Source organism: Zea mays, chromosome 8 (assembly GCF_902167145.1).
Source record: "Zea mays cultivar B73 chromosome 8, Zm-B73-REFERENCE-NAM-5.0, whole genome shotgun sequence".
Classification (NCBI taxonomy): domain Eukaryota; kingdom Viridiplantae; phylum Streptophyta; class Magnoliopsida; order Poales; family Poaceae; genus Zea; species Zea mays.
The window spans coordinates 167,167,562-167,239,114 of record NC_050103.1 but is presented as its reverse complement, the minus strand read 5'-3'; the positions used below and the strand labels follow the sequence as shown (position 1 = coordinate 167,239,114).

The 71,553-nt window shown below is 44.3% G+C and overlaps 2 protein-coding genes across 9 annotated transcripts; one reads left to right on the top strand and one right to left on the bottom strand.

Annotated features, from left to right (window-relative positions):
• The first annotated feature begins 29,629 nt into the window (after nucleotides 1-29,629).
• Nucleotides 29,630-35,271, top strand: LOC103636340 (beclin-1-like protein). 5 transcript variants are annotated; one of them, XM_008658698.4, is made up of 11 exons: nucleotides 29,758-30,145; nucleotides 30,829-31,187; nucleotides 31,376-31,564; nucleotides 31,669-31,793; nucleotides 32,029-32,077; nucleotides 32,495-32,653; nucleotides 32,726-32,811; nucleotides 32,982-33,053; nucleotides 33,601-33,750; nucleotides 34,376-34,484; nucleotides 34,573-35,256. In XM_008658698.4, the coding sequence occupies exons 1-10, from the start codon at nucleotides 29,764-29,766 to the stop codon at nucleotides 34,443-34,445; spliced, it is 1,641 nt and encodes a 546-aa protein (XP_008656920.1). In that variant the 5' UTR covers nucleotides 29,758-29,763; the 3' UTR covers nucleotides 34,446-34,484; nucleotides 34,573-35,256. The 5 variants fall into 5 exon arrangements, with proteins under 5 accessions (XP_008656919.1, XP_008656918.1, XP_008656920.1 ...); XM_035961893.1 differs by having other exon boundaries at nucleotides 29,760-30,145; nucleotides 31,376-31,546; nucleotides 34,573-34,732; XM_008658697.3 differs by lacking the exon at nucleotides 34,376-34,484 and having other exon boundaries at nucleotides 29,630-30,145; nucleotides 31,376-31,546; nucleotides 34,573-35,271.
• A 1,142-nt stretch (nucleotides 35,272-36,413) lies between these two features.
• LOC100280040 (GYF domain-containing protein) lies at nucleotides 36,414-43,313 on the bottom strand. 4 transcript variants are annotated; one of them, XR_556754.4, is made up of 9 exons: nucleotides 42,871-43,313; nucleotides 42,674-42,742; nucleotides 42,299-42,369; nucleotides 41,335-42,195; nucleotides 41,157-41,247; nucleotides 40,185-41,036; nucleotides 37,915-40,078; nucleotides 37,358-37,511; nucleotides 36,414-37,036 (listed from the first exon to the last, which is right to left on the bottom strand). XR_556754.4 is itself a non-coding variant. In XM_008656620.3 (9 exons), the coding sequence occupies exons 1-9, from the start codon at nucleotides 42,911-42,913 to the stop codon at nucleotides 36,717-36,719; spliced, it is 4,608 nt and encodes a 1,535-aa protein (XP_008654842.1). In that variant the 5' UTR covers nucleotides 42,914-43,308; the 3' UTR covers nucleotides 36,416-36,716. The 4 variants fall into 4 exon arrangements, 2 of the variants coding, with proteins under 2 accessions (XP_008654842.1, NP_001318104.1); XM_008656620.3 differs by having other exon boundaries at nucleotides 36,416-37,036; nucleotides 37,358-37,497; nucleotides 37,915-40,075; nucleotides 42,871-43,308; XR_004851785.1 differs by having other exon boundaries at nucleotides 36,432-37,036; nucleotides 37,915-40,075; nucleotides 42,871-43,308.
• Between the last annotated feature and the right edge of the window lie 28,240 nt (nucleotides 43,314-71,553).

Sequence of the window (71,553 nt, the reverse complement as noted above, 5' to 3'; positions counted from 1 at the left end):
ACACACAAATCCACAGCGAAACGCGCACACACACGGCCAAGATTCGAGCTCAAAGACTATCTCACAGTTTCTCGCAAGAACAGAGCTCGAATCACTTAGAATCACAAATGGATGCGCAAAGACTGAGTGTGGATGATCAAGAATGCTCAAGAGTTGCTTGGTTGTGTCCTCCATGCGCCTAGGGGTCCCTTTTATAGCCCCAAGGCAGCTAGGAGCCGTTGAGAACAAATCTGGAAGGCCATCTTTGCCTTCTGTCGTCGGGCGCACCGGACAGTCCGGTGCACACCGGACAGTGTCCGGTGCCCGATTCCTTTCCTTAAATGGCGAAGCCGACCGTTGCCGTCCGTTGCAGATCTGGCGCACCGGACAGTCCGGTGCACACCGGACAGTCCGGTGCCCCATTCCGACCGTTGGCTCGGCCACGTGTCGTGCGCCGATCGCGCGGCCGACCGTTGGCCCGGCCGACCGTTGGCTCACCGGACAGTCCGGTGCACACCGGACAGTCCGGTGAATTTTAGCCGAAGTCGCCGGAGAAAAACCCGAGAGCGGCTGGTTTGCTCCGCGCTGGTCTAGCGCACCGGACACTGTCCGGTGCACACCGGACAGTCCGGTGCCCCAGCCCGAAGCAGCCCTCCACTCCTCTTCTTCTTCCTGTTTCTAACACTTAGACAAGAATATTAGTACACAAACCAATGTACTAAGGCTTAGAAACATACCTTAACTTGTGATTTGCACTTTGTTCATCCTTGGGCATATTTTCACATTTAAGCACTTGTGTTTGCACTCAATCACCAAAATACTTAGAAATGGCCCAAAGGCACATTTCCCTTTCAATCTCCCCCTTTTTGGTGATTTATGCCAACACAACATAAAGCAAGTGGAACAAGTGCAAAACTACTTCAAATAAAAACTTAACTTTGAGTTTTATTCAATTTTGGCATATATGGATCATTCTTTGCCACCACTTGGTTTGTTTTTGCAAATCAAACTCAAATCTCTATTTCTATGTCAAACACACATGTTGAGGCACAAAGAGAGTCATTCCAAAAGAGATTGATCAAAGATTTCAAAAACTCCCCCTACTTCCCATAATCAACACTTCTCCCCACAAGAAGCCAACTTTTGACAATAGAGACAATACGAGATAATAAAAGCCTTTTGACACAACACAAAAAAAACTAAACTCTATTCTACTATTTTCAAGAGTCTCTCAAGTGGTAGCTGATCCATTTATCACTTTGGCCTTTATTTTCTCCCCCTTTGGCATGAAGCACCAAAACGGGATCAATCTTGGCCTTTTAACCCCATTGCCTCACCAAAATCTTCAATAAGAATACAAAGGCAATAAGAGTCGAAAGATGAACTTGGAATTAGTTACCCTCTCATCGGAGTGCAGTGGAAGTCTTTCATGGTCCAAATCCACCTTTTCCCTTTTCAATCCACCTTCGAGACTAAATCAAGCAAACTCATGCAAATGGTTAGTCTCAAAGGGTCAAGTTGTAACACATCTCCCCCTAAACATGTGCATCACTTTGCAACGGACTTGTGAGGTCCAGGGAGTGTTTGTACAACTTGAGCACCATAATAAGCAACATAATGCAAAAAGGAACATGATCAAAAGCATAACTACATGTATGCTACAATTCAATCCAGGTTCCGCGAATCTAAGACATTTAGCTCACTACGCAACCTGCAAAAGGTCTTCTCATCTAGAGGCTTAGTGAAGATATCGGCTAGCTGGTTCTCAGTGCTAACATGAAACACTTCGATATCTCCCTTTTGCTGGTGGTCTCTCAAAAAGTGATGCCGGATGTCTATGTGCTTTGTGCGGCTGTGCTCAACAGGATTCTCCGCCATGCGGATAGCACTCTCATTGTCACATAGGAGTGGGACTTTGCTCAGATTGTAGCCAAAGTCCCGGAGGGTTTGCCTCATCCAAAGTAGTTGCGCGCAACACTGTCCTGCGGCAACATACTCGGCCTCAGCGGTGGATAGGGCAACGGATGTTTGTTTCTTAGAGTTCCATGACACCAGGGACCTTCCTAAGAATTGGCACGTCCCCGATGTACTCTTCCTATCGACCTTACATCCAGCATAGTCGGAGTCTGAGTATCCAACTAAGTCAAAGGTAGACCCCTTTGGATACCAGAGCCCGAAGCAAGGCGTAGCAACCAAATATCTAAGAATTCGCTTCACCGCCACTAAGTGACACTCCTTAGGATCGGATTGAAATCTAGCACACATGCATACGCTAAGCATAATATGAGAGCACCTAGAGGGGGGGTGAATAGGTGATCCTGTAAAAGTTCAAAACTTAAGCCACAAAAACTTGTTAAGGGTTAGCACAAGTATGGCCAAGTGGCTAGAGAGAGCTCAAAACACGATAACCACAAGAAAGCAATCACAGAGTTGACACGGTGGTTATCCCGTGGTTCGGCCAAGTACAAAACTTGCCTACTCCACGTTGTGGCGTCCCAACGGACGAGAGTTGCACTCAACTCCTCTCAAGTGATCCAATGATCAACTTGAATACCACGGTGTTTTTCTTTCCTTTGATCTTTTCCCGTTTGCGAGGAATCTCCACAACTTGGAGTCTCTCGCCCTTACAATTGAGTTCACAAAGAAATACAGAGTAAGGTGGGAATGAGCAACACACACAAGACTCGAAAATCAGAGCAACAACACGCACACAAGTCGCAACAAGAGCTCGCAACGCAACACAAAGAGTTCACAACTCCACAAGAGCTCTATATGCTATCACAATGAAACGAATGCGTGAGATTGATGTCTTGGTGCTTAGAAGAGTTGTAGGAATGCTTGGTGTTCTCCTCCATGCGCCTAGGGGTCCCTTTTATAGCCCCAAGGCAGCTAGGAGCCGTTGGGAACAAATCTGGAAGGCCATCTTTGCCTTCTGTCTCGTGGCGCACCGGACAGTCCGGTGCACACCGGACACTGTCCGGTGCCCGATTTGTTTCCTTAAATGGCGAAGCCGACCGTTGCCGACCGTTGCAGATCTGGCGCACCGGACAGTCCGGTGCACACCGGACAGTCCGGTGCTTCCTTCCGACCGTTGGCTCGGCCACGTGTCGCGCGCCGATCGCGCGGCCGACCGTTGGCCCGGCCGACCGTTGGCTCACCGGACAGTCCGGTGCACACCGGACAGTCCGGTGAATTTTAGCCGAAGTCGCCGGAGAAAAACCCGAGAGCGGCCTCTTCGGCCGAGGCAGCCTGGCGCACCGGACACTGTCCGGTGCACCACCGGACACTGTCCGGTGCACCAGACCGAAGCAGCCCCTTGGCTGTACACAGCCAAGTCTTCTCTTCTCTTCTTCTATCTGTTTCTAACACTTAGACAAATATATTAGTACACAAAACCAATGTACTAAGGCTTAGAAACATACCTTAACTTGTGATTTGCAACTTGTCCATCCATGGGCATATTTTCACATTTAAGCACTTGTGTTTGCACTCAATCACCAAAATACTTAGAAATGGCCCAAGGGCACATTTCCCTTTCAATCTCCCCCTTTTTGGTGATTTATGCCAACACAACATAAAGCAACTAGAACAAGTGCAAAATCACTTCAAATAAAAACTCAAATTGGTTTTATTCAATTTTGGCATATATGGATCATCCTTTGCCACCACTTGGTTTGTTTTTGCAAATCAAACTCAAATCTCTATTTCTAAGTCAAACACACATGTTGAAGCATAAAGAGAGTCATTCCAAAAGAGATTGATCAAAGATTTCAAAAAAACTCCCCTTATGGGATCAAAAACTCCCCCTATTTCCCATAATCAATACTTCTCCCCACAAGAAGCCAACTTTTGACAAGAGAGACAATAAAAGAGACACTAAAAGCTTTTGACAAAACAAAAACTCTATTCTACTATTTTCAAAATCTCTCAAGTGGTAGCTGATCCATTTATCACTTTGGCCTTTATTTTCTCCCCCTTTGGCATCAAGCACCAAAACGGGATTAATCTTGGCCTTTTAACCCCATTGCCTCACCAAAGTCTTCAATTAAGAGCAAATGGCAATAAGATTTCATGAGATGAACTTGGAATTAGTTACCCTCTCATCGGAGTGCAGTGGAAGTCTTTCATGGTCCAAGTCCACCTTTTCCCTTTCAATCCTCCTTCGAGACTAAATTACAAAACTCAAGCACATGGTTAGTCTCAAAGGGTCAAGTTGTAATACATCTCCCCCTAAACATGTGCATCACTTTGCAACGGACTTGTGAGGTCCAGGGAGTGTTTGTACAACTTGAGCACCATAATAAGCAACAAAATGCAGAATGAACCTGATCAAATGCATAAACACATGTATGCTACAATTCAATCCAAGTTCCGCGAATCTAAGACATTTAGCTCACTACGCAACCTGCAAAAGGTCTTCTCATCTAGAGGCTTAGTGAAGATATCGGCTAGCTGGTTCTCGGTGCTAACATGAAACACTTCGATATCTCCCTTTTGCTGGTGGTCTCTCAAAAAGTGATGCCGGATGTCTATGTGCTTTGTGCGGCTGTGTTCAACAGGATTTTCCGCCATGCGGATAGCACTCTCATTGTCACATAGGAGTGGGACTTTGCTCAGATTGTAGCCAAAGTCCCGGAGGGTTTGCCTCATCCAAAGTAGTTGCGCGCAACACTGTCCTGCGGCAACATACTCGGCCTCAGCGGTGGATAGGGCAACGGATGTTTGTTTCTTAGAGTTCCATGACACCAGGGACCTTCCTAAGAATTGGCACGTCCCCGATGTACTCTTCCTATCGACCTTACATCCAGCATAGTCGGAGTCTGAGTATCCAACTAAGTCAAAGGTAGACCCCTTTGGATACCAGAGCCCGAAGCAAGGTGTAGCAACCAAATATCTAAGAATTCGCTTCACCGCCACTAAGTGACACTCCTTAGGATCGGATTGAAATCTAGCACACATGCATACGCTAAGCATAATATCCGGTCTACTAGCACATAAGTAAAGCAAAGAACCTATCATTGACCGGTATGCTTTTTGATCAACGGACTTACCTCCTTTGTTGAGGTCGGTGTGTCCGTCGGTCCCCATCGGAGTCTTTGCGGGCTTGGCGTCCTTCATCCCAAACCGCTTTAGCAGATCTTGCGTGTACTTTGTTTGGGAGATGAAGGTGCCGTCCTTGAGTTGCTTCACTTGGAACCCAAGGAAGTAGTTCAACTCGCCCATCATCGACATCTCGAATTTCTGCGTCATCACCCTGCTAAACTCTTCACAAGACTTTTGGTTAGTAGAACCAAATATTATGTCATCGACATAAATTTGGCACACAAACAAATCACCATCGCATGTCTTTGTAAAAAGAGTTGGATCGGCTTTCCCAACCTTGAAAGCATTAGCAATTAAGAAATCTCTAAGGCATTCATACCATGCTCTTGGGGCTTGCTTAAGTCCATAGAGCGCCTTAGAGAGCTTACACACGTGGTCGGGGTACCGTTCATCCTCAAAGCCAGGGGGTTGCTCCACGTACACCTCCTCCTTGATTGGCCCGTTGAGGAAAGCGCTCTTCACATCCATTTGGTACAACCTGAAAGAATGGTGAGCGGCATATGCTAGCAAGATTCGAATTGACTCTAGCCTAGCCACAGGAGCAAAGGTCTCCTCGAAATCCAAACCTGCGACTTGGGCATAACCTTTTGCCACAAGTCGAGCCTTGTTCCTCGTCACCACCCCGTGCTCGTCCTGTTTGTTGCGGAACACCCACTTGGTTCCCACAACATTTTGCTTCGGACGAGGCACCAGTGTCCAAACTTCATTGCGCTTGAAGTTGTTTAACTCCTCTTGCATGGCCAACACCCAGTCCGGATCTAGCAAGGCCTCTTCTACCCTGAAAGGCTCAATAGAAGAGACAAAGGAGTAATGCTCACAAAAATTAACTAATCGAGATCGAGTAGTTACTCCCTTGCTAATGTCACCCAGAATTTGGTCGACGGGATGATCCCTTTGGATCGTCGCTCGAACTTGGGTTGGAGGTGCCGGTAGCGCTTCTTCCTCCATCACTTGATCACCTTGTGCTCCCCCTTGATCACACGCCTCCTTTTGATGAACCTGTTCATCGTCTTGAGTCGGGGGATGCACCATAATTGAGGAAGTAGGTTGATCTTGCTCATCTTGTTCCTGTGGCCGCACTTCTCCAATCGCCATGGTTCGTATAGCGGCTGTCGGAACATCTTCTTCATCTACATCATCACAATCAACAACTTGCTCTCTTGGAGAGCCATTAGTCTCATCAAATACAACGTCGCTAGAGACTTCAACCAAACCCGATGATTTGTTGAAGACTCTATACGCCTTTGTATTTGAGTCATAACCTAACAAAAACCCTTCTACAGCTTTGGGAGCAAACTTAGAATTTCTACCCTTCTTCACTAGAATGTAGCATTTACTCCCAAATACACGAAAGTACGATACATTGGGTTTGTTACCGGTTAGTAGCTCATACGACGTCTTCTTGAGGAGGCGATGAAGGTAGACCCTGTTGATGGCGTGGCAAGCAGTGTTAACGGCTTCCGTCCAAAAGCACTCGGGGGTCTTGAACTCCCCTAGCATCGTCCTCGCCATGTCGATGAGCGTCCTGTTCTTCCTCTCTACCACACCATTTTGCTGTGGTGTGTAGGGAGCGGAGAACTCGTGCTTGATCCCTTCCTCTTCAAGGAACTCCTCCACTTGAAGGTTCTTGAACTCGGACCCGTTGTCGCTCCTTATCTTCTTCACCTTGAGCTCAAACTCATTTTGAGCTCTCCTGAGAAAGCGCTTGAGGGTCCCTTGGGTTTCAGACTTATCCTGCAAAAAGAACACCCAAGTGAAGCGGGAAAAATCATCTACAATAACTAGACCATACTTACTCCCTCCTATGCTCAGATAGGCGACGGGTCCGAAGAGGTCCATATGCAGCAGCTCCAGGGGTCTTGAAGTGGTCATCACATTCTTGCTGTGATGTGCTCCTCCCACTTGTTTACCTGCTTGACAAGCTGCACAAGGTCTATCTTTTTCGAAATTCACGTTAGTCAAACCTATCACGTGTTCTCCCTTTAGAAGCTTGTGAAGGTTCTTCATCCCCACATGTGCTAAGCGGCGATGCCACAGCCAGCCCATGCAAGTCTTAGCCATTAAGCATGCATCTAGACCGGCCTCTTCTTTTGCAAAATCAACTAAATAAAGTTTGCCGTCTAATACACCCTTAAAAGCTAGTGAACCATCACTTCTTCTAAAAACAGACACATCTACATTTGTAAACAGACAGTTATATCCCATATTGCACAATTGACTAACAGATAGTAAATTATATCCAAGAGACTCTACTAAAAACACATTAGATATGGAGTGCTCATTAGAAATTGCAATTTTACCTAAACCTTTTACCTTGCCTTGATTCCCATCACCGAATATAATTGAATCTTGGGAATCTTTATTCTTGACGTAGGAGGTGAACATCTTCTTCTCCCCCGTCATATGGTTTGTGCATCCGCTGTCGATAATCCAGCTTGAACCCCCGGATGCATAAACCTGCAAGGCAAATTTAGGCTTGGGACTTAGGTACCCAACTCTTGTTGGGTCCTACAAGGTTAGTACAAATTTCCTTAGGGACCCAAATGCAAGTTTTGTCTCCCTTGCATTTTGCCCCTAGCTTCCTAGCAACAATTTTCTTATCCTTTCTACAAATTGCAAATGAAGCATTCAAAGCACAATAAATTGTAGAAGGTTCATTTGCTATTTTCCTAGGAGCATGAATAACATTCCTTCTAGGCACATGATGAATAGCATTTCTTTTAGGAACAACATTTCTCCTAGTAACATTTCTATCATACACATAAGAGGAACTAGGAGCAAACATGGCATGAGAATCATAAACATATGAATCAAAAGCATCATGACTTACATTTCTAGTTTGTCTTCTATCATGATACAAAAATGCATGGTTCCTTTTAGCACTAGTAGCCATAGGGGCCTTCCCTTTCTCCTTGGCGGGAATGGGAGCCTTATGGCTTGTTAAGTTCTTGGCTTCCCTCTTGAAGCCAAGTCCATCCTTAATTGAGGGGTGTCTACCAACCGTGTAGGCATCCCTAGCAAATTTTAGTTTTTCAAAATCACTTTTGCTAGTCTTAAGTTGAGCATTAAGACTAGCCACTTCATCACTCAATTTTGAAATGGAAACTAAGTGTTCACTACAGGCATTAATATCAACATCCTTACACCTAGTGCAAATTTCAACATGTTCAACACAAGAGTTGGATTTATTTGCTTCTACAAGTTTAGCATTTAAATCATCGTTTATGCTCTTTAAGTTAGAAATGGTTTCATGACAAGTAGATAGTTCAAAAGAGAGCATTTCATTTCTTTTAACTTCTAAAGCATAGGATTTTTGTGCCTCAACAAATTTATCATGCTCTTCATACAACAAATCCTCTTGCTTTTCTAAAAGTATATTCTTTTCATTCAAGGCATCGATTAATTCATTAATTTTGTCTATCTTAGATCTATCTAAGCCTTTGAACAAACATGAATAATCTACTTCATCCTCATCACTAGATTCTTCATCACTAGAAGAATCATAAGTATTAGCATTACGAGTGATTACCTTCTTTTCCCTTGCCATAAGGCATGTGTGACGCTCGTTGGGGAAGAGGGTTGATTTGTTGAAGGCAGTGGCGGCGAGTCCTTCATTGTCGGAGTCGGACGAGGAGCAATCCGAGTCCCACTCCTTGCCTAGATGCGCCTCACCCTTTGCCTTCTTATAATGCTTCTTCTTTTCCCTCTTGTTTCCCTTTTCCTGGTCACTTTCATTATCAGGACAGTTAGCAATAAAATGACCAAGCTTACCGCATTTGAAGCATGATCGCTTCCCCTTGGTCTTAGTCTTGCTCGGCTGTCCATTGCGACCCTTTAGCACCGTCTTGAATCTCTTGATAATGAGGGCCATTTCTTCTTCATTAAGACCGGCTGCCTCAATTTGCGCCACCTTGCTAGGTAGCGACTCCTTGCTCCTTGTTGCCTTTAGAGCAATGGGTTGAGACTCGTGGAGTGGACCGTTCAACGCGTCGTCGACGTATCTTGCCTCCTTGATCATCATCCGCCCGCTCACGAATTTTCCAAGTACCTCTTCGGGCGTCATCATCGTGTACCTGGGATTCTCACGAATATTGTTCACGAGATGAGGATCAAGAACGGTAAATGACCTGAGCATTAGGCGGACGACGTCGTGATTCGTCCAACGCGTGCTTCCGTAGCTCCTTATCTTGTTGACAAGGGTCTTGAGCCGGTTGTATGTTTGAGTTGGCTCCTCGCCCCTTATCATCGCGAACCGTCCAAGCTCGCCCTCTACCAACTCCATTTTGGTGAGCAAGGTAGCGTCATTTCCCTCATGAGAGATCTTGAGGGTATCCCAGATTTGCTTGGCGTTATCCAAGCCACTCACTTTATTATATTCATCCCTGCACAATGAGGCTAGAAGAACAGTAGTAGCTTGTGCATTCTTATGGATTTGCTCATTAATGAATATAGGACTATCCGAACTATTAAAGTGCATTCCACTATCTACAATCTCCCATATGCTAGGATGGAGAGAGAATAGGTGACTACGCATTTTGTGGCTCCAAAATCCGTAGTCCTCCCCATCAAAGTGTGGGGGCTTGCCGAGTGGAATAGAAAGCAAATGTGAATTTGAACTTTGCGGAATACGAGAGTAGTCAAAAGAAAAGTTAGAATTAACCGGTTTCCTTTGTTTGTCGTGGTCGTCGTCCTTTTGGGAAGAAGAGGACTCATCACTGTCGTAGTAGACGATCTCCTTGATGCGTCTTGTCTTCTTCTTCTTCCCATCTCTTCGATTGTGGCCCGAGCCCGAGTCATTGGACTTGTCATCCCTTGGCTCGTTGACGAAGGACTCCTTCTCCTTGTCGTTGATCACAATTCCCTTCCCCTTAGGATCCATCTCTTCGGGCGGTTAGTCCCTTTCTTGAAGAGAACGGCTCCGATACCAATTGAGAGCACCTAGAGGGGGGGTGAATAGGTGATCCTGTAAAAGTTCAAAACTTAAGCCACAAAAACTTGTTAAGGGTTAGCACAAGTATGGCCAAGTGGCTAGAGAGAGCTCAAAACACGATAACCACAAGAAAGCAATCACAGAGTTGACACGGTGGTTATCCCGTGGTTCGGCCAAGTACAAAACTTGCCTACTCCACGTTGTGGCGTCCCAACGGACGAGAGTTGCACTCAACTCCTCTCAAGTGATCCAATGATCAACTTGAATACCACGGTGTTTTTCTTTCCTTTGATCTTTTCCCGTTTGCGAGGAATCTCCACAACTTGGAGTCTCTCGCCCTTACAATTGAGTTCACAAAGAAATACGGAGTAAGGTGGGAATGAGCAACACACACAAGACTCGAAAATCAGAGCAACAACACGCACACAAGTCGCAACAAGAGCTCGCAACGCAACACAAAGAGTTCACAACTCCACAAGAGCTCTATATGCTATCACAATGAAACGAATGCGTGAGATTGATGTCTTGGTGCTTAGAAGAGTTGTAGGAATGCTTGGTGTTCTCCTCCATGCGCCTAGGGGTCCCTTTTATAGCCCCAAGGCAGCTAGGAGCCGTTGGGAACAAATCTGGAAGGCCATCTTTGCCTTCTGTCTCGTGGCGCACCGGACAGTCCGGTGCACACCGGACACTGTCCGGTGCCCGATTTGTTTCCTTAAATGGCGAAGCCGACCGTTGCCGACCGTTGCAGATCTGGCGCACCGGACAGTCCGGTGCACACCGGATAGTCCGGTGCTTCCTTCCGACCGTTGGCTCGGCCACGTGTCGCGCGCCGATCGCGCGGCCGACCGTTGGCCCGGCCGACCGTTGGCTCACCGGACAGTCCGGTGCACACCGGACAGTCCGGTGAATTTTAGCCGAAGTCGCCGGAGAAAAACCCGAGAGCGGCCTCTTCGGCCGAGGCAGCCTGGCGCACCGGACACTGTCCGGTGCACCACCGGACACTGTCCGGTGCACCACCGGACAGTCCGGTGCCCCAGACCGAAGCAGCCCCTTGGCTGTACACAGCCAAGTCTTCTCTTCTCTTCTTCTATCTGTTTCTAACACTTAGACAAATATATTAGTACACAAAACCAATGTACTAAGGCTTAGAAACATACCTTAACTTGTGATTTGCAACTTGTCCATCCATGGGCATATTTTCACATTTAAGCACTTGTGTTTGCACTCAATCACCAAAATACTTAGAAATGGCCCAAGGGCACATTTCCCTTTCATAATATCCGGTCTACTAGCACATAAATAAAGCAAAGAACCTATCATTGACCGGTATGCTTTTTGATCAACGGACTTACCTCCTTTGTTGAGGTCGGTGTGTCCGTCGGTCCCCATCGGAGTCTTTGCGGGCTTGGCGTCCTTCATCCCAAACCGCTTTAGCAGATCTTGCGTGTACTTCGTTTGGGAGATGAAGGTGCCATCCTTGAGTTGCTTCACTTGGAACCCAAGGAAGTAGTTCAACTCGCCCATCATTGACATCTCGAATTTCTGCGTCATCACCCTGCTAAACTCTTCACAAGACTTTTGGTTAGTAGAACCAAATATTATGTCATCGACATAAATTTGGCACACAAACAAATCACCATCACATGTCTTTGTAAAAAGAGTTGGATCGGCCTTCCCAACCTTGAAAGCATTAGCAAGTAAAAAGTCTCTAAGGCATTCATACCATGCTCTTGGGGCTTGCTTAAGTCCATAGAGCGCCTTAGAGAGCTTACACACATGGTCGGGGTACCGTTCATCCTCGAAGCCAGGGGGTTGCTCCACGTACACTTCCTCCTTGATTGGCCCGTTGAGGAAAGCGCTCTTCACATCCATTTGATACAACCTGAAAGAATGGTGAGCGGCATATGCTAGCAAGATACGAATGGACTCTAGCCTAGCTACAGGAGCGAAAGTCTCCTCAAAGTCCAAACCTGCGACTTGGGCATAACCTTTTGCCACAAGTCGAGCCTTGTTCCTCGTCACCACCCCGTGCTCGTCCTGTTTGTTGCGGAACACCCACTTGGTTCCCACAACATTTTGCTTCGGACGAGGCACCAGAGTCCAAACTTCATTGCGCTTGAAGTTGTTGAGCTCCTCCTGCATGGCCAATACCCAATCCGGATCTAGCAAGGCCTCCTCTACCCTGAAAGGCTCAATAGAAGAGACAAAGGAGTAATGCTCACAAAAATTAACTAATCGAGATCGAGTAGTTACTCCCTTGCTAATGTCTCCCAGAATTTGATCGACGGGATGATCCCTTTGAATCATCGCTCGAACTTGGGTTGGAGGTGCCGGTTGCGCTTCTTCCTCCATCACTTGATCATCTTGTGCTCCCCCTTGATCAAGCGCCTCCACTTGAGGTACCTGTTCGTCATCTTCGGTTGGGGGATGCACCATAGTTGAGGAAGAAGGTTGATCTCGTTTATCTTGTTCCTGTGGCCGTACTTTTCCAATCGCCATGGTCTGTATAGCGGCCGTCGGAACATCTTCTTCATCTACATCATCACAATCAACAACTTGCTCTCTTGGAGAGCCATTAGTCTCATCAAATACAACGTCGCTAGAGACTTCAACCAAACCCGATGATTTGTTGAAGACTCTATACGCCTTTGTATTTGAGTCATAACCTAATAAAAACCCTTCTACAGCTTTGGGAGCAAACTTAGAATTTCTACCTTTCTTCACTAGAATGTAGCACTTGCTCCCAAATACACGAAAGTAAGATACATTGGGTTTGTTACCGGTTAGAAGCTCATACGAAGTCTTCTTGAGGAGGCGATGAAGGTAGACCCTGTTGATGGCGTGGCAAGCCGTGTTCACGGCTTCCGACCAGAAACATTCGGGGGTCTTGAACTCTCCAAGCATAGTCCTCGCCATATCGATTAGCGTCCTGTTCTTCCTCTCTACCACACCATTTTGTTGTGGTGTGTAGGGAGCGGAGAACTCGTGCTTGATCCCTTCCTCCTCAAGGAATTCCTCCACTTGAAGGTTCTTGAACTCGGATCCGTTGTCGCTCCTTATCTTCTTCACTTTGAGCTCAAACTCATTTTGAGCTCTCCTGAGGAAGCGTTTGAGAGTCCCTTGGGTTTCGGACTTTTCCTGCAAAAAGAACACCCAAGTGAAGCGGGAAAAGTTATCAACAATAACTAAACCATACTTACTTCCTCCTATGCTCAGATAGGCGACGGGTCCAAAAAGGTCCATATGCAGCATCTCCAAGGGTCTTGATGTCGTCATCACATTTTTGGTGTGATGAGAGCCTCCCACCTGTTTCCCTGCTTGACAAGCTGCACAAGGTCTATCTTTTTCGAATTGAACATTAGTTGGACCTATCACGTGTTCTCCCTTTAGAAGCTTGTGAAGGTTCTTCATCCCCACATGTGCTAAGCGGCGATGCCACAGCCAGCCCATGCTAGTCTTAGCTATTAAGCATGCATCTAGACCGACCTCTTCTTTTGCAAAATCTACTAAATAAAGTTTGCCGTCTAATACACCCTTAAAAGCTAGTGAACCATCACTTCTTCTAAAGACAGACACATCTACATTTGTAAATAGACAGTTATATCCCATATTGCATAATTGACTCACAGATAGCAGATTATATCCAAGAGACTCAACTAAAAACACATTAGATATGGAGTGCTCATTAGAAATTGCAATTTTACCTAAACCTTTTACCTTGCCTTGATTCCCATCACCGAATATAATTGAATCTTGGGAATCTTTATTCTTGATGTAGGAGGTGAACATCTTCTTCTCCCCCGTCATATGGTTTGTGCATCCGCTGTCGATAATCCAGCTTGAACCCCCGGATGCATAAACCTGCAAGGCAAATTTAGGCTTGGGACTTAGGTACCCAACTCTTGTTGGGTCCTACAAGGTTAGTCACAATTTCCTTAGGGACCCAAATGCAAGTTTTATCACCTTTGCATTTTGCCCCTAACTTCCTAGCAATTACTTTTCTATCCTTTCTACAAATTGCAAATGAAGCATTCAAAGCACAATAAATTGTAGAGGGTTCATTCACTACTTTTCTATGAACATTTGCAACATTTCTTTTAGGAACAACATTTCTCCTAGTAACATTTCTATCATACACATAAGAAGAACTAGGAGCAAACATGGCATGAGAATCATAAACATATGAATCAAAAGCATCATAACTTCTATTTACATTTCTAGTTTGTCTTCTATCATGATACAAAAAGGCATGGTTCCTTTTAGCACTAGTAGCCATAGGGGCCTTCCCTTTCTCCTTGGCGGGAATGGGAGCCTTATGGCTTGTTAAGTTCTTGGCTTCCCTCTTGAAGCCAAGTCCATCCTTAATTGAGGGGTGTCTACCAACCGTGTAGGCATCCCTAGCAAATTTTAGTTTTTCAAAATCGCTTTTGCTAGTCTTAAGTTGAGCATTGAGACTAGCCACTTCATCATTTAGTTTTGAAATTGAAACTAAGTGTTCACTACAAGCATTAACATCAAAATCCTTACACCTAGTGCAAATTGTAATATTTTCAACACAAGAGTTACTTGCTACTTCTAGTTTAGCAGTTAAAACATTAATTTCACCTTTTAAAGAAGAAATGGTTTCATTACAAGTAGAAAGTTCACAAGAGAGTATTCCATTTCTTTTAACTTCTAGAGCAAGTGAATTTTGAGCACTAACAAATTTATCATGCTCTTCATATAAAAGGTCTTCTTGTTTCTCTAAGATTCTATCCTTTTCATTTAAGGCATCAATCAGCTCATTAATCTTAGCTATCTTAGTTCTATCCAATCCCTTGAATAAACTAGAGTAATCAATTTCATCCTCACTAGATTCATCATCACTAGAAGAATCATAAGTATTAGCATTACGAGTGATTACCTTCTTTTCCCTTGCCATGAGGCAAGTGTGATGCTCGTTGGGGAAGAGAGCCGATTTGTTGAAGGCAGTGGCGGCGAGTCCCTCATTGTCGGAGTCGGAGGAGGAGCAATCCAAATCCCACTCTTTGCCGATATGCGCCTCGCCCTTGGCCTTCTTGTAATTCTTCTTCTTTTCCCTCTTGTTTCCCTGTTCCTGGTCACTGTCGTTATCGGGGCAGTTAGCGATAAAATGACCAATCTTACCGCACTTGAAGCATGAGCGCTTCCCCTTTGTCTTGTTCTTGCTTGGCTGCCCCTTGTGACCCTTCAGCACCGTCTTGAATCTTTTGATGATAAGAGCCATCTCTTCATCATTGAGCCTAGCCGCCTCAACTTGCGCCACCTTGCTAGGTAGCGACTCCTTGCTCCTTGTTGCCTTTAGAGCAATGGGTTGAGACTCGTGGAGTGGACCGTTCAACGCGTCGTCGACGTATCTTGCCTCCTTGATCATCATCCGCCCGCTCACGAATTTTCCAAGTACTTCTTCGGGCGTCATCATCGTGTACCTGGGATTCTCACGAATATTGTTCACGAGATGAGGATCAAGAACTGTAAATGACCTGAGCATTAGGCGGACGACGTCGTGATCCGTCCAACGCGTGCTTCCGTAGCTCCTTATCTTGTTGATAAGGGTCTTGAGCCGGTTGTAAGTTTGAGTTGGCTCTTCTCCCCTTATCATGGCGAATCGTCCAAGCTCGCCCTCCACCAACTCCATCTTGGTGAGCATGGTGATGTCGTTCCCCTCGTGAGAGATCTTGAGGGTGTCCCATATCTGCTTGGCATTGTCCAAGCCGCTCACCTTATTGTACTCTTCCCTGCACAAAGATGCTAAGAGAACAGTAGTAGCTTGTGCATTTTTATGAATTTGTTCATTGATAAACATAGGGCTATCCGAGCTATCAAATTTCATTCCATTCTCTACAATCTCCCATATGCTTGGATGGAGAGAGAATAAATGACTACGCATTTTGTGACTCCAAAATCCGTAGTCCTCCCCATCAAAGTGTGGAGGTTTACCAAGAGGAATGGAAAGCAAATGCGAATTCGAACTATGTGGAATACGAGAATAATCAAATGAAAAGTTCGAATTGACCGTCTTCCTGTAGTCGTTGTCGTCGTCCTTTTGGGAAGAAGAGGATTCGTCGCTGTCGTAGTAGACGATCTCCTTGATGCGCCTTGTCTTCTTCTTCTTCCCATCTTTACGTCTGTGGCCCGAGCCAGAGTCGTTGGATTTATCATCTTTTGGCTCGTTGACGAAGGACTCCTTTTCCTTGTCGTTGATCACGATTCCCTTCCCTTTAGGATCCATCTCTTCGGGCGGTTAGTCCCTTTCTTGAAGAGAACGGCTTTGATACCAATTGAGAGCACCTAGAGGGGGGGGGGGTGAATAGGTGATCCTGTAAAAACTTAACTTATAGCCACAAAAACTTGTTAGAGGTTAGCACAATAATTTCCAAGTGGCTAAAAAGAAGATCTTGCACAATACGACAATCACAGAGAATTCAACACAGAGGAGACACGGTGATTTATCCCGTGGTTCGGCCAAGTACAAAACTTGCCTACTCCATGTTGTGGCGTCCCAACGGACGAGGGTTGCAATCAACCCCTCTCAAGCGGTCCAAAGACCCACTTGAATACCACAGTATTTTGCCTTGCTTATCTTTATCCCACTTGCGAGGAATCTCCACAAATTGGAGTCTCTCGCCCTTACACTTAAGATTCACAAAGAAGCACGGAGTAAGGGAGGGAAGCAACACACACAAATCCACAGCGAAACGCGCACACACACGGCCAAGATTCGAGCTCAAAGACTATCTCACAGTTTCTCGCAAGAACAGAGCTCGAATCACTTAGAATCACAAATGGATGCGCAAAGACTGAGTGTGGATGATCAAGAATGCTCAAGAGTTGCTTGGTTGTGTCCTCCATGCGCCTAGGGGTCCCTTTTATAGCCCCAAGGCAGCTAGGAGCCGTTGAGAACAAATCTGGAAGGCCATCTTTGCCTTCTGTCGTCGGGCGCACCGGACAGTCCGGTGCACACCGGACAGTGTCCGGTGCCCGATTCCTTTCCTTAAATGGCGAAGCCGACCGTTGCCGTCCGTTGCAGATCTGGCGCACCGGACAGTCCGGTGCACACCGGACAGTCCGGTGCCCCATTCCGACCGTTGGCTCGGCCACGTGTCGCGCGCCGATCGCGCGGCCGACCGTTGGCCCGGCCGACCGTTGGCTCACCGGACAGTCCGGTGCACACCGGACAGTCCGGTGAATTTTAGCCGAAGTCGCCGGAGAAAAACCCGAGAGCGGCTGGTTTGCTCCGCGCTGGTCTGGCGCACCGGACACTGTCCGGTGCACACCGGACAGTCCGGTGCCCCAGCCCGAAGCAGCCCTCCACTCCTCTTCTTCTTCCTGTTTCTAACACTTAGACAAGAATATTAGTACACAAACCAATGTACTAAGGCTTAGAAACATACCTTAACTTGTGATTTGCACTTTGTTCATCCTTGGGCATATTTTCACATTTAAGCACTTGTGTTTGCACTCAATCACCAAAATACTTAGAAATGGCCCAAAGGCACATTTCCCTTTCAGGTAGAGACACCAAAATTTATCCCGTGGTATCGGTGATTTGCCTATCACCCCTAATCCACGTTGAGGTGGACTTCAAGCTCTCACTTGCTCCTCTATCAAGACACGGCTTGATCTTTGAGCCAAGTGGACAAGAAATCACTCAATACCTCGATTCCACTAATGTCACCTTTGCCGCTCCGGCGAGGTAGGCGCGAACCCCTCACAATCAACACCGCGGCTTCTCCACAATCTTCTTGGAGAGCTCGACGGAGACAATCACCCGAGCCGTCTAGGAGGCAGAAACCTCCAAGAGTAATAAGCCAATGACGCTTGCTCGGTGTACCACCTAGTGCCTCAAGAATCACCGAATGATGCAAATGCACTAGGAACCCTCAATCTCTCACTAGAATGCAATCTCAAGCAAAGAGTGTGAGGGAGTGAGTTGGAGGATCACAAATGAGCTCAATGTATGCAAGGAATGACCAAGAGAGCTCTCTCACATGAGCTACCCTTCTATTTATAAACCCCCATCAAAATCCAACCGTTATGTGCAAAAAGCACCAGTTCTGCGCACACGCGGACGGTCCGCGCCCTAGGGCCGGACGGTCCGCCGTATATATAACGGCTATAATTCCCGTTTGAAAACTGTCAGAGCTATCAGAAAAGGTGGATCCGGACAGTCCGCCCTCCAAGGCCGGACCGTCCGCGACCTAGCAGCTTGAGGTACCCGAACCTCTGACCAAGAACAATTAACACGGGCGGACCGTCCGCCTATAAAGCTAGACGGTCCGCGACCTGAGACAGTACTGTCCGGACTAGTCCCCCGGACAGTCCGTAGTACAAATCTACAAAATCACACAGCCCTGTCCAAAACATGTTTGCCACTTGCGGACTGTCCGCCCAACACAGTCGGACGGTCCGCGCTATAATTCAGGGACTGGCCCGAAACCAGCCTTCTCTGGACATGACTGCGGACGGTCCGACCCTAAGGCCCAGACGGTCCGCAGTGCAATAGAACAAAGTGGCTTCCGAAGTGGTCAGACTTCGGACCCCTCTGGTGGATCGCGGACGGTCCGCCCTCAAGGCCCGGACGGTCCGCGCATCAAGACTTTGCAATTTTTCAAACTTGCTTTTGAAAGAACTTTTAACTCAAGAAATTTGAAGCGTTGTTAGTCCTCATGCAAATGCAACTACTTGATGCTCTATGAGGCACTAAGCTTTACACAGATCAAAGTCATTGACCCCTCTTAATAGTACGGCTATCTAGCCTACTAATCCGGTCAGGTATCTTCTCTAAACTCCTCAAGACCGGCAAAAACGAAACCTATATTATACCTTTGCTTTTATCTGATCCACAACCAATGCTTATGATTCTCCAACATTTCCTGTTCTATGTGGTCCAACCCTGCATTCTTATTTCTCCAAGAATCGTTAGTCCACAAGCAGTTGTCATTAATTACCAAAACATCACCAAAGGGGCCTAGATGATTCACAACAAGTGCCTCATGGCAAAGGACGGCAAGAAGAAGAAGATAAAATCAAGATCCTCCACTAAGTATGCAACCTCTAGTGATGAGGAAAATTCTAGTGATGATGAGGATAACTTGCTTACTCTTTTTGCCAATCTTAACATGCAACAAAAAGAGAAATTGAATGAATTGATTAGTGCTATTCATGAGAAGGATGAACTTTTGGATAGCCAAGAGGACTTCCTTATTAAGGAAAACAAAAAGCATGTTAAGACTAAAAATGCTTATGCTCTAGAAGTAGAAAAATGTAAAAAATTAACTAGTGAACTAAGCATTTGCCATGACACTATTTCCAACCGTAGAATTGAGAATGCTAATTTGATTGCTAAGGTTGAGAAGTCAAATATTTGTGATGATTCAATTGCCAATCTTAGAAATGATAATGCTAGTTCAATTGCTAAGATTGAAAAATTGAATGCCTCTCTTGCTAGCCTTAGAAATGAGAATGAAAAATTAATTGCTAAGGCTACAGACTTAGATGTTTGTAATGCTTCTATTTCCAATCTTAGAGATGAGAATGCTATTTTACATGCTAAGATTGTTGAATTAAATGATTGCAAACCCTCTGCATCTAGCATAGATCATGTCTCTATTTGTACTAGATGTAGAGATATTAACATTGATGCTATTCATGATCACCTTGCTATAATTAAACAACAAAATGAGCATATAGCTAAACTAGATGCTAAAATTGCCAAGCATGACTTAGAAAATGAAAATTTTAAATTTGCTAGAAGCATGCTCTATAGTGGGAGACGCCCTGACATTAAGGATGGCATTGGCTTCCAACAGGGAGACAATGTCAAGCTTAATGCCCCTCCTAAAAGATTATCTAACTTTGTTAAGGGCAAGGCTCCCATGCCTCAGGATAACGAGGGTTACATTTTATACCCTGCTGGTTATCCCGAGCACAAATTAGGAGAATTCATTCTAGGAAGTCTCACTCTGGCTCTCATCATGATTTCATGTATAAGAGTGAGGCATCCAGTTCTAGGCAATCAACCCATGCTAAATTGCCTAAGAAGAAAACTCCTATTGCATCAAATGAGCTTAATATTTCATTTAAGACTTTTGATGCATCCTATGTTTTAACTAACAAATCAGGCAAAGTTGTTGCCAAATATGTTGGGGGCAAACACAAGGGGTCAAAGACTTGTGTTTGGGTACCCAAGGTGCTTGTTTCTAATGTGAAAGGACCCAAGACCGTTTGGGTACCTAAGAACAAGGCCTAAATTTGGTTTGTAGGTTTATGCATCCGGGGGCTCAAGTTGGATCATCGATAGCGGGTGCACAAACCACATGACAGGGGAGAAAAGGATGTTCTCCTCCTATGAGAAAAACAAGATCCCCAACGAGCTATCACATTTGGGGATGGAAATCAAGATTTGGTCAAAGGACTGGGTAAAATTGCTATATCTCCTGACCATTCCATTTCTAATGTTTTTCTTGTGGATTCTTTAGATTACAATTTGCTTTCAGTTTCTCAATTATGTAAAATGGGCTACAACTGTCTTTTTACGGATATAGGTGTTACTGTCTTTAGAAGAAGTGATGATTCAGTAGCATTTAAGGGAGTGTTAGAGGGTTAGCTATACTTAATAGATTTTGATAGAGCTGAACTCGACACTTGCTTAATTGCTAAGACTAACATGGGTTGGCTCTGGCACCGCCGACTAGCCCATGTTGGGATGAAGAATCTTCATAAGCTTCTAAAGGGAGAGTACATTTTGGGACTAACCAATGTTCATTTTGAGAAAGACAGGGTGTGTAGTGCATGTCAAGCAGGGAAGCAAGTTGGTGTTCATCATCCACACAAGAACATCATGACGACCGACAGGCCGCTCGAACTACTCCACATGGACCTATTCAGCCCGATAGCTTACATAAGCATCAGCGGGAGTAAGTATTGTCTTGTAATTGTGGATGATTATTCTCGCTTCACTTGGGTGTTCTTTTTGCAGGAAAAATCACAAACCCAAGAGAACATTGAAGGGATTCTTGAGACGGGCTCAAAATGAGTTCGGCTTAAGGATCAAAAAGATTAGAAGCGACAACGGGACGGAGTTCAAGAACTCACAAATTGAAGGCTTTCTTGAGGAGGAGGGCATCAAGCATGAGTTCTCTTCTCCCTACACGCCACAACAAAATGGTGTAGTGGAGAGGAAGAATAGAACTCTATTGGACATGGCAAGGGCCATGCTTGATGAATACAAGACTTCGGATCGGTTTTGGGCCGAGGCGGTCAACACCGCTTGCTACGCCATCAACCGGTTATATCTTCACTGAATCCTCAAGAAGACATCATATGAACTCCTCATCGATAAAAAGCCCAATGTTTCATATTTTAGAGTCTTTGGTAGCAAATGCTTTATTCTTATTAAAAGAGGTAGAAAATCTAAATTTGCTCCTAAGGCTGTAGAAGGCTTTTTACTTTGTTATGATTCAAACACAAGGGCATATAGAGTCTTTAACAAGTCCACTAGACTATTTGAAGTTTCTTGTGACATTGTGTTTGATGAGACTAATGGCTCTCAAGTAGAGCAAGTTGATCTTGATGAGCTAGATGATGAAGAGGCTCTGGGTGTCGCGCTAAGGAACATGTCCATTGGGGATGTGTGTCCTAAGGAATCCGAAGAGCCTTCACATGCACAAGATCAACCATCTTCCTCAATGCAAGCATCTCCACCAACTCAAGGTGAGGATCAAGCTCAAGATGATGATGATAAAGATCAAGAGGAGCCACCTCAAGAGGAGGACAATAATCAAGGGGGAGATACCAATGATCAAGACAAGGAAGATGAGGAGGGTCCAAGACCGCCACACCCAAGAGTCCACCAAGCAATCCAACGAGATCACCCCGTGAACACCATCCTAGGCGACATTCATAAGGGGTAACCACTCGATCTCGTGTTGCTCATTTTTGTGAACATTACTCTTTTGTTTCCTCTATTGAGCCACACAGGGTAGAGGAAGCACTTCAAGATTCAGATTGGGTGCTGGCGATGCAAGAGGAACTCAACAACTTCACAAGGAATGAGGTATGGCATTTAGTTCCACGTCCTAACCAAAATGTTGTAGGAACCAAGTGGGTCTTCCGCAACAAGCAAGATGAGCATGGTGTGGTGACAAGGAACAAAACCTGACTTGTGGCCAAGGGATATTCACAAGTCGAAGGTTTAGATTTCGGTGAAACCTATGCACTCATAGCTAGGCTTGAGTCAATTCGTATATTACTTGCATATGCTACTTACCATGGCTTCAAGCTTTATCAAATGGACGTGAAGAGTGCCTTCCTCAATGGACCAATCAAGGAGGAGGTCTATGTTGAGCAACCTCCCGGCTTTGAAGATAGTGAGTACCCTAACCATGTCTATAAACTCTCTAAGGCGCTTTATGGGCTCAAGCAAGCCCCAAGAGCATGGTATGAATGCCTAAGAGATTTCCTTATCGCTAATGGCTTCAAAGTCGGCAAAGCCGATCCTACTCTATTCACTAAAACTATTACAAATGATTTGTTTGTATACCAAATTTATGTTGATGATATCATATTTAGGTCTACTAACAAATCTACTTGTGAAGAATTTAGTAGGATCATGATTCAAAAATTCGAGATGTCAATGATGGGGGAGTTGAAGTATTTTCTAGGCTTTCAAGTCAGGCAACTCCAAGAGGGCACCTTCATGGCTTCATTAGCCAAACGAAGTACATTCAAGACATTCTTGCCAAGTTTGGGATGAAGGGTGCCAAGCCCATCAAGACACCCATGGGAACTAATGGGCATCTCGACCTCGACACGGGAGGTAAATCCGTAGATCAAAAGGTATACCGGTCGATGATAGGTTCTTTACTTTATTTATGTGCTTCACGACCGGATATAATGCTTTTCGTATGCACGTGTGCAAGATTCCAAGCCGATCCTAAGGAAGTTCACCTTAGGACCGTAAAACAAATCTTGAGATATTTAGTTTATACTCCTAAGTTTGGCCTTTGGTACCCCAGGGGATCCACTTTTGATTTAATTGGTTATTCTAATGCTGATTGGGCAGGGTGTAAGATTGATAGAAAGAGCAAATCAGGGACTTGCTAGTTCTTGGGAAGGTCTCTGGTGTCTTGGGCTTCAAAGAAGCAAAATTCTGTAGCTCTTTCTACCACCAAAGCCGAGTATATTGCCGCAGGCCATTGTTGCGCGCAATTGCTTTGGATGAGGCAAACCATTAGGGACTATGGTTACAAATTAACCAAAGTTCCTCTTCTATGTGATAATGAGAGTGCAATCCGCATGGCGGATAATCCCGTTGATCACAGCCGTACTAAACACATAGCCATTCGGTATCACTTTCTGAGGGATCACCAACAACGGGGGGATATCGAGATTGCTTACATTAACACCAAAGATCAATTATTAGGCATGAGCTAAATATTCTTGATTCCAGGAATTTTGATTAATATCTTGCACACATAGCTCATTTATATACATTTGATCATATCTCTTTCATGTGCTATGACTAATGTGTTTTCAAGTGCATATTATGCCAAGTCATAGATTGAAAGGGAAATAGAGTCCTCGGCGAAGACAAAAGGCTTCCACTCCACTCCATAGAATTATTCATCCTTCGTCGTCGCTCCACACCGCTCTCCAATTTGGTATAATCTTCACTCATATATTATTTACCATAGGGGGAGAAAATAGAAAAAGGGTTTATATTTCACTCACAAGTATTCGTTTTTGGCGATTCATGCCAAAGGGGGAGAAAGTATTAGCCCAAAGCAAAAGGACCGCACCACCATCAATTTCAAAAATGTAGTCTTTCGAATTTATGTTAAGAAAAGATTTTTTTTCAATTGGTATCTTATTTTTGATATAATTTCAAATTGGTATACCCTCTTCAAAATTAATATCTAAAACCCTCTTGAACACTAAGAGGAGGATTTCATTAAGGGGGAGTTTTGTTTAGTCAAAGGAAAAGCATTTGAAACAGGGGGAGAAAATTTCAAATCTTAAAAATGCTTCTCAAAATCTTGTTCACATACCTTTGACTATTTGCAAAAAGACTTTGAAAAGAATTTCCAAAAACTTTGCAAAACAAAACAAGTGGTGCAAGCGTGGTCCAAAATTTTAAATTAGAAGAAAGCCATCCATGCATATCTAATAGAAATAATTATTGGTTTCATTCCAAGCAACCTTTGCACTTACATTATGCAAACTAGTTCAATTCTGTACTTTTATATTTGCTTTGGTTTGTGTTGGCATCAATCACCAAAAAGGGGGAGATTGAAAGGGAAATAGGCTTACACCTTTTTCTAATTGATTTTGGTGGTTGAATTGCCCAACACAAATAATTGGACTAACTAGTTTGCTCTAGATTATAAGTTTAACAGGTGCCAAAGGTTCACAACAAACCAATAAAAAGACCAAGAAATGGTTCAAACAAAGAGAGCAAAAGACTACCAAAGTGTGCCCTGGTCTGGCGCATCGGACTGTCCGGTGCACCAGGGAATTCCAGTCTGAACTTGCTACCTTCGGGAATTCTGGGAGCTGCTCTGCTATAATTCACCGGATTGTCCAGTGTAGCACCGGACTGTCCGGTGCGCCAGCGGAGTAACGGCTACACAGCGCCAACGGTCGTCTGCAACGAACAATAAATGCGCTACAGTGCGCGCCTCGCGCGCAGAAGTCAGGACAGGCGCCAGAAGGCGCACCGGACAGTGAATAGTGACTGTCCGGTGCACCATCGGACTGTCCAGTGGCCCAGCTGTCAGAAGCTCCAACGGTCAGAACCCAACGGCCGGGTGACGTGTCTGGCGCACCGGACGTGTCCGGTGGCGCACCGGACTGTCCGGTGCGCCATGCGACAGCAGCCTTCACCAACGGTTATTTTGGTGGTTATGGTTATAAATACCCCCAACCACCCACCATTCATTGCATCCAAGTTTTCAGCCTTCAAACCTCATACAAGAGCTATAGCATTCAATACAAGACACAAACAAAGAGATCAAATCCTCTCACAAGTTCGGAATCACTCCAACCAAATTAGTGACTAGAGAGAGACATTTGTGTTCATTTGAGCTCTTGCGCTTGGATTGCTTTTCTTCTTCCTTCTTTCTTGTGTTCAATTCACTTGTAATCAAAACAAGAGACACCAAGTTGTGGTGGTCCTTGTAGTGGACTTAGTGTCCCATTTGATTGAAGAGAAAGGCTCACTCGGTCTAGGTGACCGTTTGAGAGATGGAAAAGGTTGAAAGAGATCCAGTCTTTGTGACCACCTCAACGGGGAGTAGGTTTGCAAGAACCGAACCTCGGTAAAATAAATCACCGTGTCATCCGCCTTATTTGCTTGTGATTTGTTTTCGCCCTCTCTTTTTGAACTCGTTTATATTTCTAACACTAACCCCGGCTTGTAGTGTGTGCTTAAGTTTATAAATTTCAGATTTGCCTATTCACCCCACTCTAGACGACTTTCAGCTAAAACAACTATTAATTTGAGACAGATAGAGTATTTATATAGAAGAGACCCTGACCTAGGTTTCTAAAATGTTAGCCTAGCCCTGACCTAGATCGGCATGTTCAAGGAATTCTAGCTGTTTTAAGAAGAAAAACAATGACTACTCGCACGTCTCTGGAGCGATAACCAACAAGTTACAAATATTTGCGGTACATTTAACTATACTAAGGGTGTATTTGTTTCCTTCCTAAATTATATAAGTTAGATTATTGTGAAGGGTAGGAAGGTAAAATACCACTTTAGTACCACAAATAAACTGAAATAAGTTAGTATTGGGTAGCTTACTTTAGTTTATTTATAATAAAAAATGAAAGTGGCCATTTTTGAAAAAGCTAAAGCCCTGGTGAGGGACCCTAAGAACAGCTCCAAAAGACTCGTTAAAGGATATATTCTCACTAAAAAATGAAAGTAGCCATGAAAACAAAATCCAACAACCTTGTCATTAACCTCGTCACTCTATCTCATTCGACATCGGGTCTTCCTCGCTAGCCAGTTTTATCGAGGTGAGCTCACTAGCCATCACCAGCGTGTGCGTCCATACAATAAGCCATGCAATGATCCTCGTGGCAACACTTTGCTATGCATGGACAAAAAAAGCTAACTTTTAGATACTCTATTGGTTAACGTGAGCCAAATAAAATTTTATATTTTAAAAACTTCACTGCAAAACTCTATATTTACCTAAGATTTTATATAAGATGTTGAAGTTGCTCTAAGGAAACGATAAGCATGGCTGCGGGCCACACAGCTGCGCTCGCTATAGGCAGCATAATGGGCCTTCCTCGCTCAGCCGTTTTCCGGTCGGCGGACGGGCTCCCACAGGAAGATTTGCGGTCCATGCCCCCAGAGCCCTAGGAAAAACCTTTCTGAAAAAAAGTCCCAGGACAAATAATTCCACAGCCCAGGTAGCAACGGAATAATATTTATGACTGTAACCCCACGCTTAGGCCCAGCCCAATATCTGACGCACACGCAACAGGCAGACAGGGTCGCAGGAATTTTCTCAAATCAATTTAAAATAAAACGTAGTATTCTATATATTAACCGCGGGAGCAATTCTTGCCTCCTGTTCGACCACGTCAGCAGAAAGGATTTGGAGCGTCCGATACGAATTGGAAGGCATAGCCGGCGTCACCATAACGTGTCCACTTCAACCGTCCGATTGCATTCCAACGGCATGCGAACTCTGCCCTGACACGAATCGGCGCGATGCTTCTAGGCATCATCCCGCCCCCTCAATCGCCATCGTGCGCCACCACCAGGAGCCCCATACATGCCCTCCTCAAATGTTGCGGCCGTGCGTAAACGCGTCCCTCCTTCGCCTGGGATCGCACTCGCACCATCGCCCCCTCCTCTGCTTCGACGCCGACGCCGTGATGCCTCAGCCCTCCTCCGCCTGACCCGACCTGTTGGCTCGAAAACGCATCCACCACTCGGAGCATCTTGGCCTCCTGCAGGGGCGGAGCCAGACCCATGACCGCCAGGGCATGGCCTGGGGTGTGTATCTCATTACCTCCTTCTCCCTGCTACACCCGCTGGCTGTGGCTCCACGTCGCCAGTCTGCTGGTGGTGCGGCAAGAGGTCAGCTCCCTTCTGGTTTTGGCTTCCCACAATCCCACGGCCTAGGGGCTACCAGTACCAGGTAGCAGCGGATTGTAGCACCTTGAAAGGATCGATGTGAAGCTTGCGTTGTTGAACAACAAATATCTTGTAACAAATTACAGAATCCTTGATTCAATAATCATTATGAGCGATCAGGTTCACATTCTAGCTGTTGTTGCAGGTCTGATGCGGTGATGCCTCATACATCAATGCTAGGAGACTGGTCTAGGCATTTACAGAGCATACCGTGGTTTCGAATCCCATTGATTCCTTGAACATTACAGGTTTAGGCTAATTCTCCCCTTCATGTTGAGGCCTTAGCCTTTTTCTTCGATCTCCATCTTATTGTTCTTTCAACTATATTCATAATTTATTCTTTATCACTAACCAGTTGACCAAAGGTGTTATTTAGATGTGATTTCTTCTATTTGAGCTCCAAGGCTTCACACTGTGTATAATAGCACTCTTGGTATCAATGAAAAGGTACCCAGATTTTGGAGGTTTTACATGGACAAAGCAAATCCGCAGTTAATAGTTACAGTGCTGATTGGTTGATGAATTCGAATAAATATCTTTGCTTTTCAAGAACAGGAAACATGCCTTTGTTAGTATGGGAGACACTTTGAGCTTATAGACTACAAATATTATTATACTGCTTATGTTGTTGACAAGCTTAGCGATAATGTTTCTGTGTACTTTAATCTGCTTTTTTTGAAGTTAACTTTTATCCTGTTGATTCGGGAGGAACAGTACATTATTTATGTCGGTGGCATAAATCTTAGAAGTACACTACTTTGCAACATCGTGTTTATTTTTCCAGGGTTCCCAAGTTAGCTTTGAGTCAGTAGCAGTGCAATAAGAAGATTTGCTGATTTTTTATAGTTTGGCTGTACCCATTTCTTGTAATAAATCGTGTATCGTCATCTCAGGAATTCGATGCGTTATTGAAAATGTTGAACTAAAACCCTGCAACTCTGCTGCATCTTGCGTCATGTTTGTGTGTCCCTGATAAATCGGTGAGCAACTTCTGGTTTACACATCAAACTGATAGATACACTTTCTCGATATGTATGTAGCTGAAGATGTGCAAGGACGGTGCATATTGGGTAGCTAACTGACCAATTTGCGCCTTTTGTCGCATCAAACTCAAACGACGTCAAACTCAAACGATTTGTGTTGGCTTCTTTCCCTTCTTTTATACCGTGACCGATTCAGATGTTTATTTGTCTAACATGAAAGGTATTGTTGCTGGAATTTATGTGGGCATGGTGTGTAGTGTACAAAGGGTCTGCGGTCACAGTGACTGAATAAGAATTACATGGGTACAAATCTTTCAGCTTTATGGTAGTTAACTGAACATCATCTCATAATTTTTTATGCTTGCTTGTCAGTGCAAAGTAACATGCCCCGTTCGAAATATAAACATTTTTACTGCTAGGCACCATTTTTCTCTCCTACAAATAGTATGAATAAGTTTTCTAAAAAACAAATTTGATGTTGCTTTTGCAATCTTCTTTAGAACTTTCTATAATCAGTTATTATACCAGATCTATAACTCAAGTTAAAATTATAGAATGTTCAGCGGTCATGAAAGCCTTTGTTGCAGCAAAATCACTAGAAAGAAAAAGAAGATAGGAAAGTACTTGGGCCAAGGACCAGGTGGTCCAAAGGAGTGTTCACGTGCTAATTTGTTTGGAGACACAAAAACCAACTCATTGCGTAATTTCCCTAGGGTATTTCACGTGGAAGGAACAAGCTTGGTGTATTAGGTGCCAATTATTGGAAAGGTGGTTCCTGTAGCCAAGGATCACTGTCATCCAAACCTGTACCCAGAAAGCCGTTTGTTCTGCCATTGAAAAAATTGGCATTATAGTTAAAATGAGTTGTCTGTTGAAGCCACTGACTTTGAGGACTTGGAGACTTTAACCTTCTCCTCCTGTTGCTCCAGCGCCCAAGACCAAGTCAGTTGCTGAGCCTACTGCTGCTCCAACACCTAAAATCAAATCAGTTGTCGAGCCTGCTACTGTTGCTACTCCAACGCTTGAAACCAAATGAGATGTGGTGCTCCTGCACCGATTAATTAATATAACCTAACCGCCCCCCTCCTCTCCATTTTGTTTGTTGCCAAATGATATATCTCCATGTTGACTTATATCCTTGCTATATTCATATAGACAGTCTGGACTAATCATACATATTTAGCTCCTATTCATGTTAGACTGTAAAAGCAGTCTCTAATAGTTGTAACTTGATATATACATATATTGAGATTCAATATAGCATGCAACGATCATATTAATATCACATGAGTACATATATACAGAACAACAACAACTAATGTTCAGTGCGTCGGTAACACATCCACGTCGTAATTTTTATCATCAACCATTTGATCTGCTACGACGGCTACCAAGCGCCATACACCGACCGCCGCGCTCCAGTTTAGTGCGTCGCAAGCCTTAGCCGGCCGGATCGGGATCCCCTGCAGTACTGCATGGGCTACTGCCGCGTGGGCTCCGCGTGCGACAGGGCCCACGCGCAGTGACCCAACTGCACGGTGCAGTACGTCAGAGGATCCGTGTCCCGGCCGGCCGGGACGGCGTGCGCAATGCGCGCGGCAGCTACTAGTAAATACTCTCCCTGCGCCGCTTTTCGCTGCTGCAGTGCTGGCGACTGGCGTGCTGCGTGCCTGCGGGGATACTCCGTCTCCTCCACCTCCAGTCCTCCTCCACGATCCCGCCTCCCCCACCTCTCGCCGGCCGACGACGACGACGATCCGCCGGCAGCAGCCCGCGCGCCGCAGATCTCCCGTTCGGTTCCTTGGAGCCGACAAGACGAGGGCAGCATGAAGCCCACGGCCGGCGCCAGCGGCAAGGGCGGCGCCGTGTATCCTTCTCTGCCGCGGCTCAAGTGCCAGGAGTGCCGCCGTGCCCTCGTCGTCGTCGGGGTCGAGTCCTACGCCGACAGGCTACCCGCACACGCCGCGCCCGGTACCCGTGCCTCCCCGCCCGCCTCCGGTCTTCCTGTTCGTTTTATCTTTCGAGAAATCAAACGATTTTAAGTTTGACTAATTCCATAAAAAAGTACTAACATTCTTGATATCCAATAAGTATCATAAGATCAATCGTGGAATATATTTCAGAGTAATCCTATTTAGAATTAGAGATATAATAATTGTTGATGTATGTTCTATAAACTTAGTCAAACTTGAGAAGGTTCGACTTGGTTCAAATTTAGAATTGCATTCTTTTGGGAGCCGCGGCAGTACTATCATGACCACTTTATTTCTTATGTTTGGTCCACTTTTCTCGGCTAAGTTTCTCTTGCGCACTTAGATTATGCAAAATATCGTCCTCATGGCACTTAAATTATGCTCATCTATAGTGTTACAAATGGGGAAAAATGTTATGTTCATCATGTTACGAGTGCTTCCAAATTATTAGTTACATTGTTGCTAGAAGGTGGAGTTGCTTTATGCTTCAAGTTGCCAATCGGGTTCCACAATTAAGTTGTTCTGTTGCATTGGTGCTGGGATCAAGATTAGTGTGCATCTGTTTGCCTTGCTTCCTTTGATCTTTTTTTTTTACAAGCACTATCCACTGAGCCTCCCTGAGGTGCAAGTTTGTGCTACTGATGTCACTCGCTTATTTAATATGTCATTCAATGCATGCAGGTAATCATGCATCTTCTGTTCAGGACAGTGTTATGGGTGCAAGCAAGATGGACAATTCTTATGTTGTGCTATCGAGGCAGAACAAAGTTCAGGGTCCTAGAATTCCCCCACGCCCAGGAAGTGCGGTGGCGGCACATACTGATCCCAACCAATCAACAAGAGCGATAGAGGGGTCATATATAGTGCTACCACCTCCTTCCGCTTCCATATACAAGAAATCTGCCTCTGAAGGAGGTGGTGCGCAGCTCACACCACCAGGTGGAAACTCCAGTAGTCCCTTGTCGGGAAACAATTCTGGGTTTCACTCTAGTGTAACTGTGCTGAAAAGGGCTTTTGAGGTTGCTAGCTCACAAACTCAGGTACGATTGATTGCTGACGATGTCTATGCTAGTTGTATGAGCACGCATGAAATTTCTACTGCTGTCTTTAATGTTTCCTCTTCTATTTTCAGTGCCTTAGCAGTTATTTCATCAGATATGCATGGTTTTTCCTTCCGAGTGTAGAGAACATTATAGTTGCATTCCTGTTTTTCTAATTATGTGTGCAGGTTGAACAACCACTTTGTCTGGAATGTATGAGGGTTCTTTCTGATAAGATGGACAAGGAGATTGAAGATTGTAATGCTGATATTAAATCTTATGAGGCTTGTCTTCAACGTTTGCAGCAGGAACCCTACAACATCCTCAGTGAAACAGATTTTCAAAAGGAGAAACAAAAGGTGACCATTCCTATTGATGTATGTGTGCATATTATTGACTCTGTTGCAAAATATACAAGAAATACTTATTGGTCCGTGCAAACCTTTTACATTTTATTTATTTATGTGTTCTGCAAATTCAGATTGAGGAAGAGGAAAAGAAACTTAAATGTGCTATTGAAGAAGCTGAAAAGCAATATTCTGAAGTTAGTTCTGAGATGAAAGATCTTGAAATAAAGTCTAAACAATTTGAGGAATTGGAAGAGCGGTTAGTATTTTTCTCTGCTTGCCATTATTGTTTCAGGCATCTTCCTGTTATAGTTGTGCTGCTTGTCATTTGTAGCATTTTTATGCACTTGGAATTCTGGGGAATACTATCACAGAATCATGGTTTATGTACAACATTATGCAAAGCTTTAACACCATCTGCACCTTTTTTGGCTCCTGCTATTTGTAATGCTGCAAATACCTTTCATGCAAAACTAATGTTATTTTTTTATTAGGTACTGGCATGAATTCAACAGTTTTCAGTTTCAGTTGACATCTCATCAGGTAAATTTACTTCGGCCCTGCCTATGAATACCTAACTGTCAGAATAACAATGCAGCAACTTATTGTTGTTGCACTTTAAGTTTGTGTTCTTGCTGCCCCCCTAACATGTATATACGTTCTAACAGACATGTGTTTCGTTCCATATCAGTTCCAGGCTAATAGCTAAAGCAATATTAACTCTGTGGTTGATTTTGTGATCATGCATTTATTTTGCATCCAAAAAAATGCTGACAGAAAGCTAATAAAATTTATGGCTTTATGCAACATGCTTGTTGACTGTGTTCTAAAACTGTCTTGATATTTGGATATACACATGTTAATTACTTATCTATATGCAATATTTTATGATGCTTGGATAGTTTGCCACCATTTTCTGTGTCATTCATTTTGTTATATGAAAAATATCGCTGTTTTCAGGAAGAAAGAGACGCAGTTTTTGCCAAGATAGGAGTTTCTCAGGTTCATTTGGAAATGTTGAAGCATACTAATGTTCTCAATGATGCATTCTATATTTCATGTGATGAAGTAATTGCAAGAATAAATAACTTTCGCCTCGGACGCCTTCCTAATGTAGAGGTAATTATACAGATTGCAAAATACACAGATACAACTTTGGGTCACTATAGTGTTTCTGAAAATGATGTACAGGTTGAGTGGGATGAGATAAATGTTGCGTGGGGTCAGGCTGCACTTCTGTTGCATACCATGGCCCATTATTTCACTCCAAAATTCCGGTATCCTTTTGTTTTCTCGCAGCAGCTATAGTGCTCATTCTAAGTGCATGGTGTTACTTACAATTCTAACTCTATTGAAGTGCATAAACTGTGATAATTTTAATAGTAAGCACAAAAGAATTTTTTTCTTAGAAGAAATGTTGCAATGCATTTCTTGAACATTTTCCTAGATACCGGATCAAGATTCACCCTATGGGAAGCTATCCAAGAGTCACAGACATCCACAATCATACATATGAACTGTAAGCTTTCTGCTAGCAAATTTACTTTATTTTCTCTTTGAGATGTTCTATAATTTAGTAGTCCTGCGAACGGGCCTCTAGCTGAGTTGGTTAGATGACTCTAGCACTTCTTAGGTCCTAGGTTCGACTCCAGTAGGACCAAATTGCTCCCATTGAATTTCAGGTTGGGACTAAAAAAAGTCACTCGCTGGTTCATCTGGTTGTGTGCACATGAGACAGACTAACCTATGGAGGCAGATCCTCGTGTAGCCGTATAGGGGCTAGGAGATTCAAAGCATAGGTAAAGATCTGGCCTGTAGTGGGCGGACTCTCATGCTGCATGGGGATCAACTTTCATGGCCTTTCTCGGTTAGGCTACGATTGAGCTTCTTCTTAATATAGTACTGTGGGTGGCCTTTCTCTATCGACCGAGTTTATAATTTAGTAGTCCTCACTTATGTTTATAATAATCCTATTTAGTTTAAAAACCTTCTTGTCTTAGCACTATATCAGGCAGTGCAAATTAGTCATGCTTGGGATGTTAATAAGACGTGTTGTTGATGTTCAGGTTTGGTCCCGTGAATTTGTTCTGGAGCACCCGATTTGACAAAGCCATGACATGGTTTCTGACTTGCCTGCAAGAGTTCGCTGAGTTTGCCATAAGTCTGGATAAGGAGAACAATGTTCCACCTGAAAAAACACTGAAGCTTCCCCACAAGTAAGACTTTTTGCAAATTCATTGCTCTCATAATCCTCATGTTTGTATGCCCTTACTAGTCGTGTTATTCATGCCATAGTTATTGAGACCAACTGGACATCAAACTTGGGAGGTCCATGGTTTGATTGGGCTATTGGACCACTGCCTCAAAGTAGTTAAATATCATATACCTTTTTCTTTTTCCCCTCCAACTATGCAGGAGAGCTTTGTGCCATTTCATTAAGAAGAATAAGAGATACAAAAGGGAGGGAAATAAGAAAACCCTCCCAGACACCCCCATGGGATTTAGCCAATACAATACAGCATTCTAGAAAATAAACTAGGGAAACACAACCAGCCGCTTCAAACTACCTAGTACCTAGGAGTCCAGGACCAACCACCTAATATATTGCATATGTTTCGTGCCTTTCAAGAGTGAAACAGTAGCAGTGGTGCTGGTGCGTGAGAAAGCCTCCTGGGCGTAGGTTATCAAATCCCATGGCACATATCTTTTTGTTAATTTGTTAAGCGTACTGCCCTGCCGAACGTTTCCCACCACCACACCACACACACCAAGTTTGTGCAATTGAAGCTGCACGCCATGCCCACATGTGGCTCAGAAGCTGGTTTTTCTTCTGTCTTGAAGCCATACAGTTCGGCTGTTTTGGAGCGTATGCTGTGGTTCCTTAAGCGAAGAAGGCGAGACCCTGCAGTAGTTGCTGTCGAATACATGCAAGAGCTCTGTTATCATAATGGTAGATAGTAAATTGGAAAGTTTCTTGTGTATTAACGCATTCCATGTTACCTGCATTGTTTGTTAGTTAAGAACATTGGATTTCACAGGATCGATGGTGACAAAGTAGGGAACCACACGATCGTCCTAAGTTTCAATCAGGATGAAACCTGGACCAAGGCGCTCAAGTACATGCTGTACGATCTGAAGTTTGTTCTCTCCTGGTTTATTGGCAATACAAGTTTTGCGCCACCTTCGAGATCACTGCACACCCAATTTCTGAAGAACAAGAGTTGATGTTGTTCTCTCTCTCTCTCTCTCTCTCTCTCTCTCTCTCTCTCTCTCTCTCTCTCTCTCTCTCTCTCTCTCTCTCTCTCTAAGGGCATGTTTGGGAGCAAGAAGGGGATTTTAGCCCCTTCTCCAATCCTTTGGCTTAGTAACCAGGTTCCCGGATCGATGGGATCGAGGAACGGGAACGTGGTACGCGGTACGCTACAAAAAGTAGGATTTAACACTACCGGAACGAGATTGTTCCCACGTTCCCGGAACGAGGAACGTGGCCAAGTTCCCAGTTCCCGGTTGTTCCCGGAACGAGGAACGTGGCCAAGTTCCCAGTTCCCGGTTACTAAGTCCTTTGGTCCCAAACATGTCGTGACTGTACATAGTTTATATACTTGACCCTAGCTAGCCGTTGGATGTAACCGTAGTGACAATGACGACATGTTTGATGTACATATGTTTACTGTACTATCTAAAGCTCAGCGACTCCATTTTCGCTGCGCTCTTTAAAAACCTCTGCTGCGCTCTTATTCTTGGCAGCCACATAACATTGTTGAGTGTCGACGCTGTCACGGTGTTCATACACACACACGTCACCTAAAATCTTGAAAGTTTTTTAGACAACTGTCATTGATTTTGAATTCAACATAAAATTTAGTATGGCAGTTTCAAATTGCGACTTGGTTGGTTAGAGTCCTTGTGGCGGAGCTTATTCATTAGAAATGTTAGTAGAGAGGACCGCGTAGCGCAGGTGCCTAGCTTCTTGTCCGCCAGCGTCGAGGAGATCGATACTGGTGTCTCACCTGGGTCGACGCGAAGCTCATGTCTTCATGAATGTCTTGTAGACGTGACGTTGTTATTGCTGCCTTTCATTCATATTGCACCAAGGATAAGCTCATATATACAATGTTCTCAAACTAAAATTCATCTAATACGTCTTCTGCCCATACAAATCATTTTTTACCCGTTAAATGAGCTTTAAAATTACAAATAGAAAACTTCAAAGTGCTTCCCTGTAAAAAAAAATGTCATGTATACAGTGTTTTCTTAGAAGGATGGAAAGCTGTTGAACACAGATGCCAACTAAAAGATTCTGCATCTGATAGTTGAACAAAAACTACAATACCTGATGCCAACTAAAGAAGCAGGAGAGCTCTCCTATGACCCTTACCCCACTAAGATATTTACACCAATCCAATTTTTGATTAATATGAATTGAAATTAAATCCATATCACAATCTATACCCTAAAATAATCCAAGTTTACTCATCATACTCTAAAATAATCCGAGTTTACTTAAAATTTTATTCGATTAAATCCATTATAGATTATAAGCTAAAGGTTTGGAGATTTTTTAAACTATAAAAGACATATTTTATCCGTAGCTTATTAGGTATGGAACAAATCCATTAAAATAGTGTCCAAGTTTGTATTAGAATCCATGAAACAAAAGAATAACTAGCTTTTAGAGATACATAGATCAAAAGAATAATCAGCTTTACGAAATAAATAGATTAAATGATAGATTTAACCTCACTATGAAATACCTACCTTATTCGGTTATTTCTATGACACATGGATTAGATGAGATTGAAAAAATTAAGAAGTTTGACATGCTTAGAATTTAAACCCACTAAATCTATATGGATTGAGAGCGAACAAGGCCTAAACAGAAAGAAACAACAGCACAAACGTTCCAAGTTCCGTCACTACGACATCTTCACAGTTTAACACAGATCAATAAAACTTTGCCACTAAATACATGATGATCTTGGCTGTTCTGTACAAATGACACTTCTGTAAACCTGAGAAATCGGGCAAGTCTATAACTAACAGAGGCTAAGAGAAGATCTAAGCAGAAGTGAAGCCATGGCACAAAATTTCTGGCATGTACAGAGTTTAGGGTTTACTGTAGAGCTTGAAGCCAATCATGATTCTAAGGCCAACTCCTACCGGGTATGTACACTCATGCGTGCTAATCATCTCGAACAATCTCGCCCATCATGATCCGGTTACTGTGGACCTTGAAGCCAAGAAGAGAAGGGTCAATCTGCTTCCCTTTCTTCGTTTTCTTCTTTGCGCCCTTACCACCTGGGCCACCATCTGCAGATTCGGAGGCATCGTACTGCAACTGAGGCTTCCTCGAACTCTTCAACGCTTCGCTGAAGGACTGACCAGAGGCATCTGGATTGTTGGTGGCTGATGGCATGCCATACGCCCCCGTCTCTTTGTTGCTAATAACGCAGCCTTCCATACCCTGGGCTACTGAGGCCAATCCTGATTCCATCTTATTCTCTGTACAGTAAGATCATCAAAATTAAAAATATTGGTGTAAAGCAGACATAGCATTTCGTAGATAAATATCAAGGCACTCCCTCCGTTTCTGATTAAATCAGTTCCTACGCTTGCCTTAAGTCACCCACACTAACAAGTTGCGCACTAGCATTGTGCTCGTTCAAACTATCATAGAACATGCCTATAAGCCACCCACACTTCAGGTTTGTGATCTAGACAGTTTTAAGTTAGCAATTGACAGCTTTGTTTTAAGTGAAGCAAATTCAGCTGACTTTTATATAAAACCTCAAAGTAACATTAACCAAAGTTTGAAAAACATACCATCAGAGGATGCAAGTCCTGCTTTCTTCAGCCTGATCACTGACAGATCTGCAGAAACAGACTGAGATGTAGTACTATGTTGGCTTGTAGAGCGCTTTAGTAAGGAGTGTGAGCTTCCTTTTGACATGCCAGAATCAGACCTGCATATGGACATCTATATATTATAAATACAATATGAAGCTAACTTTTCTCTCACCTAAGTGGGCATTCAAGAAAAATAGTTTGTGCTTGTAAAACAATACAATGAACACTGTAGAAATGAGTTAGAATCATGGAGATGTATATGCCTTAATAACAAGTATAATGTAGTCGCAACTCTTGTCCACAAACAAGCCTTTGCATTAAGATACGCTTATGAGCAAAGGAAGCTCTCAAGGATCAAAGTGCATATTAGAATTATCCAGTGACCTAATGTGAGATCATCAGAATAAACTGATTGAGTAACACGCAAAAAAATATTAGAACGGTAATTTGGTGGAATGAGGAGGATCAGTGAATATCCTTTTGAGAAAGATAGCAAATAATGGAGCAACACATCTACAAGTTTAGAAGAATACCATTTACTAACAGCTTCTTCAGAAAAATTAGTATCATCCCCAGCCAAACTTGCACTAGAACCCTGCCTTTTACCCCTTGTTAATTCATTGACACTCCCAACCAGTTGATTAGCTGATGTTCTACCACCTGTGGTCTCTGAAAAGTCACTTTGAACATCGTCAATTCCAAGGAAATGCTTCTGCTCAAACATTGATCCAGATCCTGGTCTAAGGTTAAAATTTCCAGTGTTCTCAATACTGTTGGGTAAAGTACCCAGATTAGCTGATCCCTCTTGTGCCAACTGCCCTGACTTTGCATAAAGTGACCTTTCTGAAAGAGACTCCTCAAACGACAACATGTCCACTGATTTCAGAGGGTTCTCCGCAACAGGTTGCACAAAGTGATCTTTATGCCCAAATGATGCCGCAACAGAAACATCAGGAAAACCAAGGGACTGCTGCGATTGAAGGGCAAGTTTCTTGTGAATCATATCACTCAAATCTTGTTCTGCATTCCTCTCTTTATTCATTAGGGCTGCCCATGCATGTGGATTGTCAACAGAAAGGTTCATTTCCACATTCCTCCTCTGCTTCTCCACTTCCATCTGCAACTGGTTGATGTGTGAAGATTGCATTAGACTATTTTGCAACTGACCATTGGCATCTGACCAGTGCCTTTCACGCCTTCCTATGTGAGAACCAGGAAGCTGTTCCTGATGCCTATGTTGCTGAGGATGAACACCTGAAGGAAGCATAGGCATTTGACCCAAAGGGTATACATCACCATGTGTTTCCAACTGCCCAAGTCCATGATGGCGTGATAGGGCATTTATGACATCTGTGTTTGGTCCAGGACCACCACCAGGCAAAGAATCAGATCGTTCTAGGGAGTGAATACCTAGACCACCCATATGCAATCGTTCCTGTAACGATAAGCTGCGGTCTAGATGGTCATGATGATCAAACGATGACGATCTCTGAAGGTTCTCCAGGAGATCGAAACAACCGTGTCTCTGATTTGGACTGGTTCCTGAGCGGATAAACTGGGCAGCATCATCCATTGGCCAGACCCCACTTAAGTGCATTTCTTCTTCCCTGCCTGAATGTTGCCGCAGAGCATTTGCCAATTGTTGGGACTGAAGTTGTTGTTCATGCTCATGCTGAAGGCCTAAAAGAATTTGCTGCTCTAAAGGAAGCATTTGTCTCTGATTTGAACGTGAGAGAACATCCAACATATCATTATGGTGCTCCCTATGAAGCCCGTGACCAAATTTGGCTTGAATAAGTTGTTCAATAGCTGCATCATGCTGCCTTTGCAAATGGTGAGGCTGCTGGTGCAGTTCATTAAATACATGTTCACGAAGTAAGACTTGATCAACCATATTTGTTGGTCCAAAATTAGAACCCTGCAGCTGCTGCTGCAACAATTGCTCAAGAATCATCTGTTGCTGCTGCTGCTGTTGCTGTCGTTGCAAAAACTGGGCTTGTCGTTGCTGCTGTAGCTGCCGTTGGTGCTGCTCTTGTTGGAGTTGGTGTTGCTGCTGTTGCTCAAGTTCAAACTGGACTCTCAAAAGATGCTCTACATCAGGAAGCTGTTGATTCATAGGCTGTCGGTGTTGGTGCAAAGAATCAAACACCTGCCCGGGAAATGCACCAGAAAACTCTAAATTACTACGGGCCATCAATTGCTCCTGTCGCTGTTGATGTTGCTGTTGCTCCCGTCTGATCTGCTGAAGCAGGAGGTGCCCATCAAAATTCAAATGATGCTCAGCTTCAACCTGAGGGATTCTGCCAGAAATGTTAGGGCCATTCATATTGTCCAGCCGTCCAAAGTTTGCAGGCCACTCATCACGCACACTAGAAACTTCATTCATCCTGCTAAGTGGCCCTTGTCTCATGTTTACAGGTAGAATGTCCTTGGGTGTTGTAGGCTTGGAGTTTCTACGTTCATTTACACCAAGTACATTTGATGAGAGAGGTTGTTTTGGATGCCCTTCCAGCTCAGACCAAAGTAAGCCAAGAGGACTCAGATCGCTGTCCCTTGGGACATTATGCTGCGGCAAATTAGCTTCTCCAACCACAGAATGGGGATCATGTGGTGTCAACTGGAAATCTGCATGGTCGTTCTCAAGGTCTCGTAAAGATTGACCCATGCTACTGTTAGGCCTCCCAGTGTACAACACTTCTGTCATAAACATGAAAAAAGTGTATATTAAACATGAAAAAAATAAACATTACCTCAGCAAAAACACAAACAGAACAGATGAGTTTTTTTAAAAAAAAAATCTAACCTTCGGCATCCTGATTCACTGATTCAGGAATGTGCTGCTGGCGATTACTAGTATTTGATATATCCTTTCCTGTTTCCGGTGAAGATAGCCAACCACTACGAGAAGGTATTGATTCTTCATGATCACCTCTTTTAGGATCAACAGCATTGCTTTCAGTATCCCAGTTAGACAATTGGTCACCCCTCACAGAGGAAGCAGAACGGACACTGGATTCAAATTTACTTTGAGATGATTCAAGAGATTCAGAATTTCCATCACAAGGTACAGGTATACGCGATTGCGGCTTTTGCACAAGGTGGGGCATGACTTCAACAAGTGGGCGAAAAGGAACATCATCTGAAAACTGAGACAGACGTACAGGTAACTCCAAACCGAAGTATCCATCTTCATACCAAGAGATTATGTCAGCACCCAGAAATGGACCCTGCACACCTCCTTGGGGATCCAGATAATATAATGTCAACTCTTCTGGATAAATAGCATGGCCACCCACTTTTGTATCCATGTTGTTGCTTTGGTATGGCTTAGGGGGTTCTTGAAGATGCTCAAAGGATGGTACATCAAACAGAGTGTTCGAATCATCAGGTAGCTTAGTGCCAAGATCATGATCAACATTTTCCTTGATCTCAGCAGTTTTCAAACCTTCCTGAGTGTCAGTAATCCTATGTTGATTGCTGAAGGCATTTCCCTCCAGACTTTTCTTCGGCAGAGATGTACTGACACCACTAGGAAGTGTCCCTTCAACATAGAAGGCATCATTCACTGAGATTAAACCTGAAGACCCTTCTTGACCCAACCCAGCAATTGCAAAACTGGCTTTGCCCTTGTCATCATCAATACCAGAAGCAGGTTCTGAAACAATCATACAATTTAGAGTTTACCATATGGATAGGAAGCCATGGATAAACAGTAACATTTACATTTTTAAGTCTATAAAATCATGGCACAACTAACATCCCAGTGTAGATATACCTTCGAGCTCTTTTGCCCTCTCCTTGTTTCCAGTCCCATTGATTCCTTCACTGCTAATGACTTTACCCTTTCTAATATCTTCCAGGAGAGCCTGAACAAGTAGTCAAGAAGGTAGATAAAGAGGGGGGAAATGAGATTAGAGCTTAAAGTTAGTAGGAAAATATAGCCTAGGTATTACCTCTTCAACAGTATCTGGTGCAACAAATGCTAGAGGTTTTGCAGCAATAGAGAGTGTGATAGAAGGAATTTCGTCCAGTTTCATGTGGGCATCATCAAACGACGACATCATATTTTTCTGCCTGTATATATCAAGAAGCTTCCCTCTTGGGTAGCGGAAACTAACTGCAGTTTTTGCAAATTTCCCATGCACAGCTGGAGCACCGATTGATCCTGCAGATGATGGCCGGTTGAAGGATGCAACTGAGTTTGGGTTTCCCCTGCCTCTTCCAGCGGCAAAACCAACATTAGACGAGTCCTTAACACGTCCTTTCTCGGATCCAAAGCCTGGAGCAGCACGGTACGTAGCTGTTCCAACAGAATGACTTTCCTGCCGGTGACGAGGCCTCCATTTATCACGGGAATCGGACTCAGACAGCAGCCTTCCTGTGAAGGCCTGTTTATCAGCATGAGTTTCATCCTTCTCTGCATCAACCTTCTTGTCTGACCTGGAGTCCTTCTCCTTGTCATCGGGGCCCCATCTTGATGACCATTTTGCATCACGTCGACCCTCATTCCCCAGGCTACGGGTGGAACCATCATTCCACCTTTCAGATGAAGGAGCTGTGCGCGGATCAGTGTTGTCCCTTGCAGAAACATTGTCAGATCGGCGATCGATCTTGCGGTTATCCACATCCCGGTCTACATCCTTCTTGCGCTCCCTCCTCCCAAGAAGGCTTGTCTCCCTCTCCTCTTCAAGCCAACGAAGACCACTGTCAGCATCAAATACATTCCTCCTTCGTTCTTTCCTATCAGCAGTTCCTTCCAACATCCTCGCTTCCTTTTCAGCAGGTTCAAGGGAGGACCCATGAGGCAGCGAGATCTGCAGATGAGCATCCAGCATCGTTAAAGATCAATTTACCAGCAGTCAATCGACATCATGGTACAGTGAAACAGTCCCTGAAGGAAGGGCAGTGATCACAAACCTTTCCATCAGCAGGTTTGGCGTAGAGCCACTGAGGAGAAAGGGGAATGCTGTTATCCAGGTGGTGCTGATCTGCATAGCAGAGGGTCAACGCTCAGCAATATCATCCACACGATTGTATCATCCACACGACAGCCTAATGATGCACAAGCTCACGACCCTACGCAAGCAGACAGAGGACGAGGATAGCAACCGCACAGGAAACATGCACCCACGCAACACGAACTAGCAATACCCAACAGAACGCTACACATTTGTGCGGTAGTGCATGGCGCCCGCTACAGAAATACCTCATGCTAAGCTGAGCAAAGCAGACAGTCCGAGATGAATCAGGGAGGAATGAAAGGCAAGTGGTTTCGGGTGAAGAAATCCGCACCTTTGGAGTGGTCGACGAACCCCATGGCGGCGGCGGCCCTGTCCTCCTCGATCCCAAGCGACAGCCCACCTGCACGACGCAACAACCAGACGTCAAATCGGGGGCACCCACCAATCAATCACAGATCTGCCCCGAGGCCAGTCCAGGCGGCAGATCGGATCTCACGCGGGCCAGGGCGCCTAGATCGGGCGGGTCACCTTTGCCGAGTGCCGAGGGTCGATCCAGCTTCCTCTCCGCCATCGGAGCCTCGCGGGATCCGAAGGAGCGAGCGGGGGAGTGAGCTAGGGTTTCCGGTGGAGGGCGGAGAGAGAGGAGAGGCAGCGGCTCCCGCGGCGCGATCCGAGCGAACGGGGCGAGGCGGCGGAGAGAACCGGGGCTAGGGTTTTGAGACAGAGCGAGGCGGCGAGGTCACCGGCGATGCGAGGAGCAGGAGATGGAGGGTGGCCGGGGGTTGGGATTGGGAGCTATGTGTGTGTGTTTTGGACGGGGTGGCTTTTTGGCTGTGTTTCGATGGGGGCGTGGAGCGGGGCGAGAGAATAGGAAGAGATGACGAGCACAAACCAAGAGATAAATCATAGCTTATCGCGCGATTTGTTTGTTTCTATCGTTTTTTTCTTCCTTGTTTGTAGCAAAATAGTACGTTTTTATTAGTTAGCTGGTGACTATATGAACGTTTTTTAGGATGGTGGTGATACAGATATCGTGACTCAATTATGGAAAAAAAACAAATAATTTGTTGTGAAGATGGCTTGGTTTCACACATAAGTTCCTAAAAATAACTTGCTAAGGTCCCGTTTAGTTCGAGGGACTAAAGATTAGTCTCTTTATTTTAGTCTTATTTAGTCTCTAAGTTGCCAAATGGTGAGACTAAAACAGGGACTAAATTGTTTTAGTCTCTAGTCTATCAAGGGAAGACTAAAAGGAATTAAACCTTATAAATTCTAGTTTTTGCCCCTCCTTTATTTCAGTTACGCTAATGACGAAAGAATGTTAAGGTGTATTTTAGTCCTCTTATGATTCATTTAATACATTTTGAATATTTTAGTCTATAGAATCAAACATGATAGAGACTAAACTTTAGTCTCCTAACTAAACTTTAGTTACTGAACTAAAGGAACCAAACGGACCCTAAATACGTATCGGGAACAAAGCAATCATAGCTTGCGAGTTGCGACACTTCTCAATTTTTAGGTTATTAAAAACTTTTAAATTATGTTAACCTAGTTTTTCTGGTCATTACTTGTAGCTTTAAATTTGGTTTATCTACACACTAAAGTCCAATAATCATCATTTTTCTCTTGATTATTATTCCCATTATATATGAATCGTGATCGATCAATTTTCTCTAATTCTTGGATGGATCATCTTCACACTTATCAAACAAGAATCACAAATTCATCATTTGCATAATTCAAATCATTCAAAGTGCTTCACTTGCATACATGCATGAATTCGATAGCAGACAAGTGGTCGAAACAAAGAAAACTTGCTACACATGTTGGGAAAGGGGACACATGGCAAATTCATGTTCCTTAGGTAACAATACTAAGCCTATTTCAATTCATAGTAATATTATGCTTAGAAAGGATGGCAATGGTACCTCATTTTTTGAGAGCACCTAGAGGGGTGAATAGGTGATCCTGTAAAATTCAACACTAAATTCCAACAACCTTGATTATAAAGATATTAGTGCGGGTTAATCAAGTCAATAAGACGAGCTCTTGCGAACACAAACAATCAAAGAGAGAGCAATCACAAGAGACATGCGAATTTATCCCGTGGTTCGGCCAAGTAACACTTGCCTACTTTCACGTTGTGGCGTCCCAATGGACGAGGGTTGCACTCAACCCCTTTCAAGTGATGCAATGATCAACTTGAATACTACGACTTTTCTTCCTTATATCCTTTTCCTATTTGCGAGGAATCTCCACAAATTGGAGCCTCTCGCCCTTACAAGATTGGTCACAAAGAACGCACAAGAGTAAGGTTGGGAAGAGAAATGCACACAAGACACAAATCGCAGCACAACTACGCACACAAGTCACAACTTGAGCTCAAAACACAACGCACGGAGTTCACAACTCAAATGGAGCTCAAGTCACTATCTCAAAGAATCGAATGCGTGAAATTGGAGTCTTGGAGTCTTAGAATGTTTCTTGTAAGCTTGGGTTACTCCTCCATGCGCCTAGGGGTCCCTTTTATAGCCCCCAAGACAGCTAAGAGACGTTAGAGGCCAACAAGGAAGGCCATCCTTGCCTTCTGTCGAGTGGCGCACCGGACAGTCCGGTGCGCCACCGGACAGTCACTGTAGACGGTCCAGTGCCGATCTCCTTCCTTTTCTGGCGCAGACGACCATTGCAGCTTTGGGCCAGTTGGCGCACCGAACACTGTCCGGTGCACACCGGACAGTCCGGTGCCCCTGACGACCGTTGGCGCGGGCGATTGCGCGACCGACCGTTGCGCTGGCGACCGTTGGCTCACTGGACAGTCTGGTGCACCACCGGACAGTCTGGTGAATTATAGTCGTGCGCCGCTAATCTTTTCCCGAGAGCGGCTTGTTCACCGGAAACCAGCCTGTGCACCACCGGACAGTCTAGTGTGCCAGGCCGAGCTGGACTTTGGCTGCACACAGCCAAGTCTTTTGCAGTTCTTTCTTTTCCTGTTTCTAGCACTTAGACAGAATATGTTAGTACTCAACACAATGTACTGAGTCTAGAAACATACCTCATGTCTTGACTTGCACTTTTCTCTTCATTTAGCACATAAGAACTTAATTAAATGTGTTGGGCACTTAATCACCAAAACATAATAGAAATTGCCAAGAGCACATTTCCCTTTCAATCTCCCCCTTTTTGGTGATTTATGCCAACACATCCAAAAGCAACCAAAAGATGTGCAACATCAATACAATTGAGAATAAAGTTGTCTTTACACAAGTTTTGACATATTTGGATCATTCTTTGCCACCACTTGGTTTGTTTTTGCAAATCAAATTCATTTTCCTATCTTTAGGTCAAACTCACTTGTTTGGGCATAAAGAGAGATAATCCAAGAGTGAAATTGATCAAATGCCAAAACTCCCCCTTTTCCCATAGTCATAAATTCTCCCCCACAAGAGACTAAATTTTGCAATAAGAGCATTTTGGACAAATCAAAAGTTCTAACTCTATTGTTTTCAAAATTCACAAGTGGTAGCTGATCCATTTGCTTTGGCCTTAATTTCTCCCCCTTTGGCATTAAGCACCAAAACGAGATCATTCTTGGCCTTTTAACCCCATTGCCTCACCAAAATTGTCAATTAAGAGCAAAAAGGCAATAAGAGCATAAGTATGAACTTGGAGGTGAGTACACTAATACCGGAGTGCAGTGAAAGTCTTTGCATGGTCCAAGTTCACCTTTCCCTTTCAATTCACCTTTGAGGCTAGATCAAGTATACTCAAACACACGAGTTAGTCTCAAAGGGTCAAGTTGTAGCACATCTCCCCCTAAATATGTGCATCATACACACATGGACTTGTGAGGTCCGGGGATCCCTTGCACAACTTGAGCACCATAAATAAGCAACAAATTTCATAAATGCATAAAGTAACATGATCAAAGGCATAAAACACATGTATGCTATAAATCAATCCAAGTTACGCGAATCTAAGACATTTAGCTCACTACGCAGCCTGCAAAAGGTTTTCTCATCTAATGGCTCGGTAAAGATATCGGCTAGCTGGTTCTCGGTGTTAATATGGTACACCTCGATATCTCCCTTTTGCTGGTGGTCTCTCAGAAAGTGATGTCGGATGTCTATGTGCTTAGTGTGGCTGTGTTCAATAGGATTATTGAAAGGGGAAATGTGCCCTTGGGCCATTTCTAAGTATTTTGGTGATTTAGTGTCCAACACAAGTGCCTAAGTGTTAAATGGTGGACAAAGTACAAATCAAGTATAAAGGTATGTTTATCAGACTTAGTACATTGTTTTAGAGACTAATGTATTGTGTCTAAGTGCTGGAAACAGGAAAAATCAAGTTGAAATTAAAGATGGCTTTGTTCAGCCAAAGTTAGCTCTGTCTGGGTGCACCGGACTGTCTGGTGGTGCACCGGACAGTGTCCGGTGCGCCAGACTGACTCAGACGAACTTGCTGCTCTCGGGAAGTGATTAACGACGTACGACTATAATTCACCGGACTGTCCGGTGAGCCAACGGTCGGCCGGGCCAACGGTCGGCCGCGCGATCCGCGCGAGACACGTGGCCGAGCCAATGGTCGGAAGGGGGCACCGGACTGTCTGGTGTGCACCGGACAGTGTCCGGTGCGCCAACAGCTCCAAGACTGCAACGGTCGGCTTCGCCAAATAAGGAAAGAGATCCGCACCAGACAGTGTCCGGTGGTGCACCGGACTGTCCGGTGCGCCAGGCGACAGAAGGCAAGAATTGCCTTCCTGGAATGCACTCAACGGCTCCTAGCTGCCTTGGGGCTATAAAAGGGACCCCTAGGCGCATGGAGGAGGACACCAAGCATTCTCTAAGCATTCCTAAGCACCAAGACTTCGATTCCGCGCATTTGATTCTTTGTGATAGCAACTAGAGCTCCATTTGAGTTGAGAATTCGTCGGGTTGTGTTGTGAGCTCTTGTTGCGACTTGTGTGCGTGTTGGTACTCTGATTTCGTGTCTTGTGTGTGTTGCTCATCCCTTCCTTACTCCGTGCTTCTTTGTGAACATCAAAGTGTAAGGGCGAGAGGCTCCAAGTTGTGGAGATTCCTCGCAAACGGGATATAGTAAAGCAAAGCAAAACACCGTGGTATTCAAGTGGGTCTTTGGACCGCTTGAGAGGGGTTGATTGCAACCCTCGTCCGTTGGGATGCCACAACGTGGAGTAGGCAAGTGTTGAACTTGGCCGAACCACGGGATAAACCACTGTGTCTATCTGTGATTGATCTTGTGGTTTTCGTGTCTTGCAAAGACTCTTATCTAGCCACTTGGCTTTATTGTGCTAACTCCTAACCAAGTTTTGTGGCATTAAAGTTTAAGTTTTACAGGATCACCTATTAACCCCCCCTCTAGGTGCTCTCAATTGGTATCAGAGTTGTTCTCTTCAAGAAAGGGACTAATCGCCCGAAGAGATGGATCCTAAGGGCAAGGGAATTATGATCAATGATAAGGAGAAGGAGTCCTTCGTCAACGAGCCGAAAGATGACAAGCATACCGACTCGGGCTCGGGCCACAAACAAAAAGATGGAAAGAAGAAGAAGACGAGGCGCATCAAGGAGATCGTCTACTACGACGACAGCGACGAGTCCTCTTCTTCCCAAAAGGACGACGACAACGACTATGAGAAAAAGAAGACGGTTAACTCAAACTTCTCTTTCGATTATTCTCGTATTCCGCATAGCTCAAATGCACATTTGCTATCCATTCCTCTTGGCAAACCTCCTCACTTTGATGGAGAGGACTACGGATTTTGGAGTCACAAAATGCGTAGTCACTTGTTCTCTCTCCATCCAAGCATATGGGAGATAGTCGAGAATGGAATGAAATTTGATAGTTCTGATAGTCCCATGTTCATTAATGAGCAAATTCACAAAAATACACAAGCTACTACTGTTCTTCTAGCTTCTTTGTGCAGGGACGAATACCATAAAGTGAGCGGCTTAGATAACGCCAAGCAAATCTGGGATACCCTCAAGATCTCACATGAGGGGAATGACGTCACCATGCTCACCAAGATGGAGTTGGTGGAAGGCGAACTCGGGAGATTCGCGATGATAAGAGGGGAGGAGCCAACCCAGACGTACAATAGGCTCAAGACCCTCGTCAACAAGATAAGGAGCTATGGAAGCACGCGATGGACGGACCACGACGTCGTCCGCCTAATGCTAAGGTCCTTTACTGTACTTGATCCACATCTGGTAAACAATATTCGTGAAAATCCTAGGTACACGAAGATGACGCCCGAGGAGATCCTTGGAAAGTTCGTAAGCGGGCGGATGATGATCAAGGAGGCTAGATACGTCGACGATGCATTAAATGGCCCAATCCAAGAGCCTCAAACTATTTGTCTCAAGGCAACAAGGAGCAAGGAGGCGCTACCTAGCAAGGTGGCGCAAGTTGAGGCGGTCGAGCTTAATGAGGAAGAAATGGCCCTTATCATCAAGCGGTTCAAGACGGCGCTAAAAGGTCGCAAGGAGCACCCCAACAAGAACAAGACAAAAGGGAAACGCTCCTGCTTCAAATGTGGTAAGATTGGTCATTTTATCGCTAATTGTCCCGATAATGATAGTGACCAGGAAAAGAAGAGTGGAAAGTGGGAAAAGAAGAAGAACTACAAGAAGGCGAAGGGCGAGGCACATTTTGGAAAGGAGTGGGATTCGGATTGCTCCTCGTCCGACTCCGACGATGAAGGACTCGCCGCCACCGCCTTCAACAAGTCATCTCTCTTCCCCAACGAGCATCACACATGTCTCATGGCAAAGGAGAAGAAGGTATGTACTCGAAACAATACTACTTATGCTTCTTCAAGTGAGGATGAATCTAGTGATGATGATGATATAGACTATTCATGTTTATTCAAGGGCTTAGATAGAACTAAGATTGATAAGATCAATGAATTGATTGATGCTTTGAATGATAAGAATAGATTACTAGAAAAACAAGAGGACCTTTTATATGAAGAGCATGATAAATTTGTTAGTGCACAAAATTCTCTTGCTCTAGAAGTTAAAAGGAATGAAATGCTTTCTTGTGAACTATCTACTTGTCATGAAACCATTTCTACTTTAAAAGGTGTTAATGATGATTTAAATGCTAAACTAGAAGTAGCAAATAAATCTAACTCTTGTGTAGAACATGTTATGATTTGCTATAGGTGCAAAGATTTTAATGTTGATGCTTGTAGTGAACACCTAGTTTTAATTTCTAAATTGAATGATGAAGTGGCTAGTCTTAATGCTCAACTTAAGACTAGCAAGAGTGAATTTGACAAGCTAAAATTTGCAAGGGATGTCTACACGATTGGTAGACACCCCTCAATTAAGGATGGTCTTGGCTTCAAGAGGGAAGTCAAGAACTTAACTAGTCATAAGGCTCCCATTCCCGCCAAGGAGAAAGGGAAGGCCCCTATGACTAATAGTTGTCAAAAGAACTATGCTTTCATGTACCATGACAGGAAATTTTCTAGAAATGTTCATTATGATAGGAGTTGTAATGCCATGATTGCTTCTTGTTCTTCTATTATGCATGATAGAAATTTGACTAGGAAAAATGTTATGCCTAGAAGAAATGTTGTTCATGTTTCTAGGAAAGTAAACAATGAACCTTTTACAATTTATCATGCTTGCAATGCTTCCTTTGCAATTTGTAGAAAGGATAGAAAGGTGATTGCTAGGAAATTAGGGGCAAAATGCAAGGGAGATAAAACTTGCATTTGGGTCCCTAAGGATATTGTCACTAACCTTGTATGACCCAACAAGAGTTGGATACCTAAGACCCAAGCCTAAATTTGCCTTGCAGGTTTATGCATCCGGGGGATCAAGCTGGATTATCGACAGCGGATGCACAAACCACATGACGGGGGAGAAGAAGATGTTTACCTCCTACGTCAAAAACAAGGATTCCCAAGATTCAATAATATTCGGTGATGGGAATCAAGGCAAGGTGAAAGGGTTAGGGAAAATTGCTATTTCATCCGAGCACTCTATTTCTAATGTGTTTTTAGTTGAGTCGCTTGGATATAATTTGTTATCTGTTAGTCAATTATGCAATATGGGATATAATTGTCTATTCACAAATGTAGATGTGTCTGTCTTTAGAAGAAGTGATGGTTCACTAGCTTTTAAGGGTGTATTAGACGGCAAACTCTATTTAGTTGATTTTGCAAAAGAGGAGGCCGGTCTAGATGCATGCTTAATTGCTAAGACTAGCATGGGCTGGTTGTGGCATCGCCGCTTGGCACATGTGGGAATGAAGAACCTTCACAAGCTTCTAAAGGGAGAACACGTGATAGGTCTAACAAATGTTACTTTCGAAAAAGATAGACCTTGTGCAGCTTGTCAAGCAAGGAAACAGGTGGGAAGCTCTCATCATGCCAAAAATGTGATGACAACATCAAGACCCCTGGAGTTACTTCATATGGATCTCTTCGGACCCGTCGCCTATCTAAGCATAGGAGGAAGTAAGTATGGTCTTGTTATAGTTGATGATTTTTCCCGCTTCACTTGGGTATTCTTTTTGCAGGATAAATCGGAAACCCAAGGGACCCTCAAGCGCTTCCTAAGGAGAGCTCAAAACGAGTTTGAGCTCAAGGTGAAGAAGATAAGGAGCGACAATGGGTCCGAGTTCAAGAACCTTCAAGTGGAGGAGTATCTTGAGGAGGAAGGAATCAAGCACGAGTTCTCCGCTCCCTACACACCACAGCAAAATGGTGTTGTAGAGAGGAAGAACAGGACACTCATAGACATGGCGAGGACGATGCTTGGAGAGTTCAAGACCCCCGAGCGCTTTTGGTCGGAAGCCGTGAACACGGCTTGCCACGCCATCAACCGGGTCTACCTTCATCGCCTCCTCAAGAAGACTTCGTATGAGCTACTAACCGATAACAAACCAAATGTTTCGTATTTCCGAGTTTTTGGGAGTAAATGCTACATTCTAGTGAAGAAGGGTAGGAATTCCAAATTTGCTCCAAAAGCCGTAGAAGGGTTTTTGTTAGGTTATGACACAAATACAAAGGCGTATAGGGTCTTCAACAAATCATTGGGTTTGGTTGAAGTCTCTAGCAACGTTGTATTTGATGAGACTAATGGCTCTCCAAGAGAGCAAGTTGTTGATCTTGATGATGTAGATGAAGAAGACGTTCCAACGGCCGCAATGCGCACCATGGCGATTGGAGATGTGAGGCCAATGGAACAAAAGGAGCAAGATCAACCTTCTTCCTCAACAATGGTGCACTCCCCAACTCAAGACGATGAACAGGTTCATCAAAAGGAGGCGTATGATCAAGGGGGAGCACAAGATGATCATGTGATGGAGGAAGAAGCACAACCGGCACCTCCAACTCAAGTCCGAGCGATGATTCAAAGGGATCATCCCGTCGACCAGATTTTGGGTGACATTAGCAAGGGAGTAACTACTCGGTCTCGATTAGTTAATTTTAGTGAGCATTACTCCTTTGTCTCTTCTATTGAGCCTTTCAGTGTAGAGGAGGCCTTGCTAGATCCGGACTGGGTGTTGGCCATGCAGGAGGAGCTCAACAACTTCAAAAGAAATGAAGTTTGGACACTGGTGCCTCGTCCCAAGCAAAACATTGTGGGCACAAAGTGGGTGTTCCGCAACAAACAAGACGAGCACGGGGTGGTGACAAGGAACAAGGCACGACTTGTGGCAAAAGGTTATGCCCAAGTCGCAGGTTTGGACTTTGAGGAGACTTTTGCTCCTGTGGCTAGGCTAGAATCCATTCGTATTTTGCTAGCATATGCCGCTCACCATTCTTTCAGGTTGTTCCAAATGGATGTGAAGAGCGCTTTCCTCAACGGGCCAATCAAGGAGGAGGTGTACGTGGAGCAACCCCCTGGCTTCGAGAACGAACGGTACCCCGACCACGTGTGTAAGCTCTCTAAGGCGCTCTATGGACTTAAGCAAGCCCCAAGAGCATGGTATGAATGCCTTAGAGACTTTTTAATTGCTAATGCTTTCAAGGTTGAGAAAGCCGATCCAACTCTTTTTACTAAGACTTGTGATGGTGATCTTTTTGTGTGCCAAATTTATGTCGATGACATAATATTTGGTTCTACTAACCAAAAGTCTTGTGAAGAGTTTAGCAGGGTGATGACTCAAAAGTTTGAGATGTCGATGATGGGCGAGTTAAGCTATTTCCTTGGGTTCCAAGTGAGGCAACTCAAGGATGGTACTTTCATCTCCCAAACGAAGTACACACAAGACTTGATCAAGCGGTTTGGGATGAAGGACGCCAAGGCCGCAAAGACTCCAATGGGAACCGACGGACACACCGACCTCAACAAAGGAGGTAAGTCTGTTGATCAAAAGGCATACCGATCTATGATAGGATCTTTACTTTTTTTATGTGCTAGTAGACCGGATATTATGCTTAGCGTATGCATGTGTGCTAGATTTCAATCCGATCCAAGGGAATGTCACTTAGTGGCGGTGAAGCGAATTCTTAGATATTTAGTCGCTACGCCTTGCTTCGAGATCTGGTATCCAAAGGGGTCTACCTTTGACTTGATTGGATATTCAGACTCCGACTATGCTGGATGTAAGGTCGTTAGGAAGAGTACATCGGGGACGTGCCAATTCTTAGGAAGGTCCCTGGTGTCATGGAGTTCTAAGAAACAAACTTCCGTTGCCCTATCCACCGCTGAGGCCGAGTACGTTGCCACAGGACAGTGTTGCGCGCAACTACTTTGGATGAGGCAAATCCTCAGGGACTTTGGCTACAATTTGAGCAAAGTCCCACTCCTATGTGATAATGAGAGTGCTATCCGCATAGCGGATAATCCTGTTGAACACAGCCGCACAAAGCACATAGACATCCGACATCACTTCTTGAGAGACCACCAGCAAAAGGGAGATATCGAAGTGTTTCATGTTAGCTCCGAGAACCAGCTAGCCGATATCTTTACCAAGCCTTTAGATGAGCAGACCTTTTGCAAGTTGCGTAGTGAGCTAAATGTCTTAGATTCACGGAACTTGGATTGATTTATAGCATACATGTGTTTTATGCCTTGATCATGTTCCTTATGCATTTTGTTGTTCATTTATGATGCTCAAGTTGTACACATGATCCCCAGACCTCACAAGTCCATTTGCAAGTGATGCACATATTTAGGGGGAGATGTGTTACAACTTGACTCTTTGGGACTAACCATGTGCTTGAGTTTGCTTGATTTAGTCTCAAAGGTGAATTGAAAGGGAAAAGGTGGACTTGGACCATGCAAGACTTCCACTGCACTCCGATGAAAGAGTAACTTATTCCAAGTTCATCTCTATGCTCTTATTGCCTTTTTACTCTTAGTTGAAGATTTTGGTGAGGCAATGGGGTTAAAGGGCCAAGATTGATCCTGTTTTGGTGCTTGATGCCAAAGGGGGAGAAAATAAGGCCAAAGCAAAGTATGGATCAGCTACCACTTGAGAATTTTGAAAAATAGTAGAGTTAGAGTTTTTGTTTGTCAAAATACTCTTGTTTGTCTCTTATTGTCCAAAGTTGGTCTCTTGTGGGGAGAAGGCTTAATTATGGGAAAAAGGGGGAGTTTTTGAACTCTTTGATAAATTTCTCTTGAAATATCTCTCTTTATGTTTCAACAAATGTGTTTGACTTAGAGATAGGAAATTGAGAATGATTTGCAAAAACAAACCAAGTGGTGGCAAAGAATGATCCATATATGTCAAATTTGAATCAAAACAATTTTGAGTTCTTATTTGAATTGATTTTGCGCTTGTTCTACTTGCTATATGTTGTGTTGGCATAAATCACCAAAAAGGGGGAGATTGAAAGGGGAAATGTGCCCTTGGGCCATTTCTAAGTATTTTGGTGATTTAGTGTCCAACACAAGTGCCTAAGTATTAAATGGTGGACAAAGTACAAATCAAGTATAAAGGTATGTTTCTCAGACTTAGTACATTGTTTTAGAGACTAATGTATTGTGTCTAAGTGCTGGAAACAGGAAAAATCAAGTTGAAATTAAAGATGGTTTTGTTCAGTCAAAGTCAGCTCTGTCTGGGTGCACCGGACTGTCCGGTGGTGCAGACTGACTCAGACGAACTTGCTGCTCTCGGGAAGTGATTAACGACGTACGACTATAATTCACCGGACTGTCCGGTGAGCCAACGGTCGGCCGGGCCAACGGTCGGCCGCGCGATCCACGCGAGACACATGGCCGAGCCAATGGTCGGAAGGGGGCACCGGACAGTGTCCGGTGCGCCAACGGCTCCAAGACTGCAACGGTCGGCTTCGCCAAATAAGGAAAGAGATCCGCACCGGACAGTGTCCGGTGGTGCACCGGACTGTCCGGTGCGCCAGGCGACAGAAGGCAAGAATTGCCTTCCTGGAATGCACTCAACGGCTCCTAGCTGCCTTGGGGCTATAAAAGGGACCCCTAGGCGCATGGAGGAGGACACCAAGCATTCCTAAGCACCAAGACTTCGATTCCGCGCATTTGATTCTTTGTGATAGCAACTAGAGCTCCATTTGAGTTGAGAACTCGCCGGGTTGTGTTGTGAGCTCTTGTTGCGACTTGTGTGCGTGTTGGTACTCTGATTTCGTGTCTTGTGTGTGTTGCTCATCCCTCCCTTACTTCGTGCTTCTTTGTGAACATCAAAGTGTAAGGGCGAGAGGCTCCAAGTTGTGGAGATTCCTCGCAAACGGGATATAGTAAAGCAAAGCAAAACACCGTGGTATTCAAGTGGGTCTTTGGACCGCTTGAGAGGGGTTGATTGCAACCCTCGTCTGTTGGGATGCCACAACGTGGAGTAGGCAAGTGTTGAACTTGGCCGAACCACGGGATAAACCACTGTGTCTATCTGTGATTGATCTTCTTGTGGTTATCGTGTCCTGCAAAGACTCTTATCTAGCCACTTGGCTTTATTGTGCTAGCTCCTAACCAAGTTTTGTGGCATTAAAGTTTAAGTTTTACAGGATCACCTATTCACCCCCCCTCTAGGTGCTCTCAATTATCCGCCATACGGATTACACTCTCATTGTCACATAGGAGTGGGACTTTGCTCAGGTTGTAGCCAAAGTCCCGGAGGGTTTGCCTCATCCAAAGTAGTTGCGCGCAACACTGTCCTGCGGCAACATACTCGGCCTCAGCGGTGGATAGGGCAACAGAGGTTTGTTTCTTTGAACTCCAAGACACTAGAGACCTTCCTAGGAATTGACACGTCCCTGATGTACTCTTCCTATCAACCTTGCATCCAACATAGTCGGAGTCTGAGTATCCAATCAAGTTAAAGGTAGACCCCTTTGGATACCAGATCCCGAAGCAAGGCGTAGCAACTAAATATCTAAGAATCCGCTTAATGGCCACAAGGTGACATTCCCTTGGGTCAGATTGATATCTAGCACACATGCATAAGCTAAGCATAATATCCGGTCTACTAGCACATAAATAAAGTAATGATCCTATCATAGACCGGTATACCTTTTGATCAACGGACTTACCTCCTTTGTTGAGGTCGACATGCCCGTCGGTTTCCATAGGTGTCTTCGCGGGCTTGGCGTCCTTCATCCTAAACCGCTTGAGAAGATCTTGAGTGTACTTCGTTTGGGAGATGAAGGTATCGTCCTTGAGTTGCTTCACTTGGAATCCAAGGAAATAATTCAACTCACCCATCATCGACATCTCAAACTTTTGAGTCATCACCCTGCTAAACTCCTCACAAGACTTTTGGTTAGTAGAACCAAATATTATGTCATCGACATAAATTTGGCACACAAAAAGGTCACCATCGCAGGTCTTAGTGAAAAGAGTGGGATCGGCTTTCCCAACCTTGAAAGCATTAGCAATTAAGAAGTCTCTAAGGCATTCATACCATGCTCTTGGGGCTTGCTTAAGTCCGTAGAGCGCCTTAGAGAGCTTGAACACATGGTCGGGGTACCTGTCATCCTCAAAGCCAGGGGTTTGTTCCACATACACCTCCTCCTTGATTGGCCCGTTGAGGAAAGCGCTCTTCACATCCATTTGAAACAGCCTGAAGGAGTGGTGAGCGGCATAGGCTAATAATATTCGAATAGACTCTAGCCTAGCCACAGGAGCAAAAGTCTCCTCAAAATCTAAACCTGCGACTTGGGCATAACCTTTTGCCACAAGTCGGGCCTTGTTTCTTGTCACCACTCCGTGCTCGTCTTGCTTGTTGCCAAACACCCACTTGGTTCCCACAACATTTTGCTTTAGACGTGGCACCAGGCTCCAAACTTCGTTCCTTTTGAAGTTGTTGAGCTCTTCCTGCATGGCCAACACCCAGTCCGGATCCTGCAAGGCCTCTTCTACCCTGAAAGGCTCAATAGAAGAGACAAACGAGTAATGCTCACAAAAATTAGCTAAACGTGAGCAAGTTGTTACTCCCTTGCTTATGTCACCCAGAATCTGATCGACAGGGTGATTTCTTTGAATCGTCGCTCGGACTTGAGTTGGAGGGGCCACTGGTGCTTCTTCCTCCATACTTGTTCTTCTTGTGCTCCCCCCTTGATCACACGCCTCTTCTTGAGGAACCTGTCCATCATCTTGAGTTGGGGGATGCACCATCATTGAGGAAGAAGGTTGATCTTGCTCTTGTTGTTCCAGTGTTCGCACATCTCCAATCACCATGGTGCGTATTGCGGCCGTTGGAACATCATCTTCATCTATGTCATCAAGATCAACTTGCTCTCTTGGAGAGCCATTAGTCTCATCAAATACAATGTCGCTAGAGACTTCAACCAAACCCGATGATTTGTTGAAGACCCTATACGCCTTTGTATTTGAGTCATATCCTAGTAAAAACCCTTCTACAGCTTTGGGAGCAAATTTAGAATGTCTACCTTTCTTCACCAAAATGTAGCATTTGCTCCCAAATACATAAAAGTAAGAGACATTGTGTTTGTTACCGGTAAGGAGTTCGTAGGAGGTCTTCTTGAGGAGGCGATGCAGATATAGCCGGTTTATGGTGTGGCAGGCTGTGTTCACAGCTTCCAACCAAAATCGCTCGGGCGTCTTGAACTCTCCAAGCATCGTCCTCGCCATGTCGATAAGCGTCCTGTTCTTCCTCTCTACCACACCGTTTTGCTGTGGTGTGTAGGGAGCGGAGAACTCGTGCTTGACGCCTTCCTCCTCAAGATATTCCTCAACTTGCAAATTCTTGAACTCGGACCCGTTGTCGCTTCTTATCTTTTTTCACCTTGAGCTCAAATTCGTTTTGAGCCCTCCTTAGAAAGCGCTTTAGGGTCCCTTGGGTTTTTTATTTATCCTGCAAAAAGAATACCCAAGTGAAGCGGGAAAAATCATCAACAATTACAAGACCATACTTACTACCCCCGATGCTGAGGTAGGCGATGGGTCCAAAAAGATCCATGTGAAGAAGCTCTAGTGGTCTTGATGTTGTCATCACATTCTTGTTGTGATGAGTGCTTCCCACCTGTTTCCCTGCCTGACAAGCTGCACAAGGTTTATCTTTCTTGAAGCGGACATTAGTTAGTCCTAACACATGTTCTCCCTTTAGAAGTTTATGAAGGTTCTTCATCCCAACATGTGCTAGACGGCGATGCCACAACCAGCCCATGCTAGTCTTAGCTATTAAGCATGCATCTAGATCGGCCTCCTCTTTCGAAAAATCAACTAAGTAGAGTTTGCCGTCTAATACACCCTTAAACGCTAATGAACCATCACTCCTTCTAAAGATAGAAACATCAACATTTGTAAACAAACAATTGTAGCCTGTGTGGCACAATTGACTTACAGACAGGAGGTTGTATCCTAATGACTACTAAAAATACATTTGAAATAGAGTGCTCGCTTGTGATGGCTATCTTTCCCAAACCTTTGACCTTGCCTTGGTTCCCATCTCCAAAAATAATCGTATCCTGGGAATCCTTGTTCTTGACGTAGGAGGTGAACATCTTATTCTCCCCCGTCATGTGGTTTGTGCATCCGCTGTCGATTATCTAGCTAGATCCCCCTGATGCATAAACCTGCAAGGCAATTTAAGCTTGGGTTTTAGGTACCCAACTCTTGTTGGGTCCTACAAGGTTAGTCACAATAGCCTTTGGAACCCAAATACAAGTCTTATCTCCCTTGCATTTGGATCCCAACTTTCTAGCAACTACTTTTTCATTCTTACATAAAATTGCAAATGAAGTATTGCAAGCATGGTAAATGGTAGAAGGTCCATTGCACATTTTTCTAGGAGTATGAGACACAACATGATTTCTCCTAGGCCTACTTCTACCATGAACAAAAGTAGAACTAGAGGCAATCATAGCATGTGAGTTATAAGTAGCATGACCGTAACTCCTAGCAATCTTCCTATCATAAATAAAGGCATGATTCCTTTGAGGACTACTAGCCATAGGAGCCTTCCCTTTCTCCTTGTTGAGAACGGAAGCCCTATGGCTTGTTGAGTTCTTGGCTTCCCTTTGAAAACCAAGCCCATCCTTAATTGAAGGGTGTCTACCAACGATGTAGGCATCCCTAGTAAATTTTAATTTGTCAAAATCAATTTTACAAGTCTTAAGTTGAGCATTAAGACTTGCCACTTCATCATTTAATTTAGCAATACAATTAAGATGTTTATCACAGGCATCAACATCAAAGTCCTTACATCTATTACAAATAATGACATGCTCTACACATGAACTAGATTTATTAGCTTCCTCTAGCTTAGCATTTAAATCATCATTCAAAATCTTTAAGCTAGAGATAGATTCATGGCAAGCAGATAACTCAGAAGATAGCATTTCATTTCTCTTAGTTTCTAAAACAAGAGATTTTTGTACACTAACAAATTTGTCATGTTCTTCATATAAAATGTCCTCTTGCTTCTCTAGCAATCTATCTTTTTCATTTAAAGCATCAATTAACTCATTGATTTTATCTACTTTAGCTCTATCTAAACCCTTAAATAAATCATTATAATCTACTTCATCATCACTAGAATCATCATCGCTAGAAGTAGTGTACTTAGGGGTATCTCGAACACTTACCTTCTTCTCCTTGGCCATGAGGCAAGTGTGGCGTTCGTTGGGGAAGAGAGAAGACTTGTTGAAGGCCAAGGCAGCGAGTCCTTCGTCGTCGGTGTCGGAAGAAGAGCAGTCCGAGTCCCATTCCTTTCCAAGGTGCACCTCACCCTTTGCTTTCCTGTAGCTCTTCTTTTTCTCCTTCTTCCCGCTCTTTTCTTGTCCCTGGTCACTGTCATTACCAGGACAATTTGCAATAAAGTGATCAGTCTTACCGCATTTGAAGCAGGAACGCTTTCCCTTGTTTTGTTCTTGTTGGGGTATTCCTTGCGTCCTTTAAGAGCGGTCTTGAAGCGCTTGATGATAAGCGCCATCTCATCTTCATTGAGGCAGACAACCTACACTTGAGCTACCTTGCTTGGTAGCACCTCCTTGCTGCTTGTTGCTTTGAGAGCAACGGGCTGCGGCTCGTAGATGGGTAGTGGACCGTTCAAGGCGTCATCCACGTATCGTGCCTCCTTTACCATCATGCGCCCGCTCACGAATTTTCCGAGGATCTCCTCGGGCGTCATCTTGGTGTACCTGGGGTTTTCACGAATGAGGTTGACAAGATGGGGGTCAATTACCGTGAATGACCTTAGCATAAGTCGAACGACGTCGTGGTCCGTCCATCTTGTGCTTCCGTAGCTTCGTATTTTGTTGACCAGGGTCTTGAGCCTGTTGTAGGTTTGTGTTGGCTCCTTTCCCCTGATCATCGCAAATCTCCCCAGCTCGCCTTCCACCAACTCCATTTTGGTGATCATGGTGGCGTTGTTTCCCTCATGAGATATCTTGAGGGTGTCCCAGATTTGCTTGGCGTTGTCCAAGCCGCTCACCTTGTTGTATTCATCCCTACACAAAGATGCTAGCAAAACAGTGGTAGCTTGTGCATTCTTATGAATTTGTTCATTTATCATCACAGGGTTATCCGTACTATCGAAATGCATTCCATTTTCTACTATTTCCCAAATGCTAGGATGGAGAGAAAACAGATGACTACACATTTTATGACTCCAAAATGAGTAGTCCTCTCCATCAAAGTGTGGAGGTTTTCCTAGTGGAATAGAAAGTAAATGTGCATTCGAATTGTACGGCATGCGAGAATAGTCAAAAGAGTAATTTTGATTAACCGACTTTTTCTTTGATGAAGAATCGTCATCGTTGTCGTCTCTTGGTGAAGAAGAAGACTCATCGCTATCGTAGTAGACGATCTTCTTGATGCGCCTCTTCTTCTTTCCATCCTTCTTCTTGTGACTCGAGCTAGAGTCAGTGGGCTTGTCATCTCTTGGCTCGTTGAAGATGGACTCCTTCTCCTTGTCGTTGACCACCATCCCCTTTCCCTTAGGATCCATCTCTTCGGGCGATTAGTACCTTACGTGAAAAGAACGACTCTGATACCAATTGAGAGCACCTAGAGGGGGGTGAATAGGTGATCCTGTAAAATTCAACCTTAAATTCCAACAACCTTGATTATAAAGATATTAGTGCGGGTTAATCAAGTCAATAAGACGAGCTCTTGCGAACACAGACAATCAAAGAGAGAGCAATCACAAGAGATACGTGAATTTATCCCGTGGTTCGGCCAAGTAACACTTGCCTACTTCCACGTTGTGGCGTCCCAATGGACGAGGGTTGCACTCAACCCCTTTCAAGTGATCCAATGATCAACTTGAATACCACGGCTTTTCTTCCTTATATCCTTTTCCCGTTTGCGAGGAATCTCCACAAGTTGGAGCCTCTCGCCCTTACAAGATTGATCACAAAGAACGCACAAGAGTAAGGTTGGGAAGAGCAATGCACACAAGACACAAATCGCAGCACAACTATGCACACAAGTCACAACTTGAGCTCAAAACACAACGCACAGAGTTGACAACTTAAATGGAGCTCAAGTCACTATCTCAAAGAATCGAATGCGTGAAATTGGAGTCTTGGAGTCTTAGAATGTTTCTTGTAAGCTTGGGTTACTCCTCCATGCGCCTAGGGGTCCCTTTTATAGCCCCAAGGAAGCTAGGAGCCGTTGGAGGCCAACAAGGAAGGCCATCCTTGCCTTCTGTTGAGTGACGCACCGGACAGTCCGGTGCGCCACTGGACAATCACTGTAGACGGTCCGGTGCCGATCTCCTTCCTTTTCTAGCGCAGACGATCGTTGCAGCTTTGGGCCAGTTGGCGCACCAGACACTGTCCGGTGCACACCGGACATTCCGGTGCCCCCCGCCGACCGTTGGCGTGGGCCACGCGTCGCCCGCGGATTGCGCGACCGACCGTTGGCGCGGGCCACCGTTGGCTCACCGGACAGTCCGGTGCACCACCGGATAGTCCGGTGAATTATAGCCGTACGCCACTGAACTTTTCCCGAGAGCGACCTATTCACTGGAAACCAGCCTAGCGCACCGGACACTGTCCGGTGTGCCAGGCCGAGCTGGAGTTTGGCTGCACACAGCCAAGTCTTTTGCAGTTCTTTCTTTTCCTTTTTCTAGCACTTAGACAGAATATGTTAGTACTCAAGACAATGTACTAAGTCTAGAAACATACCTCATATCTTGACTTGCACTTTTCTCTTTATTTAGCACATAAGAACTTAATTAAATGTGTTGGGCACTTAATCACCAAAACATAATAGAAATTGCCAAGAGCACATTTCCCTTTCATTTTTGGCAATTGCAAAACATCCCGCTATTCATACTAAAGCAATGCCTAAGTATGTTGCTCCTAACTTGGGTATCATCAAAACGTGGATGATCATGTGTAGGTACTATGGACGTTGGAGGCTTGAATCAATAATATGCATTTCATCATCATATGTTGAATTAAGTATTGAAAACTAATAAAATTTTATCCCAATGCCAAGTCAATAATAAGTGAAGTACAAATTTTATCAAATACAAATGTTTTATTTAAGTTGGTTAAATTATGGATGGCCTGCAGATAAGTTGCGTTCAAACTTGCTATTAGATGATCATGAGGTAAACAAAGTATAATATTTGTTGATCAAATTCATTTGAATTCATATGAGTTGATTGAATAAGATATATATGCATATGTTGCTTGCTATAAGATGATTGAATGGGAAAATTTGCTAAGTAATCGAGTTTGGATTGATTTGTGTTGAATAAATTCATGAGACTTCATTTAGTAAGTGGTTTGAATGGATATATGTCTTTTGAAAGTAGTTCATTTCAAGTTTGATTCAATTTGAAGAAGAATAACTCAAATCATGAACATTCATGCAAATTACACATCTACGTTTGCTTACTGACTCTTGGTGTAGCCATAAAGTTCATAAATGAGAAATGATCCCTTTTTGAAATTCAACTATTGTGAAATCAACAGCTAGTTCGAGCAATGCAAGTTACAGGTCTCGGACTATCTAGTCCTGAGCCATGGACTATATAGACTCCCATGTCACAAACTATTTGGGTTTTGACTACGGACTGTCCAAGGTACCAGGTCGCAGACTATCTGGTCCCCCATAGTGGCTGATTTCCGAGAGCGGCCCGTTCGCCGGCTTGTACAGTCCGATACGTCTAGGCTGGCACAAGTTTAGCCAAACAACATTTCTCCAAAATAGTTCGACTTGAGAAGTTTCCTAGCACTTAGCTGAACATAGTTAGCAACTAAAACAATTTAATAAGTGTTAGAATCATACATTGTCCTTTAATGTAATAGGATTTGCAATATACACCAAAATGCACTTTTCATATGTTTTTCAATTTGTCTTTCAAATACCTGTGTTTATGCTCATACATCAAGATGTTAGTCCAGTATGATGTGTTGAGCATCTATTCACCAAAACAATCTAGAAATGTCCCAATAGCACATTTCCCTTTCAATGGAGTGGATCATATCAATATCAAGCCAAGTGTTGATTTGGGCTATTAATCAAGTGGCTTGATGATGATGATGGAGGAACTTCATGCTATGGACAAATGGTAAAAGGTAGCATGGTTGGCTACACTTATGGATGACCATTGTTCATCATTTAAGGAGATGGAATTGAATACTCAAGGCAAAGGTAAAAGATAGGTTTTTGCTTTTGCCGGTCAAAAGGTGTTTATAGAAGAATATTGACCGAATTAGTAGGATAGATAGTCGTACTATCAACATGGCTAAGTTAAAAAGGGCAAGAAAAGTGATCCAAGGTTGGCATAAAACCTTCCCTAATCTAGCTAAGTTGATCGACAAGGTCAAAATGATCATTCAGCTTATGGACTTCATTGAGGAGAGCAGAGACTTAACGATTCAAGAATGGAATCTTAAAGATGTTCTTGTTCACCATTTGCATGACCTACTATCCAAGCAGAGAACATACTAGAAACAAAGAGGCCAAATCAAATGGGCCACCTTGGGGGATGCTGGCACAAAATTCTTCCATGTGAATGCCACTATCAAACATCGTCATAACCTTATTTCGTCTCTGGAAGATGCTAATGGCATCGTTGCTATCTCTCACGCGGAGAAAGAAGTTGTGCTTTTCCAAGCTTTCAAAGATAGACTGGGGACCTCTCAACAAACGTCTATGGTATTCAACTTATCTTCACTGATTCAACCAATTAGCAACCTGTCAGAGCTGGAGATGCCCTTTTCACACTCTGAGATAGATTAGATCATCAAAAACATGCCTACAAATAAGTCGCTAGGCCCAGATGGTTTTAACTCGGATTCTGTGCGCAAATGTTGGCCGGTGATTGCTTCAGATTTCTATGAACTTTGTGACAAATTTTATGAAGGTTCAATCTTCATGGATAGCATCAATGGCTCCTATGTGACTCTCATCCCCAAGCACAGCTCTCCTGCTTCTGTGGGCGGCTACAGGCCAATCTCCCTCCTCAACACAAGTGTAAAACTGCTGACAAAACTTCTTGCTAACCGACTGCGGCTAGTGATTACCAAGTTAGTCCACCAGAATCAATAGGGCTTCCTAAAGGCAAGGACAATTCAGGATTGTTTAGCCTGGGCTTTTGACTACATCTCTCTTTGTCATAAGTCGGGCAAAGAAATGGTAATTCTAAAGTTGGATTTGAAAAAGCTTTTGATAAATTAGAACATGCAACTATCATTGACATATTGAGGCATAAGGGGTTTGGGGCCAAATGGATTCACTGGATCTCATTGATTTTAGGCTCTGACACATCCCAAGTACTTTTAAATGGTGTACCTGGAAGACGCTTTCACTGCAGGCGCGACGTCAGATAAGGGGACCCCCTGTCCCCCACTCTCTTTGTCCTGGCAGCAGATCTCCTTCAGTCAATTGTTAACAAGGCTAGAGACTGTGGCATCCTCAGGCTTCCACTTCCGACTACATGTGGGACTGACTTCCCGGTTATTCAATATGCAGATGACACTATCTTGATCTTGGACGCTTGCCCTAAACAACTATTCTTCCTTAAGGCGATGCTTAACTCATTTGCAAGATCTACAGGCCTCCATGTGAACTATCACAAGTCTAATATTTATCCCATCAATGTCTCAGACCAAAAATTGGTGATTTTAGCAAATACGTTCCACTGCAAGGTTGGAGCTATGCCTTTTACCTATCTTGGGCTTCCCTTGGGACTTAAAAAACCCAACTTGGGAGCGTTTCTCCCTCTCATTCAGAAGATCGAATGAAGACTTGCGTCAACTTCTGTCTTTTTATCTCAGGCTGGCAGACTGCAAATGGTTAATGCAGTATTTTCCCCTCTCCCAACTTATTACATGTGCACCCTCAAGCTCCCAAAAACGGTGATTAAGCAGATTGATAAATTCAGACGGCACTGCCTTTGGAGAGGATCAGATATTAATGCAAAAAAACCACCTCAAGTTGCTTGGAAAACAGTCTGCAAACCAAAAGCTCAGGGGGGGCTAGGTGTCATAAATCTTGATTTACAAAACAAAGCCCTTCTTATGAAATACCTTCACAAATTCTATAATAGAGCTGACATTCCGTGGGTCAACATTATTTGGGCAAACCACTACAACAATTCGCTACCTTGAGTTAAACCCGTTGGTTCCTTCTGGTGGAAAGATATCCTTAAAATTCAAGGCACATATAAGGAGTTAGCCCGGGTGGAGATTGGAGATGGAAAAACTACACTCCTGTGGCATGACAATTGGGATGGTTTGTGCAAATCTGCAAGTTTCCCGGAACTCTGGTCTTTTGCCTCCTTCAAAGACATCACCATTCATCAAGCAAGGCTAGTTTCGCCGAATGAGATGTTTCACACTCCTCTGTCCGCTAAAGCGTTTGATCAACTTCTTGCTTTACAAGACATTTTGACAAATCTCCAGTTACATGATCAGAAATACAAATGGCTCTGCAATGCCTCCTCTAGTTTGTTTTCTTCTCAGAAGGCCTATTCCCACATGGTCGGTAACCAACCGACCCACCCCATTTTTTCCTGGTTGCGGAAATCCAAATGTCAACCCAAACACAAGGTGTTTTTCTGGCTGCTGCTCAAAGATAGATTGAATACCCGCTCTTTCCTCAGGCAGCGTTCAATGCCATTGGACTCTTTCACTTGAGACAATTGTATTCTTCAGATGGAAGAGACGACTCTCCATCTTTTTTTAGATGCAACTTTGCGCGGAGATGTTGGCTACTCTTGGACATCCGTCCGCCACGAACAACTGATCTACTCCATACCCTGTTGAGGATTAGAATGAGATGGCACGTTCCATGGAGATTGGAAAGCATCATCATTATGACTTGGTGCATTTGGAAAAGCAGAAACAATTGGATTTTCAACGAGACTCCACCCACAACCAATGAATGCAAGGAAATGTTTAAAAAGGAAATGAGTCTGGTGAGCCATCGAGTTAAGCCTTCTCTGAAGGAGAAAATTAGTAATTGGTTACAGAGCATTGTACTGTAACCCTTTTTTTCTTTCTTTTTTCTGTAAGTTGCACACTTTGACTTAGATTTATTGAAATAATAAATTACTGTATGCCCTCCCTTGAGAGCACCTAGAGGGGGGGGGGGGGGTGAATAGGTGATCCTGTAAAAATCAAACTTATAGCCACAAAAACTTGGTTGATTGTTAGCACAAAGATTGCCAAGTGGCTAGAGAGGAGCCAAGACACAATAATCACAAGAAATCAATCACAGAGATGACACGGTGATTATCCCGTGGTTCGGCCAAGTACAAAACTTGCCTACTCCACGTTGTGGCGTCCCAACGGACGAGAGTTGCACTCAACTCCTCTCAAGTGATCCAATGATCAACTTGAATACCACGGTGTTCTTCTTTTCTTTGATCTTTTCCCGTTTGCGAGGAATCTCCACAACTTGGAGTCTCTCGCCCTTACAATTGAATTTCACAAAGAAGCACGGAGTAAGGGAGGGAAGCAACACACACAAATCCACAGCAAAATGCGCACACACACGGCCAAGAAATGAGCTCAAGAGACTATCTCAAAGTTCACACTAGAACGAGCTCGAATCACTGAGAATGACAAACGAATGCGCAAAGACTGAGTGTGGATGATCAAGAATGCTCTAAGGTTGCTTGGTTTTCTCCTCCATGCGCCTAGGGGTCCCTTTTATAGCCCCAAGGCAGCTAGGAGCCGTTGAGAACAATTCTGGAAGGCCATCCTTGCCTTCTGTCATCGGGCGCACCGGACAGTCCGGTGCACACCGGACACTGTCCGGTGCCCGATTTATTTCCATAAACAGTGCATCCGACCGTTGCTGTCTGTTGCAGATCTGGGCGCCGTTGGCGCACCGGACATGTCCGGTGCACACCGGACAGTCCGGTGCCCCATTCCGACCGTTGGCTCGGCCACGTGTCGCGCGCCGATCGCGCGGCCGACCGTTGGCCCGGCCGACCGTTGGCTCACCGGACAGTCCGGTGTACACCGGACAGTCCGGTGAATTTTAGCCGAAGTCGCCGGAGAAAAACCCGAGAGCGGCTGGTTTGCTCCGCGCTGGTCTGGCGCACCGGACACTGTCCGGTGCACACCGGACAGTCCGGTGCCCCAGCCCGAAGCAGCCCTCCACTCCTCTTCTTCTTCCTGTTTCTAACACTTAGACAAGAATATTAGTACACAAAACCAATGTACTAAGGCTTAGAAACATACCTTAACTTGTGATTTTCACTTTGTTCATCCATGGGCATATTTTCACATTTAAGCACTTGTGTTTGCACTCAATCACCAAAATACTTAGAAATGGCCCAAAGGCACATTTCCCTTTCAATCTCCCCCTTTTTGGTGATTTATGCCAACACAACATAAAGCAAGTGGAACAAGTGCAAAACTACTTCAAATAAAAAAACTAACTTTGAGTTTTATTCAATTTTGGCATATATGGATCATCCTTTGCCACCACTTGGTTTGTTTTTGTAAATCGAACTCAAATCTCTATCTCTAAGTCAAACACACATGATGAAGCATAAAGAGAGTCATTCCAAAAGAGATTGATCAAGGATTTCAAAAACTTCCCCTTTTTCCCATAATTACTACTTCTCCCCACAAGAAGCCAACTTTTCACAAAAGAGACAATAAGAGTTTTGACAAAACAAAAGCTCTACCCTACTATTTTCAAATCTCTCAAGTGGTAGCTGATCCATTTATTGCTTTGGCCTTTATTTTCTCCCCCTTTGGCATCAAGCACCAAAACGGGATCAATCTTGGCCCTTTAACCCCATTGCCTTACCAAAATCTTCAATTAGGAGTACAAAGGCAATAAGATCATAGAGATGAACTTGGAATAAGTTACCCTCTCATCGGAGTGCAGTGGAAGTCTTGCATGGTCCAAGTCCACCTTTTCCCTTTCAATTCTCCTTCGAGACTAAATCAAGCAAACTCAAACAAATGGTTAGTCTCAAAGGGTCAAGTTGTAACGCATCTCCCCCTAAACATGTGCATCACTTTGCAACGGACTTGTGAGGTCCAGGGAGTGTTTGTACAACTTGAGCACCACAATAAGCAACAAAATGCAGAATGAACCTGATCAAATGCATAAACACATGTATGCTACAATTCAATCCAAGTTCCGCGAATCTAAGACATTTAGCTCACTACGCAGCCTGCAAAAGGTCTTCTCATCTAGAGGCTTGGTAAAGATATCGGCTAGCTGGTTCTCGGTGCTAACATGAAACACTTCGATATCTCCCTTTTGCTGGTGGTCTCTCAAAAAGTGATGCCGGATGTCTATGTGCTTTGTGCGGCTGTGTTCAACAGGATTTTCCGCCATGCGGATAGCACTCTCATTATCACATAGGAGTGGGACTTTGCTCAGATTGTAGCCAAAGTCCCGGAGGGTTTGCCTCATCCAAAGTAGTTGCGCGCAACACTGTCCTGCGGCAACATACTCGGCCTCAGCGGTGGATAGGGCAACGGAGGTTTGTTTCTTAGAGTTCCATGACACCAGGGACCTTCCTAAGAATTGGCACGTCCCTGATGTACTCTTCCTATCGACCTTACATCCAGCATAGTCGGAGTCTGAGTATCCAACTAAGTCAAAGGTAGACCCCTTTGGATACCAGAGCCCGAAGCAAGGCGTAGCAACTAAATATCTAAGAATTCGCTTCACCGCCACTAAGTGACATTCCTTAGGATCGGATTGAAATCTAGCACACATGCATACACTAAGCATAATATCCGGTCTACTAGCACATAAATAAAGCAAAGAACCTATCATTGACCGATATGCTTTTTGATCAACAGACTTACCTCCTTTGTTGAGGTCTGTGTGTCCGTCGGTTCCCATCGGCGTCTTTGCGGGCTTGGCGTCCTTCATCCCAAACCTCTTTAGCAAGTCTTGTGTGTACTTCGTTTGGGAGATGAAGGTGCCATCCTTGAGTTGCTTCACTTGGAACCCAAGGAAGTAGTTTAACTCGCCCATCATCGACATCTCGAATTTTTGCGTCATCACCCTGCTAAATTCTTCACAAGACTTTTGGTTAGTAGAACCAAATATTATGTCATCGACATAAATTTGGCACACAAACAAATCACCATTACAAGTCTTAGTAAAAAGAGTTGGATCGGCTTTCCCAACCTTGAAAGCGTTAGTAATTAAGAAATCTCTAAGGCATTCATACCATGCTCTTGGGGCTTGCTTAAGTCCATAGAGCGCCTTAGAGAGCTTACACACATGGTCGGGGTACCGATCATCCTCGAAGCCAGGGGGTTGCTCCACGTACACCTCCTCCTTGATTGGCCCGTTGAGGAAAGCGCTCTTCACATCCATTTGGTACAACCTGAAAGAATGGTGAGCGGCATATGCTAGCAAGATACGAATGGACTCTAGCCTAGCCATAGGAGCGAAAGTCTCCTCAAAGTCCAAACCTGCGACTTGGGCATAACCTTTTGCCACAAGTCGAGCCTTGTTCCTCGTCACCACCCCGTGCTCGTCCTGTTTGTTGCGGAACACCCACTTGGTTCCCACAACATTTTGCTTCGGACGAGGCACCAGTGTCCAAACTTCATTGCGCTTGAAGTTGTTGAGTTCCTCCTGCATGGCCAACACCCAGTCCGGATCTAGCAAGGCCTCCTCTACCCTGAAAGGCTCAATAGAAGAGACAAAGGAGTAATGCTCACAAAAATTAACTAATCGAGACCGAGTAGTTACTCCCTTGCTAATGTCACCCAGAATTTGGTCGACGGGATGATCCCTTTGAATCATCGCTCGAACTTGGGTTGGAGGTGCCGGTTGCGCTTCTTCCTCCATCACATGATCAACTTGTGCTCCCCCTTGATCACACGCCTCCTGTTGATGAACCTGTTCATCGTCTTGAGTTGGGGGATGCACCTTAGTTGAGGAAGAAGGTTGATCTCGTTCATATTGTTCCTGTGGCCGAACGTCTCCAATCGCCATGGTTCGTATAGCGGTCGTCGGAACATCTTCTTCATCTACATCATCACAATCAATAACTTGCTCTCTTGGAGAGCCATTAGTCTCATCAAATACAACGTCGCTAGAGACTTCAACCAAACCCGATGATTTGTTGAAGACTCTGTACGCCTTTGTATTTGAGTCATAACCTAACAAAAACCCTTCTACAGCTTTGGGAGCAAACTTGGAATTTCTACCCTTCTTTACTAGAATGTAGCACTTGCTCCCAAATACACGAAAGTAAGATACATTGGGTTTGTTACCGGTTAGAAGCTCATACGACGTCTTCTTGAGGAGGCGGTGAAGGTAGACCCTGTTGATGGCGTGGCAAGCCGTGTTCACGGCTTCCGACCAAAAGCGCTCGGGGGTCTTGAACTCTCCAAGCATAGTCCTTGCCATGTCGATTAGCGTCCTGTTCTTCCTCTCTACCACACCATTTTGCTGTGGTGTGTAGGGAGCGGAGAACTCATGCTTGATCCCTTCCTCCTCAAGGAACTCCTCCACTTGAAGGTTCTTGAACTCGGACCCGTTGTTGCTCCTTATCTTCTTCACCTTGAGCTCAAACTCATTTTGAGCTCTCCTGAGGAAGCGCTTGAGGGTCCCTTGGGTTTCAGACTTATCCTGCAAAAAGAACACCCAAGTGAAGCGGGAAAAGTCATCAACAATAACTAGACCATACTTACTTCCTCCTATACTTAGATAGGCGACGGGTCCGAAGAGATCCATATGCAACAGCTCCAGAGGTCTTGAAGTGGTCATCACATTCTTGCTGTGATGCGCTCCTCCCACCTGTTTACCTGCTTGACAAGCTGCACAAGGTCTATCTTTTTCGAATTGTACGTTAGTTAAACCTATCACGTGTTCTCCCTTTAGAAGCTTGTGAAGGTTCTTCATCCCCACATGTGCTAAGCGGCGATGCCACAGCCAGCCCATGCTAGTCTTAGCTATTAAGCATGCATCTAGACCGGCTTCTTCTTTTGCAAAATCAACTAAATAAAGTTTGCCGTCTAATACACCCTTAAAAGCTAGTGAACCATCACTTCTTCTAAAGACAGACACATCTACATTTGTAAATAGACAGTTATATCCCATATTGCATAATTGACTAACAGATAGTAAATTATATCCTAGAGACTCTACTAAAAACACATTAGAGATAGAATGCTCATTAGAAATTGCAATTTTACCTAACCCTTTTACCTTGCCTTGATTCCCATCACCGAATATGATTGAATCTTGGGAATCCTTATTCTTGACGTAGGAGGTGAACATCTTCTTCTCCCCCGTCATATGGTTTGTGCATCCGCTATCAATAATCCAGCTTGAACCCCCGGATGCATAAACCTGCAAGGCAAATTTAGGCTTGGGTTTTAGG

Excerpts from the sequence above, each read along its gene's own strand:
- LOC100280040 (NM_001331175.1), bottom strand. The coding sequence starts at position 42,913 with ATGGCGGAGAGGAAGCTGGATCGACCCTCGGCACTCGGCAAAG. Across the intron at positions 41,037-41,156 it reads GAGGGCAAAAGAGCTCGAAG|AACCTGCTTCTGGTATTGAT; the intron begins GTATATCTACAC and ends TGATTGTTTCAG. Across the intron at positions 37,037-37,357 it reads AGGACTTGCATCCTCTGATG|AGAATAAGATGGAATCAGGA; the intron begins GTATGTTTTTCA and ends CTTACTGTACAG.
- LOC103636340 (XM_008658696.3), top strand. The coding sequence starts at position 29,764 with ATGCGCGCGGCAGCTACTAGTAAATACTCTCCCTGCGCCGCTTTTCGC. Across the intron at positions 32,078-32,494 it reads TTCAGTTGACATCTCATCAG|GAAGAAAGAGACGCAGTTTT; the intron begins GTAAATTTACTT and ends CGCTGTTTTCAG. Across the intron at positions 32,654-32,725 it reads GACGCCTTCCTAATGTAGAG|GTTGAGTGGGATGAGATAAA; the intron begins GTAATTATACAG and ends AATGATGTACAG.